A 72,089-nucleotide genomic window follows, 5' to 3' on the forward strand; every position below is an offset into this window, starting at 1 on the left:
TTTCAAGGATTCTCCAATTTATCAATTAGCTTCGCAAGCTGAAATAACTATTAAAGTATCGTGTGATTATTATTATTAAGCTGATTTCTGCCGAGGACGTACGGCCTGATCCAGAGTGTCGTGTACACTGCCGAGGAACATGCAGCACGATCCATAGATGCATTTATCATGCCGAGGCGTTCGGCCCTTTCCACAAGAAATGAAGACATTTTCTTATGTACCTCCGGAAGGAGAGTATATTTATTATAAGATAAATTCGGGAGAAGAACAATTTGTTTAATAATTAATTAATTTAAACAGAAAATCAAGCATATGAGAACAATGTTTTTAACAATTAATTAATTTAGACCTAGTCGCTGTCCATTTTACATCCCAAATCACTCCAAACGTTCCTCAAGACGTGTAATCATCCTACCACGTAACCCATGTGCTACCTTTTCACTCTCCCGCTTTGGTCAACCATCTCCTTTGAGCAACTACTCTGTTCCTGGTTTCTTACACTTGGCCTTTTTGGAACCTAACCACCACAAGGCACCTTTCACATGTCCTTCCTTATCCTTCGCTGCCCAGTTGTTGCCTTAACTTAAAATCCGTCTCTGTAGCACTTGAACCAATAGCTCGTTACCAGCTTTAACCCTTTGTGACGATCATACTTCTCAAGACATCAATACTAGAAACGCTGCTTCGATCCTGAATCACCGTACACCGCGATCTCTAACGACTGCTTCCCCTATACCAATTCCTAACGCCCCGTCGTGAAGGCGAGTTGAAGAAAACCATAACACTGGCGAACCTGAACGCATTTTTCAAGGAGACGACACCACATCAAAATTGAGAACTCTACCACACTCGAAAATATCAAGCTTCGTTACTCCATCAACCCCAAACCTGAACATTCATAGTCCGATTGACTTTTCTTTGCTGGAATTAAAATATGGAACCTCTGAATCATGTACTAAGAAAATCTTCTTTCAATTCGTTTACTGCCCTGACACATAGACATGCATTCTACCATTACATAAACACTATGCGATAACAATGCATGAATCGTCATAACAATCAATGCCAAATCTCAAAACCTTAGGTAGTATTGATACTAAACTGAAACGATAGAGCGGCTTTCCGCAAGGCGACGACAATAGCCCAATTAATTACACAGGGAGAAGTATCCCGCACTACATCTGTAGTACCATTAAAAATTTCCTCGATCCCCAATTTATAACAAGCGCTTCACGTCGCATAAGATTGAATAGGAAGGAAATGTAGGCATAAGCCTAAAAGTAATCGAATCGTACGATGTGGTATCAAAAAGGGAAGTATTCCTATCAGCCATGTAGCCTTTCGAAGATAAGCACAGACGTTTCCGTACCAATTCGCAAGACTCTACTAGACTCACTCATGACTCGTGAGACCTAAGTGAACCTAGTGCTCTGATACCATGTTGTCACGACCCCAAAATCTAAAAAGGTCGTGATGGCGCCGGACACCACTGTCAGGCAAGCCAACCATAATCAATTAACTTAATTACCCATTTTAGTATTTTCAAAATAAAAATTTCTTCAATGAAATAGTAAAGATAAAACTCATAGAGTAAATGATAAATATTTTTAGCAACAAAATTTCTAAACAATTCACAACCATTCCCAAAACCCGGTGTCACAAGTGCATGAGCATTTACTAGGGAATTAAAAATAAAATACAGCATCTGTCTAGAATACAAATTAGACAGAAAAAATATAATAACCCTGAAGGACACTCTGTTGGCTGCGGATCGTAATACAGAATGCAGCTCACATATGTCCCCACAATTATTAACCACACCTCTGCGCCCACAAGGCCACTAGACATGTATGTACCTGCACAATAAAATGTGCTGCAAGTGCAGTAAGAGTACGAAAACAACGTGTACCCAGTAAGTATCAATCCTAATCTCGAAGAGGTAGAGACGAGATGACCGACTTTGACACTCACTATGGGTCAATAATATTAAATAATCCTGAAAATAGAAAATATTTATATCAACATGATTCATAGAGTTAACAATAATTTACTTAACCAGCAGAAGTAATTAGATTCCTTCAATTCAAATAATTTCCAATTTATCAATTAATTTCATTTACAGGAATAACAATTAATTCCTTAACAAGCATGCACGATAATTCATTAAATTTCAAGGATTCTCCAACTTATCAATTAGCTTCGCAAGCTGAAATAAGCTATTAAGGTATCGTGTGATTATTATTATTAAGCACGATTTCTGCCGAGGTCGTTCAGCCCGATCCAGAGTATCGTGTACACTACCGAGGGACGTGCGGCACGATCCATAGATGCATCTATCCTGCCGAGGCGTTCGGCCCACTCCACATGAAAGGAGGACATTTTCTTGTGTACCTCCGAAAGGAGAGTATATTTATTATACGATAAATTCGGGAGGAGAATAATTTCTTTTAATAATTATTTAATTTAAATAGAAAATCAAGCATATGAGATTTCCATTCTTTAATATCTTTATTTAACAATTCACAATATATTCATATATATCAATTAATATTAATTAATCAATGAATACAATTTACACAAGTAATTCATGCTTTGAGTCGTAAACTACACGGACTTTAGCATTTATAGTAGCTACGCACGGACTCTCATCACCTCGTGCGTACGTAGCCCCCGCAATTAGCAATAATTAGTTAATTTAATCCCTATGGGGTAATTTTCCCCTCACAAGATTAGACAAGAGACTTACCTCGTCTCAAAGTCCACTTTTCGATTACCACGCCGCGTTGAATTCTTGATTCGATGCCGAAATATCCGAAACTATCCAAATATTGTACACAATAATTAATTTATGCTAAATGATTCGAAATTTATCTATTAAATAAATTACCTTATCTAAAATGGTAAAATTTCTAAAAGTCACCCCGGGCCCACGTACTCGGATTCTGAAAATATTCGGATGGAAACGTTATCATAATCTTAGGAACATAAATATATGAGTTTTACTATGTAACTCATGTTATGTAGGAATTACTTGCCTCAAAGTGCTAGGTGACAACCCTCTTCCAAAAGCTCCAAGAATCGCCCAAGAGATGAAAGAAAAGTGAGATAAATGGCCTAAGTCGCGCATTAAATGAGGTGGGCACAAGCCTCTGATGTCGCATTTGCGACACCACGTTCACAAATGCGAGGGTCGCAAATGCGAGACGACTCTCGCAAATGCGAAGCTTGGCCTTCAGCTGCTGTGGTCGCAAATGCGACCAAAGAGTCGCAAATGCGAACTCTACTAGGATCGCAAATACATCAAATGTGTCGCAAATGCGAACATTGCCTAGGTCGGGCTTCTTCGCAATTGCGAAGCCATTCTAGCAAATGCGAGGTTCGCATTTGCGAATAATTTCTAGCATTTGCGAGACCTGCAACTGCTTCCAAGAAACACCAAATATCAGCTGCCTCAACTCTTCTTCAAATTCCAAATTCGATTCGTTAACCACCCGGAATCCACCCGAGGCCCTCGGGACCTCAACCAAATATACCAACAAGTCCTACAACATCATACGAACTTATTTGAAATCTCAAATCACATAAAACGACGCTAAAACCACGAATTATGCTCCAATTCAAGCTTAATGAAACTTACAATTTCCAACTTCTACATTCGATGTCGAAACCTATCAAATCAACTCCGATTGACCTCAAATTTTGCACACAAGTCATAAATGACATAACGGAGCTATCAAAATTTTTGGAACTGTATTCCGACTCCGGTATCAAAAAGTCAACTCCCGAGTCAAACTTCCAAACTTAAATTGTTGTTTTAGCCATTTCAAGCCTACTTTCACTACGGACTTCCAAATAAAATTTCGATCACGCTCCTAAGTCCAAAATCACCATACGGAGCTGTTGAGATCATCAAAATTCTATTCCGGTGTCGTTTGCATATAATTCAACATCCGGTCACTATTTGAACTTAAATATTTTTAATTGTTTCATCAAAATTCCATATCTCGGGTTAAGGACCTCGAAATTTAATTTCGGGCATACGCCGAAGTCCCAAATCACGATACGGACCTACCGAAACTGTCAAAATACTGATCCGATTCCGTTTGCTCAAAATATTGACCAAAGTCAAACTTGGCCTTTTAAAGCCAACTTAAGGAATCAAGTGTTGCGATTTCAACCCAAACACTTCTAAATCCTGAACCAATCATCCCCACAAGTCATAAATTATTAAAGCACATACGGAAAATTTTATTTAAAAGAACGGGGTTCTAAAAGTCAAAATGACCGATTGGGTCGTTACAAAAACCCTCTTCCAAAAGCTCCAAGAATCGCCCAAGAGATGAAAGAAAAGAGAGATAAATGGCCTAAGTCGCGCATTAAATGAGCTGGGCACAGGCCTCTGATGTCGCATTTGTGACACCAGGTTCGCAAATGCGACGGGCCAAAGAGTCGCAAATGCGAACTCTGCTGGGATCGCAAATGCATCAAATATGTCGCAAATGCGAACACTGCCTAGGTTGGGCTTCTTCGAAATTGTGAAGCCCTTCTCGCAAATGCGAGGTTCGCATTTGCGAACAGTTTCTCGCATTTGCGAGACCTGCAACTGCTGCCAAGAAATACCAGAAAACTGATGTATTTTCATTCCTTCTGTACGTTCGAAACACACCCAAGCCCTCAGGGCTCCACACCAACTATCCACACAAGTATAATAACCTCATACAAACTCGCTCGAGCGATCAAAATCCAGAAATAACATCAAAAATCACGAATCGGACGCTAAAATGCATGAATTGACTTATGAATTCAAAAACTTCTAAAAAGACTTCTGCTCGTCAAATTCCTATCAAATCAACTCGGAAAGACACCAAAGTTTGCGCACAAGTCATAAATGACATAATAGAGCTATAAAAATTTTGGAAACTGGATTACGACCCCGATATCAAAGAATCAACTCTCCGGTAAAACTTCCAACCTTAAATTCTTATTTTAGCCATTTCAAGCCTAATTTAGCTACGGACTTCCAAATAAAATTTCGAATACGCTCCTAAGTCCAAAATCACCATACGGAGCTGTTGGAAATCGTAAAAATTCTATTCCGAGGTCGTTTTCTCAAAATGTTGACCGAAGTTAAACTTGCCTTTTTAAAGACATCTTAAATAACCAAATGTTTCGATTTCAACTCAAACGCTTCTAAATCCCGAACCAACTATCCCTGCAAGTCATAAATTATTAAAACCACATACGAAAAGTTTTATTTTAGGGAACGGGGTTCTAAAAGTCAAAATGACGGGTTGGATCATTACAACTATAATATATATGGTAACTACGCCTTAAAGCTAAGGGACACAGTCGCATAAAGTGAAGTGCTACTTTTTCATGTTCAAAAGTGATTTCGGATAGCCTCCTTTTATTAATATTTCTCAAATAGTTGATAGACCATATTGTAAAATCATAATATCTTTACACCTTTTTTTAGCATTCGTACACAAATAGAAAAAATAATCAACTATAAAGAAAACTTTAATTTAATACAAAACCTTCATCCATTAACACATCTAAATTCATCATAGTATAAAACGAATTTCACTTACAAATGTATGTGTACTAGGCAAGATAATATAGTAAGGGATCCATGAACTATCAAACATTCAAAGGTAGACCAAAACCAAAGGCGGCACAATGGAAGATAATATATCTTTTGCTTTAGACCCAAAAAGTTTGAGACTCCAAAAAGTTGTAATTACATAATTTTATAAATTTATTTTCACTTATATAATATTAAAGTTTGTAGGAAACAAAAATGCAAATTATTTTTAGAAACACGGCCTACTTTTAATATCTGAAATATTTTAAAATTTTAAATTAAACTACTTAACTTTTTATACTAGTAAATAAAAAATTTTGTAACACGATTCAAGGTGTATTACATAACACATGATAACATCTTATTAACTTGAATTGACTCATGCCAATATATAAAAAAATATTAATGTGTGAAGTTATGTACGAACGAAAAAGTAAGGCGACAATAATTTTTTGAATAAAGGCAACAATAAAATAAAAAAGCAAAGAGGTTTTACTCCCGTGGTAGTATTAAAATAAAGAAATAAAAAAAAGTACTTTTAAATAATAGGTAGCATAGAAAGAAGACAACAATTAATAAAAAAGCAAAGAAGCTTTACTCCAATAGTAGCATCAAAACAAAAATAAATAATAAAATTTTAGATTAATATATAGCTAGTATAGAATGAGGAAACAATTAAATCAAAGGCACACAAGTTTTACTCCATAAAATACCTAAATTAGTAAGGAGGAATGGTGTTGCAAAGAGATGAAAAATGGCGTCTGACACTTTGGAGAATACGAGATTGGATGTCAAATCAGAAATTACCTGACAGAAGTCAACCAATCCAAGACATATTCGAAACTCGGAAGAGATGATACTACAAGCACTTTATTTTTACTACTACAAGCAACTGTTATATTCTACAAAGAACTTTACTTACCACAATACGTGTAATATGCAAGATAGTAAAGCAGTGATCTATAAACTGCCAAGCACACAAAAGTAGTCAAAGCTAGTTGCCACTAATACTTTTCAAGTTCTACCACCTTCTTTGAATCAATAACCTTATTGGATCGGGTTATTACTTCAGCAACGGATAATATCTGGTCTAACTCCTCACCCATTATAACCTGTCCAAGTTGTGTTGCATCATTTCAGTCCATTTCTGACTTCAAAATTAGTCTTGCCCTTGCTGTTAATTATAGCTCTTTTCCTACTGTCCAAATCATTAATGCAGGGCTTCACTTTGTTGAGTCCAATGAGCATTACCCAAAAGGCAACACCAAATGCTAAATGAAGGAACCAATGATCATCTAGGTGAATACTTTTTGGTAAAATAGTTTGGCGCCGTTTGTGGGGATTTCGTAGTTAAGTTTTTTAGTTTTCTTTAGATCTACAGCTAACGTGAGTCACTAACTTCTCAAACCCCAGTATTATCTTCTTTCTTTGCACGAACAGAAACGTACATGGCAGGTAACCAAGGAGAGAGAACTAAAGCAACCTGTGATTTCCCTTGCAACCTTATGAATGTTATCAATGAGAACTGTGAAACAACAGGCGAGGATGTGACATCCATTGCCTCTCCTAGGAGCGAAAGTGTAACGACCCTGCCGGTCATTTTGAGAATTTAAGTCTCGTCCGGCGGCATAAGACCCTGAGCAGCTTCGTATTATGTGCCTTGACTTACGTACGTGGGTGAATTCAATTATCGGGTGATTCGAAATGATTTGGGATACTTAGTCCCTAAATAAGAGCTTAAGTCTTAGAATTTGGACCGTAATCGGAACTGTGTGAAGACGGATCCAGAATGGAATTCTGTCGACCTCGTTAGCTCCGTTGAGTGATTTTGAGCTTAGGAGCATGTTACGACCCAAATTAGCCCTCTGTAAGGTGTCGTGATGGCACCTAGTCTTTACGACTATGTAAGCCTAATATTACAAAAAATATTAAAAAAATACAGCATTTTAAAGATAAATAACATATTGTGAATAACCAAGAGTAGTACCACTCGCCATATACAAAACAAAAATTACAAGACCCAAAATGTCACTAAGTCACAAGTTGCTATAATCTATGTAGCTCTATACAAAAGTCTGAAGATAATAAAGAAAGTCTCTAGGCGAGGGAGTAGAAGGGGACTCCGAAGATCTGCGGACGCAAGCAGAAGTACCTTGAATTCTCCTAGAATCAGCAGCACATACTAAACCCAAGGCTGATAGCTCGTATCTGGATCTGCACACGAAAACATGTGCAGGAAAGGGTATGAGTACACCACAATGGTACCCAGTAAGTACCAAGCCTAACCTCGGTCGAGTAGTGACGAGGTCAGGTCAAGGCCCTACTAGAGTAAATATAATAAATTAAATAGTAAAAGGTATAAGTAAAATTTACGGTAACACAATTAAAGAAATTCTAAAAAATTTAACAGTTAAGGGAGTCCTCGACTCAGAACAAATTAAACACAGTGGGGAATCTCTCGAGATACAGTCCCGCAGTTCCAAATGAATATGCAGTACAGGGGGGATCTCCCGAAATACATCCGTAGTCCCAAAGTAAATATGCAGTACTGGGGGATCTCCAAAAATACGTCTGTAGTCCCAAAGTAAATATGCAATGCTGGGGGATCTCCCGGAATACGTCTGTAGTCCCAAAGTAAATATGCAGTGCTGGGGGATCTCCCGAAATACGTCTGTAGTCCCAAAGTAAATATGCAGTGCAGGGGGATCACCCGGAATACTTTCGTAGTCCCAATTTAAATATGCAACGCAAGATGAAATGACAGGTATGGCATCGAGTTATACAGTTTATACTGAACACATATAAGAAAAGTAGGGACTTAACTAAGCATGGCACACAGAATGTCAAATAGGCTAAAACACGTAAGCATGCTTCTCTATTCTAAGTTTAACAATTAAACGTATTGGTGCAATTTATTAAAGAAAAACAGTTTATGATTTAGAAGGGAAAACGGGATTTTTGCAATAATAGCCTGTGTACGTACTCGTCACCTCACGTACACGGCTCCCACACATCAATTAATATCAAACATCTTAAAGGAAAGTCCCCAACACAAGGTTAGGCAAGCCACTTACCTCGACCGCTCAAATCAACTTGATATCATGTTCTTGCCACGAGTATCCGACTCCAAATGGCCTGAATCTATTCAAAATAATTGCATAATGTAAATATAACTACAAGTAACTAATTTAACTAATTAATTTGAAGCTAAAGTGCCACGTCTCAGAATCGGGTAAATATTATAAATTATGAACACCCATTCACTCACGAGTTCACTCGAACAAAAATCATTTAAATCCGACGTTAAATTCCCATTCAAATCTCAGATTTTCAATTGGGGAACCTTTTCCCCCATTTCCAAACTTCTACCGTCAATTTCCTTAATTAGACGAGGAAAATAATAATAGATTAATGTATTATAATTAAAATAGAGTTAGAATTAGATACCCAATAGTTCTCCTTTAAAATCCCTCAAGAAATCGTCTCCAACCGAGCTCTAAATTGAATTGGTGAAGAATGAGGGTTGAACCCTCGAAGCTGCCTCTTCAACCCAGCGATTTCCGCACCTACACTCATGGGGCCACATCTTGTGGTCCCGCACCTACAGAAACATCATCGCAGGTGCGAAGGTCACTTATCCGGGCTGGTTCTGCACCTGCTCGCTTGAGTCCGCACCTGCGGATGCGCTTCAGTGCTCAATCGTTCGTTTCTGCAGAACCTTGGGTCCTTCTCACCTCTGCATCTGCGACTGCCCTTCCGCAGATGCGGCTCACTCATCGCATCTGCAACCACTGACTTCCCGGCCTAAAAGCACACCTGCGATCCAAGCCTCGCTTCTGCGAGGCCACACCTGCGGACTCCCCACCGCAGGTGCGAAAACAACAGAACCAGCAACTCCAAAAATTTCTCTAAGTCCAAGTTCATTCCGTTAAGCATCCGAAAGACACCCGAGGCCCCCGGGACCTCAACCAAATATACCAACCAATCCTAAAACACCATACGAAATTAGTCAAGCCTTCAAACATCGTTGAACAACACCAAAAATCATTAATTAAGCACGAATTCAAGCCTAAGAATTTAAAATTTTCCAAATTCTACAAATGACACCGAACCATATCAAATCTAGTGCGAATGACCTCAAATTTAAAGGCTGCCCATACTGGCTGACTTTCTACTCAAAGCGTCGGCCACCACATTGGCCTTCCCGGGATGATACAATATGGTGATATAATAGCCCTTCAATAGCTCCAACCACCTTCTCTGCCTCAAATTGAGTTCCTTCTGCTTGAACAAATACTGCAAGCTCCGATGATCAGTGAATACCTCACATGGCACACCGTAAAGATAGTGCCTCCAAATCTTTAGCGCGTGAACAATGGCTGCCAACTCTAGATCATGAACATGGTAATTCTTCTCGTGAACCTTCAGCTTCCGCGAAGCATACGCAATAACCTTGCCACCCTACATCAACACCACACCTAGACCAATACGAGATGTGTCACAATATACTGTATAAGATCCTGAACCAGTGGGTAACACCAATACCGGTGTCGTAGTCAAAGCAGCCTTGAACTTCTGAAAGATCGCTTCACAATCGTCTGACCACCTGAATGGGGAACCCTTTTGGGTCAATATGGTCAACGGGGCTGCTATGGATGAAAACCCCTCCATAAATCGACGGTAAAAGCCCGCCAAACCCAAGAAACTACGAATCTCTGTAGCTGATGCGGGTCTAGGCCAGTTTTGAACTGCCTCAATCTTCTTAGGATCCACCTGAATACCCCCTGCTGATACAATGTGACCCAAGAAAGCAACTGAACTCAACCAAAACTCGCATTTTGAGAACTTAGCATATAATTGGCTGTCTTTCAAAGTTTGAAGAACGATCCGAAGGTGCTGTTCATGCTCCTCTCGACTGTGGGAGTAGATCAAGATATCATCAATAAACACAACCACAAAGGAATCCAAGTAGGGTTTGAACACCCAGTTCATCAAATCCATGAATGTTGCTGGGGCATTTGTCAGCCCAAATGACATCACTAGAAATTCATAATGCCCATAACGAGTCCGAAAAACTGTCTTAGGAACATCAGATGCCCTAATCCTCAACTGATGGTAGCCAGATCTCAAATCAATCTTTGAAAACACCTTGGCACCCTGAAGCTGATCAAATAAATCATTAATCCTCGGCAATGGATACTTGTTCTTGATGGTGACTGTGTTCAACTACCGATAATATATACACATCCTCATCGATCCATCTTTCTTCTTCTTCACAAATAACACAGGTGCACCTCAGGGCGAGACACTAGGTATAATGAAGCCCTTATCAAGCAAATCTTGCAACTGCTCCTTCAATTTTTTCAACTCTGGCAGGGCCATGCGGTATAGAGGAATGGAAATGGGCTGAGTGCCCGGAGCCAAATCACTGCAGAAATCAATATCCCTGTCGGGTGGCATCCCCGGCAGGTCTGCAGGAAACACCTCTAGAAACTCACGAACAACCGGCACTGAATCCATGGAAGGAATATCCGCACTAGAATCGCGGACATAAGTCAAATAAGCTAGGCACCCCTTCTCGACCATATGCCGGGCTTTCATATAAGAGATAACCATGATGGCAGAATGGCCAAGATTCCCTCTCCACTCTGATCGAGGCAACCCCTGCAAGGCTAAGGTCACCATCTTGGCATGACAATCTAATATAGCATGATAAGGTGACAGCCAATCCATACGCAGTATGATATCAAAATAAACCATGTCGAGAAGTAGAAGATCAACACGAGTCTCAAGACACCCAATGGTGACCACACACGAACGATAAAAATGATCTACAACAATAGCATCTCCCATTGGTGTGGACACGTACACAGGAGCACTCAAAAAATCACGGGGCACAACCAAATAGGAAGAAAAATAGGATGACACATAAGAGTAAGTAGATCCCGGATCAAATAGAACTGAAGCATCTCTACTGTAAACTGAAATAGTACCTGTGATAACAACGTCAGATGACTCAGCCTCAGGCCTGGCTGGGAAAGCATAACACCAGGGATGGGCCCCACCACCCTGAACTACATCCCTGGGACGGCCTCTAACTGGCTGGTATCCACCTATAACGGCCTGACCTCCACCTCTAATAGTCTGGCATCTACCTCTGGCTGTCTGACCCCTACCTCTGGCTGGCTGAGCAGGTGGTGCAGCAACTAGTGCCGGAACCATGGCACAAGAACTCTGATGTTGTGAGATGCCCGTTACTCGAGGGCAAAATCTAGTAATGTGCCTCGGATCACCACAAGTATAACATAACCTTGGCTGTTGTGACTGCTGACCCTGAAACTGATCTTGTCGACCTGAATAACCACCCTGATAACTCTGGAGTGGAGGTGCACTAATAGGAGCTGGCGGTGCACTGTAGGCTAGCTGGTCGGAATAATGCATCTGAGGGCCATGACCACCTGAGGCACCGTGAGATGCCTAGAGCGCTGAATGAAACGGCCTGGGAGGATGGCCTCTACCAAAAGTACTCTTGCCTCTAGATGAGGCACCGCTGAACTCACCGAAATGACGAGGTCTCTTGTCAGACCTATGACCTCCCTGAGTAAGAACCATTTCGACTCGTCTGGCGACATTAGCAGCCGCCTGAAAAGAAATCTCACTCCCAGTCTCCTTAGCCATCTGCAATCTGATAGGCTGAGCAAGTCCATAAATAAACCTCTGCACCCTCTCTCTCTCGGTGGGAAGCAAAAGAATGGCATGACAAGCCAAATCCATAAAACGGGTCTCATACTGAGTAACAGTCATACTACCATGCTGGAGACACTCAAACTGACGGCGACGCTCCTCTCTCAATGTGATAGGTAGAAACTTCTCTATGAAGAGCTGAGAGAACTGGTCCCAAGTAAGAGCAGGCGACCCAGCTGGTCTGGTCAACAAGTTATCTCTCTACCATTTCTTGGCGGAACCAGTCATCTAAAATGCAGCAAAATTGACCCCATTGGTCTCCACTATACCCATCTTTCGTAGAACCTTGTAACAACTGTCAAGATACTCATGGGGATCCTCTGAAGGAGCACCACTGAAGTGAATAAGAAAGAGCTTGGTAAACCTGTCTAATCTCCATAAAGCCTCAAAAGACATAGCTGGCCCATCTCCGACCTGTGCCGCAATAACCCGCTGAACTAATCCGACTGGATGAGCTGCTAAAGCTTGATACTGGGGATCTATCTGCTCTGGAGCAAGAGTGGTGGGAGTCTGGGCTCCTCCTCTAGCTTGAAAGACTACTGGTACCATGGGAAATGCGCCAGTCTGGGCCACACTCTCCATAAGGCCCACCAAACGGACCAAAGCGTCCTGAAGTACTGGGGTAGCAATGAACCCCTCCGGAACCTGAGATGGTCCGGTAGGAACAGTCTGGGATGGAACTTCCTCGTCAAGCTCTATCTGAGGCTCCACTGTTGGGGCTGCTGCTCAGGCCTTAGGCTGAGCCTTGCCCCTGCCTCGGCCTCTGGCACGGCCTCGACCTCAACCTCTGCCCCGCGTAGGAGTTGTCACTGGAGGCTCTGGCTGCTTCTCAGCTGAGGAAGTGATACGTGTTCTCTCCATCTGCGAGAGAAAAAGAGTAGAAGAGTTCAATCAGTATTGAGAAAGCAAAATCGCACGACAGAGAAGAATAGAAGTGAAACTTGTTCCTAAACTTCATAGCCTCTGGAAGATAAGCACAGACGTCTCTGTACCGATCCTCCAGACTCTACTAAGCTTTCTCGTGAATCGTGAGGCCTAGGCAACCTGCTGCTCTGATACCAACTGTCACGACCCAAAATTTCCCACCGACGGGACCTAGATGGTGCCTAACATTTCACTTGCTAGGCAAGCCAACGTTAGAGAATCATTAAACAAATTCCTTATTCCCATTCAGTAATTAACAATAATTAACTAAGATGAAATATAATAAGTGCGGAATATCATAAAACTGTATTAATTATTGCCACTCGGATCTGGAGTCACAATTCACAAGCATTCTAGAATTTACTACAAGTAATAGTCTTAAAGAAATACAACTATCTGAATGAAAGAAAACAGTAGGGCATAAAAAATAGACGGGTACTTCAAGGTCTGTGAACGTCGACAGATCTACCTTGAGTCTCCGGACAGCAAACCAATAACAAAATCTCGATCAACCTAAGCCGGTATCAACATCTGCACAGAAAGTGCAGAGTGCAGCATCAGTACAACCGACCCCATGTACTGGTAAGTATCGAGCCTAACCTCGACGAAGTAGTGACGAGGCAAAGGCAAGGCACCTACAAATCAACCTGTATAATTTAACAGTGTATATACAAATAACAGAAATGAAGAACTAAACATGAATTGTCGGGAGGGGAACATACTGAGGGAAATACAAGATAAAGAACTACAACAGAATAATCACCGGAGCAGTCAATATACCATGAATCAACAGGAATAGTGAATATTGTAAGAAAAAATGCACGGCATCACCCTTCGTGCATTAACTCTCATATCATGGCACAATATCACCCTTCGTGTATTAACACTCACAATATGGCACAACATCACCCTTCGTGTATTAACACTCACAATATGGCACGGCATCACCCTTCGTACATTAACACTCACAATATGGAACGGCATCACCCTTCGTGCATTAACACTCACAATATGGCACGGCATCACCCTTCGTGCATTAACACTCACAATATATGTGATAACCCAAAATGTCATCTTTAAATTTAATAAGTAATTTTGTTTTCTAAGACCTCAAAAAGTACCATTTATTATTTCTCGACTTACGTGTGTAGTCCGTACATTTTTCCGGAAATATTTTATGTGAAAAATGGATTAAAATGGGAAATAGAGCTTTAAAACTCAGCTAAGTTGACTTTGGTCAATTTTTTGAGAAAACGGACCCGGATCAGTGTTTTGAAAATTTTGGTTGGTCCATATCATGATTTGGGACTTGGGCGTATGCCCGAAATCGAATTCTGAGGTCCGAAGCCCGAGTTATGGAATTTTGATAAAAAATTAAAAGCTTGAAAACTTAATGATTTCTAAGAAATTACCAATTTTTCTGGATTTTTCGCGAAGAGTAAACTGGATAGCTGGATTTTTCTTCTTCGCGATCGCGAAGGCTTGGTCGCGAACGCGAAGCAATGGGGGCATTAACCTTTGCGAACGCGACCATCTCCTCGTGAACGCGTACTCTTAGGCACACCTGGGGGAGGGTCTATCATTCCTTCAGCGCGGACGCGAGCTATGCCTCGCGAACGCGAAGGCCAGGGGGGACCTTCGCGAACGCGAAGGAGGACTCGCGAACGCGAAAGCCACGGGCTGCTACTCATCGCAAACGCGACATGCCCTTCGCGAACGCGAAGAAGGCCTGACCCCTGTGACTTAAAAGAGAACTAAAAACGGGATTTTTCCCATTTTTCACAAACCCTCAATTATAACTCGGCTTAGGGGCGATTTCAAAGGAGTTTTTCACGATTTCGGACTGGGTAACTGTTCTTTATCATATAGTGATTGTATTTCACAAATCCATGTCTATATTCATCATTTATTTCGGATTTAGATGGAAGAAATTGGATTTTTTGTAAAACTTTCCAAAAACGAAAAATTAAGATTTGATGGTCCATTTGATATCGGAATTAGACGAATTTGGTATGGTTGAACTCGTATCAGAACGGGTGTTCGGATTTCGTGAGTTTTTCTGGAATTTGAGAAGTGGGTCCCACTGCCGAATATTTTAATGAATTTCAGATTTTTATCCGGAAAATTTATAAATTCATATGGAATTAATTCCTATGATTAGTATTGAATATATTGAATTGTTTGTGAATAGATTTGAAGCTTTCGGAGGCAAATTTAAAAGAAAAAGTTGTGGTTGAATAATTGATTAGAATTTACAAAGCGAGGTAAGTGTCGGGGTTAACCTTGACTTGAGGGAATAAAATCCTTAAATTGTTTGTTATGTGAATTGCATGTAAACGACGTATAGGCGAGGTGACGAGTGTCTATACGTCGTCAAATTAATTGTTTGCCTGCTTACTCGAAAAATTATAAATTATTTTTAATCATAAATTAATTATTATAATAATTATTTCTCTCTTATTCTTTGCAAATATAAATTCTTGAATTCCTGCATTAATTGTTACATGCTATTTGAATTATGTGCTTTAATTGTTATTTGACATTTAACATAATAAATATTGAACTGCCTATTTGCTCCCTGATTTTCATAATAATATGCTATTTGTCATTGTTTGCTTCATAATTAAATCATAATTATTGTATGCTTGTTGTCTTGTAATTTTATATTAATTGTTACATTTATTAGGAAAATTTCTTTTATAAGAATTGGTAAATAAAAATATTGGAGGAGCGGGTTGCACGCCGCAACTTGATTGATTATAATGAATATATTGGAGGATCGGGTTGCACGCCGCAACAGAATTATTAAAAGTCAATATTGGAGGATCGGGTTGCACGTCACAACTGACTTATTAAAAGTCAATATTGGAGGATCGGGTTGCACGCCGCAACAGACTTGTTAAAAAGTTAATATTGGAGGATCGGGTTGCACGCCGCAACAGAACTGAATGTGGATATATTGTGAGAGCGGGTTGCAAGTTGCAACAGAAATAATGGAAATGATAATTGGTTATGACTGCTGAGTTGCCTTCAATTATTATAAATGAATTACCTGATTTATTCCTTTTATTGTTATTGTTACTAATATTGCGTACATGTTAATGTAAGTGAACCGCCTTAGTCTCGTCACTACTTCGTCAAGGTTAGGCTCAGCACTTACCAGTACATGGGGTCGGTTGTACTGATACTACACTCTGCACTTCTTGTGCAGATTTTGGAGTTGGTCCCAGCGGCGTACCATAGACTTTCTCGGATTTCAGCTATCATAGGAGACTTGAGGTATAACTGCATGACGTTCGCAGTTCTGAAGTCCCCGTCAATCGTACATTAGCTGTGTTTATTTTCAGACAGCTTTATTTTATTCAGACCTTTATTTATATTTATTTTAAAAGTTCGTGCACTTGTGACACCAATTCTGGGATGGTATTTAGACACTGTTATTATTATGGATTATTTTAAAATTGCTTCTGCAATTGCTTCCTTGTTATTAATAAATTTAAAAATTATTTTAAAAATGAATAATGTTATTCTAATGTTGGCTTGCCTAGCAAGTAAAATGTTAGGCGCCATCACGGTCCGGAGGTGGAAATTTCGGGTCGTGACAATATGGCACGGCATCACCCTTCATGCATTAATACTCTCCCCTACCATAATGCAATGCATAAATAACAACAGGGAGATAGAATAACAAGTACAAACCTTACTTCAACATTTGGTTCCATAATATCAATCTCAACTTTGAAATATAAACTCGATTATCACTAGAAAATCCGTAAACATGATAAGAACGATAAATTGAACAACACTAGTATAACACTTAGCAATTTGGCAAAGGAAAGAGACAATATAAGAAAAATAGAGAAACATGGAAAACAGGTAAATTGGCGGCGCATAAGTACTCGGCACCTCACATATACGCCGCTCACATGGATTTCACGTAGCAAGTAATCTAAGGTTCCTAATTTCCTCAAGTCAGGGTTAGACACAACACTTACCTTGCTCCAAAGGCCACTTAATTCTCAATCACATCTTTTTATTTGGAATTCACCTCCAAACCACTTGTATCTATTCAAAAATGACTCAATAATATCAAATATTGCTAAAGAAATCAATTATATTGCATAAATTAAATTTCCCAAATTTTCTTTCAAAAAGTCGAAAAATCGACTCCGGGCCCGCTTGGTCAAAACCCCGAGGTTCGGACCAAAATCCATTTAACCATTCACCCCCGAGCCCGAATATATAATTGGTTTTGGAATCCGACCTCAAATTGAGGTCTAAATTCCCAAATTTCCGAAATTTCTAGTTTCTACCCTAACCCCTAATTCTACCATTAAAACTCTAGATTTTTGGTTGATAATTCAAGAAATGTAATGGGTAATTGAAAGAAAATGGTTTAGAATCACTTACCAATAATTTGGGGAAGAAATGGCTCTTGAAATATTGCCTCTCACCGTTTGGTTTTTGAGAAAAATGAATTTCTGACTAAATCCCGTTTTGGATTCTTTTAAGTGCTGGGCGACAGTGTTCATCACGTTCGCGAGAGCACTGTCGCGTTCGCGAAGTGTACTGGCTGCCAAATCTTCGCGTTCGCGATGGTTACTCCCCTTAGCCTTCGCGTTCGCAATGGTTACTCCCCCCGGCCTTCGCGTTCGCGAGGCATTACTCGCATTCGTGATGAAGGAACGACCAATCCTCCCCCAGGTGTGCCTAACACTACGCGTTCGCGAGGAGCTAGTCGCGTACGTGAAGGGTAACGCCCCCATCGCTTCACGTTCGCGAAGAAGAAAACTTCAGCTGCCCAATTTACTCTTCGCGTTCGCGAGAGTACCTTCGCGAATGCGAAGAAGGACATGCCAGAATATGTGCTGCATCAAAATACCAGATTTTCAAAGTCCAAAACATCCCGTGGCCTATCCGAAACTCACCTGAGCCCTCGGAGCTCCAAACCAAACATGCACATAAGTCTAAAAATATCATACAAACTTGCTCACGCGATCAAATCGCCAAAATAACACTTAGAACTACGAATTTAGCACCAAATCAATTGAAATTCTCAAGAACACTTCAAAATTTCTATTTTCTCAATTGGACGTCCGAATCACGTCAAATCAACCCTGTTTCTCACCAAATTTCACAGACACATCTTAAATATCATAATGAACCTGTATCGGGCTCCAGAACCAAAATACGGACCCGATACTAACAATGCCAAATATCAATCAATTCATAAATAATTTCTAAACTTTTAATTTTCATCAAAAATTCATAACTCAAGGTAGGGACCTCCGAATTCGATTCCGGACATACGTCGAGGTTCCATAATTCGATACGGACCTAGCGGGACCGTCAAAGTACGGATTCGGACCCGTTTACCAAAAATATTGACCAAAGTCAACTAAAATTAACTTTTAAGGCAAAAATTCTTATTTTTATTAGTTTTCAACATAAAAGCTTTTCGGAAACCTGCCCGGACTGTGCACGTAAATCGAAGAGGGTAAAAAATAAGATTTTTAAGGCTTAAGAGCGCAGATTCGAGTTCTAAAATATAAGGTGACTCTTTTGGATCATCACATTTTCGTCTCTTTCAGTATCATATTTTATAGATTAGATTTTGGCTCTCTAACATAACCAAAAGAAAGCTACTGACAATTACGAAGTTGAATGTTTAATTTTGTGCATGTTGGCTGATAATTCATCTACATCTTTATGGGTTGTTAAGAAAGATTTTTGTTTGTTTGTTGGAAGGGATATTGATGTAAAGATTAAATTAAGATACACTCGGAATAGTGGGAATACGGTCTCTACATCCTATCCAAAGGAACTATATTGTAATAGGAGGACACTTAAAGAGGAAGATGAGAATATATTAATTAACAGAGAAGGTTTAATTTACGGCATCAACCGATGAGAATGGATGAGGCAGTTAGAAGGAATATTGAATGGTATGTTTTTAAACAATAAACTAATCCATTTTTATCGTACTTTAAATAATTTTGTTGTCTTAGATGAGAGTCATATAATTTAGATTTCTTCTTTACGTAAATATTCAAAGGTATGCTTAACTCCGGCCTTCAGCTACATTTCCTACACAAAAATTCAGGTAAAATAATTATACCAACAATCTACTTGATTATTCTTTTATTAAATAACTAAATATTAAAATTTTGATTTGGACAATGTCAATCAAACCATGTTTTATTGATTATTTCAGAACGTTCTCAATAGACGACAAGTACATACATACCTACAAAGAATTCACATAGTACTATGTTTGGAATCCTTAATCGATAATATGAAATAGAAAAAAGATTTGTATTCGGTCTAATTGCTACATATCACATTTTTCCTACATCGTTTGCATGAAAAATAATTCTTTCTTTTTGTAATATGTTTCAAAAATTTAATTTGGAATTCTTTCATAAATTATTGACTTAAGAATCTCGTGCAATGCACGAACGTAGAAACTAAAAGCACGAATAATTTATTTTAATATTAAGTGACTAAAATATCCCCGAAACTTTGATAGACTTTAATTCCCTTAAATATTTGTGTAATTTAAGGATCTAATTGTAAATTACCTAATTATGGAATTATTTTTCAATTTGAACTCCACATACACGACGTATAAATTCCTACTCTACCAATATTGAGAACTTCTAATTCAACTAAAAAGTGGTAAAGTTGGAAATAATTATGAATTTGAACAAGCTTCTAATACCAATCACGTTCCAACTTTTCATCTATTTACCACATGTGTTCTACTAATAATGTGAAAGTTCCGTACCAATCCGACATGGATACAAGCACTTTTTAACACTTATCGACATGGAGAAGGACACTTTGTATAATTTATATATGTCTACCTCAAACAAATTAGGTAGTATTCGTTACATAAGTTTCTCTTAAAGATTAGTTTCATGTATCTAACTCGACAAGTTTAGACATAAACGAAGCATCAAACTCGCAGAGGAAGCAAGCGCACATCTGCATGCATGTAGTAGCATTTGAGCTTTGGCAGAGTGAGTAATTTACTTCAACAACTTTGTATGTTAAATCTGGTTAAGAATTTATTTTTTTTTAATAATTTTATAACATGAGTTCTTTCTCGAGATTAAAAATAAAAAAAATTGTAAGTTGTAACGATCTCAATGGAGAATAAACTATGTCAGCTTGGCTTCTTATTCCAGTATATTATTTATCCGTCCTAATATGATGACATTCTTTAATAATGCGCTTCATCATCTGTTGTTACACCCAAAGGACATAAGTCTTTCTAGAGGTAATTTAATTTCTTAATTTCATGAATTTCTCTTAAAGATTAACTTAATATATCTAATGGAGAATTCATGAAGTATATCAACATGCAGTACATTACTATTGTTGTTCTTTCTTTAAAGATAATTTTTTTAAAAACCCGATATCTTCTTTGTTTTGGTTGAACTTACACTTCACTTTAACAGACCCAATGGGAATATCAGTATAAAATTTTAGCACAGTTCTGCAAATTGGGACTTAGGAGGGTATCAGTTATCCGGTTCTCTTTTCTGTTACAAAATTATATTATCATACATTATGTCTTTCTTAAAATATTTGTATAATAAAATCATCTAGAATTAAGGATTTCACTCTTCTCAATAATTTATTTTAAAATATAAAAGCCTAAAGCAGGTTGTCCAAAGATCTCATAAATCCTATTCTAATACATATTTATATTGTACTTGCCAATCGATACACAACTTGCATTATAAACAATATTAAATAGAGATAATTTCAGATACCTCCCTTCAGGTTTGACTTCATAATACTAACATCTCTTGTGGTTCACAATATTACGTTTACCTCCCTTCTTTCATATTTGGTGTAACAAAACTATTAATTGACTAAAAATAGACAAGTTTGTCCCTAACGAGTTAATTTTGTTTTTCTTCTATTTTGTATGACAAAGCTTCTTTTACTTTTTTTAGTAACCACTTCTACGAACAAATAATACATTCATGCTACTCAATGTTTTTAAAGGATATCCATGAATATTAAGTGATAAAACATAAGTGCATACGTATTTAGAGACCCTGCAACCGAAAAGTGAAAGATTTTAGCGATCAAACATCAACGTGACATTGCTATCGTGCAACGCACGTTCATAGAAATTAGTACTATATAAAAGTACGAAGACTTTTAGTGAAATGTCGTTCGCTTTTTTTACCTTTTAAAAAAAGAGTTCACATTGGACAAAATAGTCATTTAATTATTTTTCTCATAGTTATGACTTTAAAATCAACTAAAATTTTGGTTATTAGACCTTTCCTTATTCGAATTGTGTACCTAATAAATCCTAAAATTTAGGAATTCAAAATCAAACAATATTTTACCGTATACAAATTATTCTCTTATTACTTGAATTTGCACTATCATCTATTAACTAAGTACAATTTTCCATCTTATAGGATTCTCTTTATGTAATAATTTTACTGTGTTTTGAAACTTTATAAGAAATACTTCTCCCAATACGAAGGCACGAACGTACATATATCCAATTTAAGAATTTACTAATCCTAAGAATGAAGGGACGTATAGTATATCAATCAAAATTTTAGTGCTTGTAATTTTAACTAATGGAACTACTCTTGTAGTAGGCCAAGCTTGTGTCAATTCGGCATGTCCAAGAACTATGAACCTAGGAAGTAGTAAGCTGTAAAATTTTCTCATGCTCTGTCACTACCTTTATCTGTCAAAATAACTCCTTTTGATAAATTTTTAAAAAACAATTTTGTGTGTAATTTAGTAAAAGTAAGTTGCAATTTTTTAGGTAAGTCGTTGCTATCTTGGTTCTTTTGTCAGTCTTCTTATTCAACATCTAAGGTACTTTTTTTATTAAATTGACAATTCTTTCCATGTATTAAATAAATACATATTGAAAATACAAATGCTATATAAGTATATTCGACGTTTTAATCTAGAGGAAGAATACGTTATTCATATTCCTTGTGGGCGTTCTCTTTTTTTTTTTTTTTTTTTAAAAGTTTACTGTGGTTATTAATGGATAAGCATAAAAAATATTCTACATATTATAAATAGGGATCCCTTTTTATACTTTAAATGAGTTAGCACATCATCATCTACCAAAAAAAAGAGAGATAGTTAAGTTTGTATGGACTAGCGTCCTTAGTTCTTGCATTATTTGGTGGTAATAGCTTGTATGTGTTAAGTTTATACATAATACTTTATTTTTGTTAAAGTTTATTAAACAGTCAGACCACTCTATAAAAATATCTCTATATAACAACCATTCACTATAAAAGTTAATTTTTTTTTCGGAACTGATTTTTATGTTTTGTTATGATATATGTCATTTATGCAGCACTTCATTACAGCAGCAAAAATATATAAGAACAAATGAGGTTGTTATAAAGAAGTTTGATTGTACACGATATCCTTATGGATGTAATTATTGCTTTTACACTCTGTTTGGATCATCGTTACCCATTGTTTTATAATGTATTGTATTATACGGTATTGTGTTGTATTGTATCGTTTTGTTGATACAACGTTTGGATAGATAGTATCGGTTATTGTTGTTAAATAACATTTTTATGTTTGGTTTGACTGTATCGTCTTGTACTATAACAGATAAATTTACTAAAATATCCTCAAACGCCATAGCATAAAATTTCAACTATATTGTTTAATCAAATACATTTAAATATAGATCTTCGAACCAGGTGCAGTTGCAAACAAACATGATAAGTTTATGCTAAACTTTAAACCATGATTTTAACTTGGTAAATTACATTGTTGGAATATATAACTTAATAAGAAATAAAAATCTTCAAAACTAGACATAGTTGTAGCACAATAAAGAGAACCAAAAGAAACATGGACATGAACAAAAGAAAGTTCCTGTAGTTTCAAAATAAGGGCAGAAAACCGAGCAAATTAAGTTGTTAATCAACAAAAAATGTACAAAGAACATAGATTGAGATTTAAAAAAAATACAAAAAAGAAGAGAGAAAACGAACCAAAAAGTTGGATGAAGGAAGAAGGAAGACAAAGTATGGTAATTGGATTTTGGATGGAGTAAAATAAATAAAAAGATAAAGGATAAAATAAATTCGGAGTAATAAGTAAGGCCATAATTGGGGGGGGGGAAAAAGAAACAATCCCACCACACCAAATCGGTTGTTTCATAAATTTGGACTTTTCATTGTTCCGGAACAATAAATTTAACAATACAATATAATCAATTTTAAATAAACAATCAAAACAAATATTGTTTTGGGATAACAATACAATACGATACAATGGGTAACAACCATCCAAACAAGTTGTTAGATATAAAACTCTTACCAATTATTATAAAGACCACCGTAATAAATGAATGAATTTTTAAAGTAGAATTTCAATCACAAAAATAGTATCAAATTATTGATTGACTAACAACCCGGTCATGTTTGAGAGTGTTTTGCTTAAATTTAACTACAAAGTATAGACTATTTTGGTAAATAAGCTAATTTTCAAAATTTCTCTACCAATTTGAATTATTACTTCAAATTTATAATAAATAAGCTTTCCTTTTGATTTGATATTATGCTTATTGAATCATGACCATACTCAATCACGAAGTCCAAGTCGGGATCTAATATACGAAAACTTCAATCTCCGTAAATAAATTGATTACGGAGTCCGATTCAAGTTCTAAAACAACAATGGTATAATCTATAGCAAACACTTTTTTTTTTTTTTGGGGGGGGGGGGGTAGGTAGATCTTCTTTCCTTGATGAATACAAAAAAGAAATTAATATTTTCTCAAAAATATTGTTATTATCATTAAAATCTGAATTATTTTCTTTACGTGTATATAAGTTTTATTATTAATACGGGACACACGTGCAACACACGTACTCTAAAATTAGTTATATTAAAAGCACGAAGGCACTTAGCGAAATGTGGTTCGCCTTTTTTACCCTTTAAAAATAACTTTTACAATAGACAAAATTATAATTTAAGTTACTTTTCTAATATTTAGGACTTTGAAATCAATAAAAAATTATATATTAAATATAAGAAGTCCTAATATTTAGGAATTTAAAATCAATGAGTATTACCTTATATATCGTACTATTTGAAAATAAAACCTTTGTGCAATACGTAAAACCAATATAAAAATGAACTTATATGGTAAATTCAATTGATTTCTGTCACGATCCGAAATTTCCATCTTCGGGACCGTGATGGCGCCTAACATTTCACTTGCTAGGCAAGCCAACACTAGAATAATATAATCTATTTTAAAATAATTTTTAAATTTATTAATAACAAAAAAACAAATGAGGAAGTAAAGTCTAAAATATAGTGGATAATTCATAAAAATAACGGAGTCTAAATACCATCCCAGAATTTGGTGTCACAAGTGCACGAGCTTCTAGAATAATACAAATAAAGGTCTGAATAAAATAAAATTGTCTGAAAACAAACACACAGCTAAAGTAAAGTAGACGGGGACTGCAGAACTGCGGACGCCGTGCAGTATTACCTCAAGTCTCCTCTGGTAGTTGAAATCCGAGTAAGTCTATGGTACGCCACTGGGACCAACTCTAAAATCTGCACAAGAAGTGCAGAGTGTAGTATCAGTATAACCGACCTTATGTATTGGTAAGCGCTAAGCCTAACATCGACGAATTAGTAACGAGGCTAAGGCATGTCACTTACATTAACCTGTACGCAATATTAGTAACAACAACAACAAATAATAAAAATAAATCATGTAACTCATTTATAATAGTTGAAGCCAACTCAGCAGTCATAACCAATTATTATTTCAACCAATTTCCGTTGCAGCGTGCAAACCGCTCCCACAATATATTCATTTTCAATCCTCCAATATATTTATTTTAATCAAGTATATATATAGACTTTTAAATAAATCTGTTGCGGCGTGCAATCCGATCCCCCAATATAGACTTTTAAATAAGTTTGTTGCGGTGTGCAATCCGATCCCCCAATATAGACTTTTACTTTCATTTCCGTTGCGGTGTGCAACCCATTCCCCCAATATAACTTTTACAACTCAAAAATGTAATAAACATTACTCCAATAAATACCACGTCCAATGAGAAACTATTAAGAATCAAGGCACACAATAATTATAATTTATTTATGAACAAATAATGACAATTAGCAATTAATTATAAAAATCGTGAAGAAAATAGGCAGTTTAATATTTGGTATGCTAAATGTCAAATAACAATTAAGACACATAAATCAAATAGCATGTAAAAATTATTGCAAGAATTCAAGAATTAATATTTGGTAAAGAATAGGAGAGAAGCAATTATTATAACAATTAATTCGTGTCTTAGAACAATTTATGATTTTCAAATAATTATGCAAACAATTAATTTGACGACGTATAGACACTCGTCACCTCGCCTATACGTCGTTCACATGCATTTCACATAACAAATAATTTAAGGGTTCTATTCCCTCAAGTCAAAGTTAACCACGACACTTACCTCGCTTTGAAAATTCTAATAAATTATTCGACCATAGCTTTTCCTTTTAAATTTGTTTCCAAAAGCGTCAAATCTATTCACAAACAATTCGATATACTCAATACGAATCATAGGAATTAATTCCATATGAATTTACTAATTTTTCTGATAAAATTAGAAATTCATTTAAATATTCGACAGTGGGGCGCACATCTCAAATCCCGGAAAAACTAGCGAAATCCGAACACCCCTTCCGCTACGAGTTCAACCATACAAAAATTATCCAATTTCGGTGTCAAATGGACATTCAAATCTTAAATTTTCGTTTTTGGAAGATTTTATAAAAATCTGATTTTTCTTCCATAAATTCACGGATTCATGATGTAAATGAGTATGGAATCATGAAATATAATCAATATAGGATAAGAAACACTTACCCCAATGTTTTTCCATAAAAATCGCCCAAGAATCGCCTTACCCGAGCTCAAAAATGAAAAATGGTTGAAAATGGGACGAATCCCATTTTCCAGAACTTAAGTTCTGTTTCTTAGATTTTTACCTTATGCGATCGCGTACAATGCTTCGCGATCGCGAAGCACATTTTTGGCTGCCCAACTTTTTGCTCTACGCGAACACGTAAAACACCATGCGAATGCTTTGACTCACTGACTTACTCGATCGCGAACGACCTCACGCGATCGCGATGAGTAAAGCGCGTGGCTCAGCTTTAGCCTCTTTAACTCTACGCGAACGCGACCTTGGCCATGCGTTCGTGAAGCACAACTTCACACTCCTACGCGATCGCGTCCTCAAATTCGCGAACGCGAAGAACAACTTTGGATGGCCTCTCAGATTGCCTTACGCGATCGCGAACGACCTCACGTGATCGCGATGAGTAAAAATTCTGCAACAAAACACCAGAAATCTGGCATCTTCCTTTAGTCCAAAATGGCCCGTTGAGCATCCGAAAACTCACTCGAGCCCTCGGGGCTCCAAACCAAACATGCACTCAAGTCCTAAAATATTATACGAACTTACTCGCATGATCAAATCACCAAAATAACACCTAGAACTACGAATTGAACCCCAAATCGAATGAAATGTTTAAGAAAACTTTAAAACTTAGATTTTCACAACCGGACGTCCGAATCACGTCAAATCAACTCCGTTTCTCACCAAATTTGACAGACAAGTCATAAATATTATAGTAAACCTATACCGGGCTTCGGAACTAAAATATGGATCCGGTGTCAATAAATCCAACATTAGTAACTTCTTAAAAATTATTAAGCTTTCAAACTTTTAATTTTTCATCAAAATTCCATATCTCGGGCTAGGGACTTCGGAATTCGATTCCGGGCATATACCCAAGTCCCAAATCACGATGCGGACCTACCAAAACTGTCAAAATACTGATCCGAGTCTGTTTGCTCAAAATGTTGACCAAAGGCAACTCAGTTGAGTTTTAAAGCTCTATTTCACATTTTAATCCATTTTTCACATAAAAACTTTCCGAAAAATTTTACGGATTGCGCATGCAAGTCGAGGAATGATAAATAGTACTTTTCGAGGTCTTAAAATACAGAATTAATTATTAAATTTAAAGATGACATTTTGGGTCATCACAATTTCTAATTGCAAAATTGAAATATGGAGACATAAAGTCACATATTCCATTAAAATTATAGTACAATAATGTTTAAATTAAAATTATTTCAACGTAAACTAATTGAATTTATATTTAAAAATTCTTATATTAATCATACAAAATAATTAATCCATGTTCAATTAAGTACCCAAAATAATTATTTGATATCATATTCAATCATATTAAACCGTACAAGCCTAAATTTATATTATAAAGTACGAAACCTCTATACGAAATGTTAATTGACCTTTTATCCGTTAAAAATAAATCTTATACTGAATAAAATTTTAATAAACATATTTTACTAATATTTAAGATCTTAAAATCTATTAGAATTTTATTTATTGAATCTTTTCTTATTTGAACTATGTAGGAAGTTCAAATATTTAGGAATTAAAAATAATTTATATAAAAAAAATATCTAAATTAAGTGAATTCAATAATTTGTTAATAGTAATTTATTCTTTCTATAAAATTTTCATATTTTAACAATACTTACTTTGCCCACATATGTTTAGACAAAGTTAGGTACTCCTATTATATATTTTTTTTGTTTCAACAACTAAAACTTCACTAAATGGGTAACGTTCAAACATTTGAATGGAGATAAATTGAGAAGACGTATGATTTAATTTTTTTAATATATGTTATTTGACAAATTTTTAAAGAATCATAATAAAAGTCTATACCATGTTTGTGTCTTCTCGCATGAACTTGAGAATAGCTTTTGGAAAAAAAATCAGAATTGTTTTTTAAATCTTCAAGGGCTATTTGTTTTTACCGAAACCAAAAAAGAAAGTATGATAATTTGTGAAATTAAACATAAAATGATTGAGGACTTTCATGAACACATTTTTTTCTTTTATTGTGTTAGCTATATATGATCAATATTCAACAATTTCATAAGCTTACACTTTATTTTATCACTCAAACGCAATTTATTTTTTAAATCTGTAAGTTTCTTACAAAAAAATTACTCATTGAGATGAAAAAACATGCGCAACGCGCGTACACTAAGACTAGTTATATTAAAAGCATAAAAATCTTAACGAAATATTATTGACCAAAATTGTAATTTAATTATTTTCTTAATATATAGATCTTTGAAATCAATTAAAATTTTCTATCATTATACTTTTTTCTTATTTGAACTACGTAGAAACTCCTAATATTCAGAAATTTAAAATCAAATAAACTACAGTTATACAAACTCTTTTCTTATAATTGTGTAAAATAATATGTTACAACTTACTTCCTCCTATGGGTGCTTTGAATGAAAAGAAATATGAAGGAACCACGAATAAACATACAAATTCATTCTCTTCTTAGTTTATTTGGTAACAACACTTGCTTTTGCTTGTTCTAATTCTTGAAAGTTATTGCCATTGTGATCGAATAGTTTTATGTTTAACTGCTATTTTGTGTTAAACTATAGTTATAGAGATGGTGATGCACTCTTAATTTGAATATGAAGGCTTTGATATGTATAAACTCACTGTTGAACAAAATTCTGCTCTCTGATATGTTATCATTTTAACGAGTCAAAAGCAGTTTTGCTAAACGCACAAATGCCTTGACATTGTGATCGTTTCCCTGGGACCAAAAATGCATGGAGTATAGCACTGTACCGCGAGAGTGCTCATACTCTCACTAGCACAGGTACAAGGTAATTCTACCTACCAAGACTGATGCAGATGAGAAGAAGTCACCTAACAGACAGGAAACGGCCACTCTTGGGTGCTCATGTGATGAAGTAACCATATATAAGAGAACCAAATTCAAGTACCCAACAACGCTTTGTGGTGAAATTGCAGGCCTCTACTGAAGCAGAAATCCAGATAGTTTTTAATAACAAGAGCAAATGCAGATGGAAAAGATTCTAAACACTAAACATGAAAAGGAACTAGCTTTCAACAACGGTTATTGAACAACAGGATTTAGAATTACAAAAATTAATACAAGCAATAAGACGGGGTTTTAACCATCAAGACCTCTGTGTCTGATGATCTCGACACCTAAGTAGTCAACAGATCCTTGAACAGCCACATGCGGCTTCCCAACTTGAACACGAACAGCAGATACCTGTGGATACTTGTCGAGCGTTATAGATGCTATGAGCTCAGCCACCTTCTCTAGAAGTTTTCTAGGTGGACCCTCCACAATCTCTTTCACTATTCTGCCAATTCTCAGATGAAAATGATATCAAGGCAATATCATGCCAAAATAACCATAACGATCAACAGAGAAAATTCAGTGAGAAAATCATCTGATGTTCGATTCAGTTCTTGTGTCAGTTAAGTTTGGTGGTTATTTCTCAAGTCTACATATCTTAGTCTTAAAGCAGCCTGTCTTAGCTAAGCAAACCTAGAGTACTAGATCAAGTCAACATCATTTCCGTTAGCAGCATACATTACATAGCCAAAGGGAAGGTGGTTTTCGCCTTGGCTAACGAAGCTAGATAACTAGAGCAGGGAAATTCTTAGCATTTTGGTTCCTTCTAAATAAGTTCATTTTTTCAAATGGGGTTCCCACATATTATTTGAAGCTCGATTGCAAGTCATACACTGCAGAACGTAGAAGAGTGCCAAAAGGTCATCAAGCTTGTTAAGAAGGGTAAAGAAGTAGTGTCCAACTTCTCTCGATGCCCTGACGCTATGACAAACCATTATGAACCAACAAAAGACTACCAGATAGCTACATGTAATCATCAGTGATGTTAACCAAAGCCGACCACAGGATACTTAACCCTCTTTCCTCCTCAATCTGGACAATGCCCCTCTCAAATTACCGTCTACCAGAAGAAAGTTGCATTCTAGCAAGGTGTGAAGGAAACAAAGGGAAAATGTCACTTTCTTTTTATCTTCACCATCTTCTCCCAAGAAAATACATGACACCTCGGAAAAGTCCCAAAACCAAAAATAGTTCTACAGCTTATGCCAAGTAAGACCTGAACTTTATCAGGTTTGCATAGTATGATAGAGATTCAACCCTTTCTCCTAGCGGTCAAAAAAGTAATTAATGTTACTTGCTTCTTACATATCTATAAGGAACAAAAATGAAATAAAACACGACTACTTCATCTAAAACACTAGAGGATACGTCAAGTAGAATTCCAACAAATAGATACAGTAAATCCCCTTCTATTGGAAACAATCTCTCTATCCTCACAACTCACAAGGTAGGGGGGGTAAGGTCTGCATACACACTACCCTCCCCAGACCCCACAGTATGGGATATTACTGAGTATGTTGTTGTTGTTGTTGTTGTAGATACAGTAAATCCCCATGTCGCACTCATCATATTTCCTTCCCGGTAGTAGATCAACGTAATCCCAAACTGAAAAAGATTGCTTCAAGAAGAATTGTTTTTTTTTCTTCCTATTTTGATGAACTATTCTACACAATAATATTTCATCTAGCCTAGAAAACGAGAGCTTTGACGATAAAGAACAAATAGGGGAGAAGTCCCAGTTTGGACTAAACAAACAGGATTAGGTACGGGTTCCTGCTGTGACTTCAAAATACCAATACAAAGGTGTGGATATATCTATTGCCCGCTGACCCTTCTCCTCTCCCCTTCCCAGAGAATTTATGGGTTCTACCTTTTCTTTTCCTTTATGTTGCGGATATCCATCAAGTGACATGATTCTTTTTATAAAGCTATCAAGTGACATGATATACACTAAATGGCTCCAAAGGAAAAAACAAAAATCTTCTAGCATAATGACAAGAACAATTTCCCAAAGACAACGTATGACTGAATTTTCTACAGTTACTTAGCAACAAGGAATTGCGTCACGGCAACAACGGATGCTACTTTAAATGAAATACATTCTTACTATGAGAGTTTGTTAATGATAAAAAATTGTCAAAAATTAAATTTTCATATGTTTGTTTCTATTTGTTTAATTCAATTTACCCACAGGGAGACTGCTGAATCATCATATCTTTCTATCTATAGATAACACTTCCCATTTTAGGAACAAAACAATGAATTTTCAATCGATAAAGTGAGCGATAGAGCCTTAATTGTAAAACCCCCGGTTAGTAAAAAATGAAGCACAATTGCAATCATCACTCACTTGTATATATCTGTGTAACTTAGAGTATCTGACAAGCAGTCAGATTTACCAGCTGGCCGAAGATCCATCCAAGCATCAACATCCACCAGGAACTTCTGCCCCAGCTTCGTCTCTTCTGGCTTCACCCCATGATATCCATGGAACTTTAAACCCCTCAGGACAAGCTTGTCTCCTTTTGGTATATCCATGTGACCTGTCACTGATCCTCTTAAAAATGAAATAAAGAGCAGGCCATTTGAATCAATTATGTACATGTAATTTCGTGTGTAGCTGCCTTAAAGCAGTTCTAAAACAATTGAAATAAAGCGCCTACTCAACAGTTTGTATCCATATCTTAACTTCCTATCAATAATCATATAGGTCTGAAAAGAATTGCAGGGCACAAATAATGCAACAAAGTTTGAATTTTTGCAGTCTTGCGACTTGCAGTATTTTGAGGACTTGGGAAGTTCAAATGATCTTCAAACAACAGCTTCTGATAAATTCAATTCTTAGTTTGGCATTAAATACTCATTGGTGTATATAAGCATATCTTATCAGGCTCGACTTGTATATATAAACTAACGTATATCAGGCTCTACTTGTATATATAAACTAACGTATATCAGGCTCTACTTAGAAAATTTACTCTTAGAAACCTTGTATGTCGTGATAAATGCATAGACGATATTCACTCACAAATCTAGAGACTACTTAAAAAGTTCGTCAATTTGCAACTTTCTAATAAGGTTAACACAAAGACAACAAGCGTGATGCAGACCGGGATACTAGTCTTAATAGGAAATAAACTTTAAAAAAAATGACAAAATCAAGCATGTTTCATTAATAAGAGTGAAAAAGCTATAAGTAATAACACTGCCTTCGTCCCATAATTATGGGATCCAGAATAGAAGGGTCAAAATATATATTCTTCAGGTTGTAAACTGATTCCTTTATCTTTTCAGAAATAAAGATTACACAATAAAATAAAAATTTTGTATAACATACAGTCAAAGAGAATTTCATTCCAAATAGTAGCAAGTCATGTAAATTGGGACAAAGGAAGTAATTCCATATAGCATTTCTAACAAAGGACTCAGAATGCCTTCCATTATTATAAAAACTTTGGAACATTACCCTCAATTCTTTACATCCAGACAAGTTCTAAGCAAACAGAAACAGAAAAAAAGGGGTGGGTTAGGCGCGCGCAACAGGTTTGAATGTGCAAACAAAAGCCTCGTATTTAAGTAAAAAAAAGTAGAGGAGCGAGTCCATTGTCCATCGAGTTTCACATCGTGCGTCACTAGCCCTCGAGAATTTCTCGGTTATACAATAACAACTAAACCTTAGTCCCAAACAAGTTGGGGTCGGCTATGAATCCTCATTGACAGCTCAATGAGGGTAAATGGGAGGGACAGTTCAGCATCTAAATTTCTCAACTTTTTTTAGCCCTTTTAAATTTGGACCAAAGAAGCATTTTTTAACTAAGAGTCTGTTTGGAAAGCCCTGTGTAATTACTAGGGTAGTAATTATACAGCCTGGTAATTACATAATATTGTAATTACAATGGCCTGTTTGTTTGTCATGATGTAATTATAGTGTAATTACATGTGTCATGTTTGGTTGTACAAGTGTAATTACATAGATAAATAAATATTTTTTTAAATTAACATGTAAATAATTTCACTGTGTGATAAATATTTCTATGTATAATAGATACTCCTTCCATTTCAATTTAGATGAGGTAGTTTGACTCGGCACGGAGTTTAAGAAAAAAGAAGAGACTTTTGAAATTTGTGGTTTTAAAAGCTAAAGGGGTAAAATCTTTGTGGGGCCATGGCATTTGTTTAGTTATAAAAGTTTCTCATTAAGGGTAAAATGGGTAAAATGAAGAGTTTAAAATTGAATTATTTCTAAATTTAGAAATGTGTCATTGATTTTGGAGACTAAAAGGAAAATAGTTCATCTAATTTGAAATGGAGGGAGTATTAAATATTATATATTACTCCCTCCGGTCCACAATAAGTGATTTTTTGGCCTTTTTTTGTGGTCTAAAATAAGTTATTTTTTCAGATTTCAAGAATGAATTAATTATTTTTTCCCTACATTGCCCTTGGAGTAAATAATGTTGGAGTATGTGTTAGGGGTGTTTATGTGAAGATATAGTAAAGGTTAATATGGTCAATTTCATTGCTAATTAATGTTAAAAAGTGGATTTCTTAATCTGTGTGAAAACATACAAAAAAATCACTTATCGTGGACAAGAGGGAGTATCATATATTAAAAATGCATATTCTTTTATAAGAAAATATATTATATAATTAAAGTACTGCATAATATCATAAAAATAATTGGTATCTTCCATATAAATAATATTATAACTTAAAAGAGAGCAATATAACTTTCAATAACAAATTAAAACTCTTTACCAACTCATGTGAATGTTATCACTCTTTTTTTTTCTTTTTTTTTAAATTATTCTTCTACCCAAATTTCACCCTTCTAAAATTGAAAGGTCAAAAATTCTAGTGCACAAAATCATAGCTCAAAGCCTCAAAGCAACGTGAAGTTAAGGAAATAAAAAAGTTCAATATGGAGATATCAAGAAAATATGAAATAAAAAAGGTAAAAAAAAAGGAACTTACCTGCTGTGAAAGTGCAGAAACATCGTTGATACGAAGTGAAGTTGAAATGCTCTGCCTTTTATCTTTTTTTGTTTCCCAGATGAATAATATAAATATTGAAAGAAAAAAAGGACGCGGAAAGATTCCCTAGTAATTACATTAATTACAACTAATTCTTTAATTTGAGACTGTAATTACTCCATCCCAATTCCACCCAATACCTCACCAACCAAGTAATTATTTGGTCAAACAAATATGCTCTAAGTCTAAATTACACCTAATTTCAATCCTCATATGGCTTTCCAAACATGCTCTAAATAAACACAGATATTTCAGTGTTGAAATATCAATACAACAAATTCTAATTCAATCACAAAAGGAATAGCTTTACATGGTCATATACCAAGAATCAATTGAAACCCACTTCACTAATCTAATTTGTTTGAACATTAAAGATTTTTTAAAGACCCACAAAAATAGTTTATATGAATGAGTATCAGATTTTGCATAAAATAAGGAAGAAGTAACTGTTGAAAACGAAGAGAAGATTTCAAAGTACTTACTGGTGCTGGGTAATGCCATGTATGGTTAAGTCAGAAAAGAAGCAAGAAAATTGCCTATATAGATAAGTTCTACACGACATGTGTTAGGCGTAAATCGCAATAAATAATGCGATTTATAAATCACAATAGTAATAGAAAATACGATTTCTAAATCGCAATATGCTATTTATAAATCACAATAAATGCTTTTTGTATTGACACTTTTGCCTTTATTTGACATTTCTGGTACTCAAACAACAACAACTGCCGAGCTAAAGTTACACTAACGGAGGTTTGGGAGAATAGCATAAAAAGAATATTATTTCACTAAATTTATTTTTTGATTTTTTATTTGGTGTCCGATATCTATCTTCGGAGCTATCTATTGAAAGGAGATTTCATTTTTAGGGATTGAAATCGAAATTTTTGGCTAAGAATCAAAGAAAAATCAATTAAACAATGGGTAAATTAAATATCAAGTTAGACTATGGGTGATTTGAGAATTTGACAAGTTAAACATACGGGTAAGTTGAGAATTGTACTAATGCAAGATATTTCCTTCGTAGCATTTTATGTGACGCTTCCTCCCATTCATTTTAAATGTGGTTATAATCAAATAAATTTAATTTAAAATACGTGGTATTTTAGAAAAATCAAGATGAAAACATTAGGGTTTTTTTTCCTTCAAAGCTATAAGATTTTCCAATAAATAATCCGTACAATTTTTAAAAATAAAATATGTCTTTGTTTATTTACAAGTATCTTCTAATAATTAACAATATTTTTAATAGATATGTAAAAATCGTAATTGATGCTTATTTGAATAAGACATAGTAGTGATTAACAGGACCCCAAATAATTAAAAAAACATAAGATTTTTTTTTTGAGAAGGTAACAAGTTTTATAAATTAAGTAGAAAAACCTTTAGCATAAAGATTATGCTAAAAGTTAAAGATAGTAACAAGACCCTCGAAAAATAGCAAAAACGCAGACCCATACTTGTGGTAGTTACAAAGACCCAATCATATCCACTATAGACTCTACATCCTCTACTAGAGTTTCTTTACACCAAAAGTGAAACAAAAATATACAATTCGTCTTGATCTTCTGTTCAGTGTTAGCTCTATCTTCAAAGCACCTTGAATTTCTCTCCAACCAAATTGTCCACCAAATACACGCTGGGATCAACCTCCACCAATGCTTCTGCCTTAGTATAATACCTGGGTCATTCCAGCAAGCTAACATTTATGCAGTTGTCCTAGGTATTGCCCATTTCACACCTTTCATACTCATGAAAAGATACCACAACCTACTAGTTACTTTGCAATATAAAAAGAGGTGGTTGTTTGTTTCAATCTCTTTTCCACACAAGAAACATTTGGAACACATAAGAATTCATCTCCTCATTAAACAGTCATGAGTTAGAACAACCTCTTTGACTACAAGCCAACAAAAATAAGCCACTTGAAAAGGGATTTTCACCTTCCAGATGTGCTTCCAGTACCATGTCACATTGTTCATGTGACCAAAGCTATTCAAGATTCCATATGCTAACTTTACAGTATATACTCCTCCGTTGTTTCTTTCCCAAATAAGTCTGTCCTTTTCTTCTATGATGCCCTTAAAACCATCCAACAATTTGTAGAATTCAATCACTCTTGTAACCTCCCAGTCATTGAGGAACCTTCTGAACGTAACGTTCCACCCCTGCATACTACATACCTCAGCCACAGTAGCTTGCGGTTGCTGTACTATAGTGAACAAATCTAGAAAAAGCCTCTTTAAGAGGTCCATTACCAATTAAATCATCATTTCAGAAAGAAGTTTTATTGTCATTCCCTACTTTGATTCTAACATTGCTGATAAATCCTGGCCATAAATTTTTAATTGACTTCTATACACTTATACCATAGGGTCCAGAAGCTCATGTTGTACACCACCTTCCATCTGCCCCATATTTTTCACATATAACCTTCTTCCATAAAGTTTGATCCTCCAGAGAAAATCTCCATAGCCACTTCATATGTAAACTCTTGTTATGTTGTCTCAAATTTCAGATTCCCAAACCTCCATCCCTCTTGCTTTTAAGCAAAGTGCTCCATTTTATCAAATTGTAGGCATTCTTCTCCTTTTTTCCCTTGCCATATAAATTTCCTCCTTAAAGCATCCACTTTTTTCTCAACTTTTACAGGAATTGGGAAAAGAGACATCATGCAAGTAGGAAGAGCATCTATCATATTATTGACTAAAGTAATCTTCCCTCCCAGAGAAAGATAATTTCCTTTCCATGTAGCAAGTTCCTTTTCACACCTCTCCAGCACCTCATTCTATAATTCTTGGGATCTAATTTTTGCTCCCAAGGGCATCCAGAGATTTCTCACTTGACAGCCTAGCACCCCTGCCAATCTTTGAATGTTGGTGACCTCATTAACTGTGTACACCTGTGACTTACTCCAGTTGACATGTAACCCTGAGACAACTTCAAAGACCGATAAGATCAACCTCAGATGTCTAACTTGCTCTTCTTTAGCATCACAGAACACCAAAGAATCATCCGCATAAAGCATATGAGTAATCTCCAGATTGCTACTAACATTATTCACTGCCTTGAAATCCCTTATCCACCTCTCCCGATTTGCCTTCTTAATCATACTATTCAGACCTTCCATTACAATTATAAAAAGGAAAGGAGACAGATGGTCTCCTTGCCTTAGCCCTCTCTGTGAAGAAAAGAAACCATCTGGAGAACCATTAACTAGAATGAAAAACTTAACAGTGTTGATGCAAAAAACCTATCCATTTGATCCACTTGCTTCCAAAGCCCATATTCTTTAGAGTTTTCAGCAAATAGTTTCAGTTTATATGGTCATATGCCTTCTCAATATCCAGTTTACCAAGGATCCCATGGATCTTACTTTTAACCCTGGAATCAATACATTCGTTTGCTATTAGGGTTGCATCCATGATTTGCCTACCTTTGATAAAAGCCATTTGTTGAGTGTCAACCAGTTTGTGAATGACTGTCTTCAATCTCTCTGTCAACACATTTGAAATGATCTTATACACACTAGTTATGAGACTTATAGGTCTATATTCTTTTAGTTCCATCGCCCTGGCCTTCTTTGGAATTAATGCTACATAAGTAACATTAAAACTCTTCTCAAACAATTGATGTGAGTGGAAGTTTTGAAAAGTAGTCATCAAATCTTCTTTCACCACATCCCAGCATTGGAATTTTTAAATTTTTGGACAAATAAAGCTATATAGAGAGGTAAAGTACCAACATGGCTTCCAACTTTTAAAGTTACCTTTACATACTATTTAATTTTTGGGTATATGTAGATTATACATTAATTATATATAATTATATATTTATTTTATTTTATTTAAACATATATTATACATTCATGATCCAACCACTACTTTTAGTTAAACTATGGATGGGCGATTATTGATGTTAATTCTTCAATTTTTTTAAAAATTATAGTGAAAGACACATTTTCTTTCATATCTCTCATTTATTATTGTAGATATAGCAAACTAACGCAAATTAAATCATAACTTTGTCCACTTCTAGGATTAGGGGTGGCAAAATGGTTAAAAGAAAAAAATAGTTAGTCACCTATATTATTCACTAAAAATGGGTTGGATAATAAATTTTTTAAAAATAGGTCAAATGTGGATAAGAACCATATTATCCATTTAGAAAATGGATAACCAATGGATAACAAATGAGTTTAATTTTTACATTTATAAGACCTCAAATTGGGGGTCCTCAAGTTTGATAGACTAAAAATTCTTCCAAAAGTGTTCATATTCATGAAGCCATGGATAATAATATGGTTACACATTATCCGCCGGTTAATTCGTTTTTTATCCGTATTAAATATGAGTCGGGTCGATCGGATCAAATAATTTATTCGTTTATTTATTAATTATTTTCGATACCCGTTTTCGACCCGTCCCATCTCCAATCATACCCGCCCATTTGCCAAGTTGGCTCGACGTACTAATGTTTATTGTCAATGGAAATAGAGACAAATGTGGTATCACTATCATATCTTGCTTTAATACAATTAATTCAGACCAAAACCTGAATTTCCCACTTGGCCCAAACACACAGGTGGCTTTTGGATTCTTCCTAGCTAGTGCTCAATCAATGATGGGATATCTTTACCTAATGTAGCTTTCCCCTAAGGTGATCTTTTAGACTTTTTCAAAGAAACAATCATGTCTATAATCTTGGAAAAATATTCACACAGTAAAAATTTAACCACATTCCATATTTATAATAAAGTAAGATACATTCAAAAAAATTCTTCTCTGTTTTCGTGTTACTTTTGTGTTGTCAAACAAGAATTAAGTAATACATAGACATTAGGATAATGTGAATCAATTTGAAAAGAAAAAAAAACTTAATTTTATTTATTTGCTTTCACATATTTGGTATAGTTAGCTCAACAATCAATTAATCTGTTGACACATTGACCAAACTGACATTGACACATGGCCAAGACAGTATTGCACAAATACCAAACTTGACAGAGACCTAATATTGTTTCATGATTTGAAATCAAAACAACCTAAAATATAGATATTTTAAATTTTTTACTCTCTATGGCCAGCATTTGTATTTTCATATGTTCAGATCTCGTTGTGCCCCAAAGGCTAAAAATGAGAGGAAATGCAGAAGAAGAAGCTCTTTTTGCAATTTTGTGGATCATCACCTCAGGAAATACAACACAAAGACGCTCTTTTTGCAATTTTGTCAACTGATTTTTACATTTTTTCCCTTTTTAACAGTTTTGCTGTTTACAAGTTAAAAACTGAACAAAAGATACTAAAACTATGAACAAGGCTAGATACAAAAGGTGCCACCTACCTTGCTCTATACAAAAGGTACCAGAAACTAAAGACTTAGAGACTCTCTCAACTGCTGCTTTGCGAAGAAGACTAAAAGCTGCAAATTAAGAACTGACATGCCCAAACTACAATCCAAGAGCTTTTGCTTAAGCTAAACTAAATTTAGCGAGGCTGCTGGATGCGGCGAAGGCTGTTCTTTGGGCTAACAATCTTTGCTGGCTTCTCATAGTACTTTGGTGGCTCAATAGGAGATTTTGGCCCCTTTGGAAAGCTCAGTGTTCGTACGAGTGCCTCAGAACCCTTGGGTAAACCTGTTAAGAGGGAAAATATGATTTAGGTATCATCATACAAGAATACTAGTGAGAACCAACGATACGAGTATCATTACATGAGGGCGGAGATAGTAAGGGGGTTCAATTGAATCGCATGGAAAGATTATATCGCGCAAATAGGGGATAAATGACTTTCTGTGGTCAGATATAAATTGTTGAACATTATGGTGTAGTGATAAAGCAGGTTCAAAAATTGAATAAAGTCACAGGTTGAAGTGACATTCTATTAGTATACTTTTGAATCTCCTCATAAATTTCTGGTTCCACCACAATTAAGACATACAATATTGTAAGATAATAGAGATGTTGTATAACATAATTGAAGCATACCATTGACACCATAGAGTGATGACTTGATTCCTTGTTGTTCACTTTCAGATGATTGGAGGAATTCTTCAAACTGAGCTTCCATGTTCAAAATATCTTCATCAACATCAAGATCAATATTTTCGGGAAGCAAGTCAGCAACATCATTTCCAGTGAAACCAAAAGTTTCATCGCCATATTCCTCTTCTTGATGCTGGCTCATCCAATAGTCATGGAACCATGTCGAAGTTGTCACCAAATTCCACCATTCGGGTGAAAAGTCCTCCACTTGGCGCACATAAGATGGGACGAAGAGGGGTGCATTCGGATTCAGTGTCGACCTTCCTCCTGAAACTAATGCCATTCTCCTTTCACCAAATTGTTACCTGAAGATGTCTGAACAAAGAATAAACCCAATAAATTAGTGCATACCACCAACTATGAGCACATAATCAAGCAAGTTTCAACTCAAACATTCAATTGTACAAGGATTGCAAAGATGTGCTGCATCTGATTCAATTACCAATAACTAGAATATTGAAAACTAAGTACTTTAGCAAAACTAATTAAAGAAGCATTTCACAGAACCAGATAAATACTCGCATTCTCTATTCTTAATGACAATTATAACTTAGTTTCAAATTTGGTATCAACTGAAAACATTTTAGCCTATGTTGCTTCGGCTCTCCAAATATGTAGCCGCATCCGTGTCGAATCCTCCAGAAATGCACTACTTTGGAGGATGAGCCCGAACAACATAGTTTTAGATAAATCAACTTACAACATATTCTACAGAAACTAATTTCAAATGTAATTAAACAATATATATAGCAGCATAGATACATCAAAACACCCCAAAAAGGGAAATAAAATAAAATAAACCACAACAAATCACCAGACTTAACCACTGGCCAAGTCAAGGTCAACCAATCAATGGAGAGTAATCCGAACTACAATCTATAATCATAGTTTCCTACCTTAAAGCCTTTTTAAAAAAATAAAAGCAACATGAAGAGAAGACTCAATTCAATTTTCAGTGAGACTTCCACTTCCAAGTCAAACTTCATACTCAACATATATACTTCACGAAAAAAAATCATAAATCAACACAAACAACTCATTGCACCCAAAATTCATTCATTTTCAGCAAAAAAATACATCAAATAAATTCAAAATTCAATAAAAATCCACTAACGGCTTCCGAGTCAAACTTCAAACTCATTAATATTTAACGACAAAAATGTTCTTAAATAAACACAAACAACTCATCGCACCCGAAGTTCAACCATTTTCAGCAAAAAAATACATCAAAATAATTCCACAAAGCGCTTCCAAGTCAAACTTCAAACTCATCAAATATACTTCATGATTGCAGAAAAACACTCATCAATCTACACAAACAACTCATCGCAACCAAAACTCAATTATTTAAAAAGTTCAAATTTCAAAATAATTCTATGCATCGCTTCCAAGTCAAACTTCATACTCATCAAACATACTTCGCAATCTCTAGAAAAAATGTTCATCTATCTACACAAAACAACTCATTAAATAAAAAAATGTCCGAAATTCATCACAACCAAAAATCAATCATTTTCAGCAAAAAAAATAAAATTTAAAATAAGATCAATCATTTTTCAGTAAGAACTTCTCACATCCAAGTCGAACTTCGCGATCGCTAGAAAGAGGTTCACCAATCAACACGAAACAACTCATCGCAACGAAATCATTCATTTTCAGCAAAATATACATAAATATTTTCTTATTTCAAAATAATTTTACAGATCGCTTACTTCGCAATCGCTAGAAAAATATGTTCATCAATCATTACAAAACAACTCATCGCAACAAAACCCAATCGTTTTCAGCAAAAAGTATATCAAAAAATTCAAGTTTCAAAACAACTCCAGAACAAAGTCAAACTTCATACTCATCAAATACACTTTATGATCGCTAAAAACATGGTCGTCGCAGGCAAAGAATCAATAAGTTTAAGCAAAAAACTCTTCAAAATATCCTAACTTCAAATATTTGAAAAGATCGGAGAACTAAAGGACGAAATCTATAATAAAAATCAAAAATTTAATCAGAAGCTACAAATGGCGATGTTTACAGTACCTTCGAAGTGAGAGAAAATATCTTTCAACTACAGGAACGACCCGTACAAGTATGAAGTCTTATCTCCAATGGAAGAAGGTTCTCTTATTTATAGGCAGAAATGCCGAGCCTATAAGGTTCGGAAACGAAGCTTAGGTTCGGTGAAGACCGAGGCAACCTACTGATTGACCTCCTTCAAGAATAAATAAAATTATAAAATTATATAAACTCCTAATTAATTAACTAATTTAAAAATTCTAGCTTCTATTTATCACCAAACGGCCACCCTCCACCAACAACATTACCCAGTAAAATCACACAAGAGAGATCTGAGAAGGATAATGTATATGCAGACCTTACCCTACTCCGAAGTAATAGAGAAGTTGTTTCTGATAGACATCGATTAAAAAGATGGAAAAAACGGCCACCATCCGAGTTGCCAAAACCCAAAATAATCGGTTTCCGGCTGCGCACTAATAGTTGAGTTTAATTTGCGTTTATTTCAATTATTTCACTGAATATTTCTCGCTAGTACGTATATAGTATATTTCTGTCCATCAAAATTTGAGTAGATAAAAAGAATTTAAGTAATCTCAATTTCAAACTAAAAAAAAAAAGAATTTTAGTATTGTTATATTGAGTCGTCCATATTATCTTTATCATTTTTTTTTTTAAAAAGGTTAACTAAAAAAGCGTATCCTTCTTTCTTCTAGTAATGACAATATTACAATAACAACATTTGTTGATTGATAGTGCGTGTGTAATGGTCTTCACGTTGTTGAATGCACTCAAAGTCTTGCAATCTATTTGTCAAATATTCAATTGGGAAAAATAATTTTTTGCTATGTAAGAGGATATCAGTAAGTCAATAATTTTTTAGATGAGTGAAAAAAAATTCGAAATAGGATAGTACTGCTTGACTACTTAAACCTGTAAATATTAGGCAATTATTTTTGAGTAGACATAGAAAGAATCTAGATTTAGTTTTACATGCTTCACTATTAATTCTTTTCTTTTTACTTTAAGGAGTATTTTACTTTATTATATGTTCTTTATATAGTTTTGCTTAGATGAAATGAAAAACACAATACGTTCTAAAAAGAATGGGCATTAGGCTTCTTGTGATTTTAACATTATTAATCATACAAAAGAATTACTACAAACACAAAATTACAAAATTGGGAATCACACATCTAAACTATAGAAAGTTCCGGAGAAAAAAAAACGATAGTGTTATTTGAGTTAACTTTTTTTATTTAATATTCGATATCCGAAATTCAGTAACTCGAATAATAATATGAATTTCCGTCAAGTGACCTACTAAGGGACACTCCTTACCGAGAAATTCTTTATTTCCGTGATTAATTTAAATTCAAGACTTCTGATTAAAGATGAGTTGATCATCACACATGTGTATTCTTTTATTCAAAGCATCATTGATAGAGGATGCATCTTCATTTAATAATTACATTATTTGATATTAAGGGATGAAGACAAACAAGATAGGTAGGTGATAGTTCTTGTCTGTGAAGAAACAGTACTTCTTCCGGTCCACGATAAGTGACCAATCTATTTTTTTAGTTTGGTTCAAAATAAGTATTCATTTACATAATCAAGAAAGAATTAATTTTATTTTTACAAAATTTACCCTTATTTACATATTTCAATGTGTCAATGTAACAATTAATTAAGATTAATTTAATAAATACATATGTTTTTGTGTAGCAGTTCGTATTTACTTAATGGGTGTGCAAATATAAAATGGTCATTTATTATGGATCGGAGGGAGTAATAAATAATTAAATATACTAGGTAAGGCTTGTGTATCATATTTCAAGCCAAATGATGCTTTATTTAATTTAAAGATTATCCTTATCAGTGACTACTGATATATCATTACGCAAAATACAGTGTATAAATAATGTATTATAAGTGCAAAACAAAAAAAACTATCCTGAAAACATGACTTAAGGAAATCATAGCTAAAAAATGGACTACAAAGTCTGATTATTATAGTAAAAGATATTTAGGAAATCACAGTAAAAAATTATGTTTGGCTAGTTTCCAGGAAGAACCAAAGGAAAGTTCACTGTCCATTTCCCGAGCTATTAAAAAAATAGTACTATAAAAACCATCACTTTTTTTTTTCCTTATTCATTAATTTTTCACCAGAAGAGGTATTGTTTAGATCTCTGTCATTGATTTGGATTAGGTAGAGTATTGGCCATGCGTTTGCTTATTTAAATTTCAAGTAAAATATTGAGATATTGTTTTAATGTATATTTATTTCAAATAAAACACCGCCGTCAAGAAATATGGTAAAATGGATGGAATATTTCCGTAGTCTTAATTACAGATTTCAGATTCGAGAGTTGAAAATAAAATTAATTTTGATAAAAACTGTTTCCTCCTTAAAATGGACCCTACAAAGTGATGAATCTGGATTAATCAGATAATTAAAAATAAGATAAAATATTAATATTGTACTCGTAAAACCTTCACACTTTCACATTGTCACATAAAATTCATGTCCAAAACTTTAACTTTTGTTAATTTTTATTCACAATTTTAATTTCAAATACTTTTGTGATGTGCTCAAATATTATTCAAACAAGTATTATTAATATTGTCATAAAAACTAAACGAAATATAAAAGGAGTAAAAGCACGTTTAATCTAACTAGTCTAGCCTGAAAAGCAATAAAACAGTTAAAAAAGTTGTGATGAGGTATTAAATATTTTTTATTCTTAATCAAAAGACTTGAATTTAAATTATGGAATATTTGCAATAAAAAACGTTTTATTCATATTTTTCAGCATGAATTCGAATTAGTCTATTTTGAAAAACTAAAGAAAAATAACTTGACCCTGTTTTTAAGATATCTGGCGGTGGAGTCATAGGGGAGACAAAGTAGCCGGTAAAGTGATAAAGTCATGTACACGTGTCCATCATCAAGTAGAGAAAGAAAATCATTGGGCCCCACTACGCATGTTACGGGGGTTGTAATCGTGGGCCAGATGTAAATGATCTGACGGATTAAAAAGAAGATCGTTTCATCCTACGGTTTATAATTGTTTGAGTAGTTATGATGATGTGTTTCAAAAATAGTGCCAATGTGGGTCTCAGTTAACAACTGGATCCTTATAATTAGCATTTGATCACGTGTCGAGTTGGTGGGTAAACGGTCCAAATCCACATTTATTGATTTTTCTTTAGGCATGCAATGATTAATTAAAGATTATTATGCTACTTTCTCTAGGCATTAATTATAATACTTTATTTAAAGACCTGATAATATAAATTCTGTGCACCTTAAAGAGAAAACACAATAAATAAACTAACTTCTGTCTCAGTGGCTGTTAAAGCTAGTTTTCATTTCATCTCATTAAAATGTTTTGATTTGATTTTACTGGAGTCTTTTATGGACAAATATCACTTTATTAATTCCATGTATCCTTTTTTTTCATTATTATCTCATTCTTATAACAAGAGCCACTATCGTGTACACCTCGACTATTTACTTTGTTACGAATTTGTCTAAAAGTCATCTCGTTTGGAATATCATTAACTGATTGCTACTACTATTTTCTTTTCATCTTTCCTTGAGTCAGGGTTCTATCGTAAACAACCCCTCTATCCTCAAGGTACGGGTAAGGTTTGCGTATACACTATTCTCCCCAACCCCACTTTTGGAATCAGTCTGGGTTTATTGTCGTTGGTGCTATTGCTATTGCTTCTTTTTTATCTTTTCTTGAGCCGATGGTCTATCAAAAACAACTTATCTATCATCACAAGGTAGGAGTAAGATCTAAGTGCAATCTACCCTTCTCTAACCCCACTTGTAAATATTACACTAGGTTTGTTATTGTTTTAATACTTGATTCTAGTTTGTTCAATGACTTTTTTTCTTGTTGGAGATGGAAGAAGATAAGAAGTCAAAATTATATATGTTAACTTTTGTACTCGGAACCACGCCATCTTCTTTCATTTGGGACAAAGAGAATACTATATGGATATATCTACAACTTCAAATATAGTAAACTTCCAAAAGATTTTCCAAAGAAAAAGATAAACCTTGTGTTTTTTATATGATGTCCGCGCTTGCGCACACCTGGTAACTATGTTCACCAACGCTGAGTAGTAGCAGGTACCAGGTAACTATGTGTCTATGTCCTCCTAGTTAGCACAACCTTGTTAACACTTCCAAAAGATTCCATTGCAATACCAAATATAAGGATGAACTTGAGTAAGAAAAAAACATTACACCATTCATCAATATTCAGTCCTGTAACCAAACAAAATTGCTGCACCATGGATAATAGATGGCCAAAAATGTTTCTAACTATACACAAATAGCTTACTTTTCCACCCTACCTCTCCCGTATACAAAAATTTATGAAACAATTCCTAACACTGAGAATAATGAAAAGAATTCGCGTATGGAAATAGCAGTGTGGAAACTGCAAGCTAATGATTTTTTTCTTAGTTTTCCTTTTGTCGTCCTCTCTCTTTTGACAACTATTGGTGCAATTGGCAGTTGCAATCTTGCCTGCAAGCGAGGACTGCTTCATGGCAAAGGCGCCAGTATTCTTTGTATGGAATAGACACCCATGGCAACGTCGGGGGAAGACCAATCTTTGGAGCTGATGGAGTTCTGCAATATAATGGGAAAGTAAACTAGAGAAGTGAAAAAGCCAGCAAGAGTAAGAGCGTTTGATTGGTTGAAAAAAAAGGGCAGCCCGGTGTACAAAGCCTCTCGCATTCACACAGGGTCCTATGAAGAGCCGCACCCCAGGGTCCGGTGTTTGATTAGTGAGTGAAAAATAATTTTCTTGAAAACATATACATTAAACATTAATAATAATATTAGCAAATTAGAGTGTTTAAAGGACTGTTTTTAGAGTCATAAACAACAACATACCCAGTATAATCCCACAAGTGGGGTCTGAGGAGGGTAGTGTGTACGCAGACCTTACCCCTACCTGGCGAGGTAGAGAGGTTGTTTACGTTTTTAGAGTCATAAAGATAAATAATAATTTCTAACGGTTAGTTGGAGCATGTAATATGAAGTAAAAAATTGAGATAGTCGTAAAGCAAATGCCTTCCGCGCATAAGTGAGGAAAGTCATTTTCCCCTTTTGATGGAAAAGGTTTTCTGGTAGCTAAACACTAGAAAATGAATTCTTCGTGGAAAACATTTCTATGAAAAAACGACTTTTGCCATACCAAACACATCCTAAGAATTCCTTAAAAGGTGTAAACAAAGATCTACTAAAGGCAAGTTGAAATACCTTTTCCCGGTAAGAACTCCATAAGCTGAGAACGCAATAGAAGATCTAGATACATCTGAAAAAACATTTCGATAGTGGGGCCAAACTACTTGTCCTGTATCATGTTTTACAGAGTTAGCAAACACAATAAACGCACTTCAAAAGAACAAATAACATACAAACATGTTTTAGAACCACGAGCAAGGAAGGTAAAGCATGATATGCTGATAAAATGTTATCAAAGGCGAAAAGCGCGAAAAAGCTCTAAGGTCCACTGGGGCTTTAAGCCCAAAGCGCAAATAAAGCGTGGGCTTTAATGAAAAAAGGCGCAAGGGAGAAAAAAAATACAAATATGTATGTGTAGTCCAAGACGAATAATTATAAGCATGAATAACATGTGGAAAAGAAATTGAAAAACAATTACGATAAAGTGAAATATCAATTGTTTCATGTCGTCTCTTCAGGATTATGCTCATTGCCTAGGAAAAGTATGCCTTAAAGCCTTGATGACGACACTGAAGTGTCCGCTAAGCGAGGCAAAACGCTCAACATGTTTTGGTAAAACGACAACCATCATGTGAAAGCTTGTCAGGTATATTATTCTGTTTCATCAGTAGTGTCACTACAGTGGTAGTAGAAAGGTTTTATTATTTGGAAAGGGGAGATGCTGACACTACCAGGAGCAAGTTTTTTCTCATGTTTAGGAGGGATTACACCATAAAAATGCAGCATTGCAAAATCACCATTTAGTTTCCAACAAAAAAGATCATTTTAAGGTACTTCAGTAAAAAGGATCAATACAATAAGGATAAAAAATGATCAAGCAAATTGAGATAACAAATTACAGCACCATCAAAGCAAAAACTTCTGATTCTCCTCAGTAGATCTTAAACAGGGTTACATACAATACTACAATAGTCCATACAGTTTAGGTTATCATGAAAAGGAAGTCCATAACGAACAAGTGAAATAGATTAATTTTCAATCTTCCTAGTAGTATCCTATTATAGCTTATTGAAAAGCCATCTCTAGGATAATCTGGAAAGAGAGCGGGTAATGTGAAATTCAACTAGATCCTTTTCATATAGTAGATAAATAATGCAGTAAGTCTAGCAAGAATAAACATCCTGTCAAACTTACACTTCAAAGGATCCGCTAAAAAAGCTCCTGCTCAATCACAGATACCACTACATGAATGACATGCTACGACAAGAAGATAAGGATGTTCTGGCATTGAATTCTAGAAAGGTGAATTTGCAGTAAAAAGGACAAAATGCCATAAAGGTGAGTCCTATCCAATACAAAAAAAACTCAAGAAGCAAGAAAAATATTATCCTTCACATGCCAATATTGGCACTAATGGTACGTAAATGTAACTCGTTGTTCAAACAACTATTCAGAGTTCCTAGAGCTCCTCGTAAGGCTTGTTGGAAAACCCATTGTCGAACTTGATTAATCGCCCTTTGCTGTTCAAACTGAATCGTTTTGTTTTTGTAATTTTCTAATTGTTCCAAAGTCTTATAAGTTGAATTAATCAAATTCAATTTTTCTCATTCTATTTCGGAGTATCCATTCACTCGAAATTGGTGGAATGGGGATTGTAATTCTTTCTACTTCTCGAGGTATAATGACAGACCGAGAGTCTCGACTAGAAGGAATAGGTGGAGAGATTTTGTGTTATATCTGGTAATCCTTTTAATATCCAAATTGGATTCGAAACTTCCTATTTGTGAAAAAGAAAAAAGGGGGTTGACTAATATCTTTCTTATTAGTTGATACCTCAAGGGGACTTTAAGAACCAAAAAGGAGTCATGAAGCTTTAATTACTGAATCGCTTCCCAACGGTGCCACAAAATCTTAAGAATTAAGCAATAATGCTGGGGGACTTACTTAAGCTCAAAAAATTGCTGTGAAGAAATGAAACCAGAATTGTCGATTTAGAGCAGCTTCTGTGGCGAGAATTCTCAGATGCAGTCTTATCAGCAGATTCGACCTCTAATGAATTAGTGGCATTTCTCCGACACAAAACAATATCAAACCATAATCCACAAGGAAACCGTTTCCTCCTCATGAACCAAAAGAAAATCTTAATGTACGGTGTGGCGTGAATTATAGATATGCCAAACTGAATGGCTATGCAGACAAAGCTAATGGTTGTCTTCATAATGGTGAAGAAAATATAGAACAATGAAGTCGTCGGCAGCAGAAGTAGAAGTGGAGTAAATAGGAGAGACCCAACTACATGCTGCTCCACACTGTATGCATAGCTGTCTAGTCTCTGACGAAGAGGATTCCACTTCCTACCCCTGTAATTATAGGAGGCAAACTGTTATTGATTTTAAGCAACCACCACAACAGCAAAGCATACTGGTAACTAAACAAAGACAAAAGGGATCCATATAAAGTGTTCTTTCCTATTTCTATCTTAAAGTCAGTGAGTTTCCTAGCAACAACATGCTTTTCTTTATCAGTACTCATAGCTGTAACATGCTTGATGCTGGTCTGGTCAAATGATATAGTAGTAATTTTGTGAATATAATTCAGTCAAATCCTCTCCAGTGGAAAAAACCAGCTAAATTATGGTAGCTGTCCATGACCAATTTATTCACCTATACTTGAATCTGGCAATTTATTTGATGGAAACCTCAATATTCCTTTAAAGCAGTTGTTTCGTGAACTAGAAGTTTGGGGAAAGAAATCACGGGAAGAAATTGAACAGAAGCAACCATCACCATTTACTCTAGAAAACCATGCAATCCAGCCGAGAGGGTGACTGAATGTAGCAAAGTAGAAACAGGGAAGGAATGAAGACCAAAGTTTGTAAAGCAAAACCAAGCATAGAATAAATAGGTAGTCCAAAATGAACATTTTGGTTCACAGAAGTTAAAGAACGTTTATTAACCAGAACATAGATAGCGAGGTTAGGTTTTTTTTGTTTTGTTTAAGGATCTTTCTTTTAAGCTACTAAAAGACCCACCAGACCAAATGACTAACAAAAGAAGGGTGCGAAGCTATTACACTCCCCTTTTGACAACCACACTCCTCTTTTATGTTGATAGACAATATTAACCTTGCAAAAATTCTCTCCCATTCCTCATTCTCCTCCTCACAAAATGACCCTAATGCATAGATCAAACCTTATTTTCCCTATCCTGATCTTCCTACCCCCCCCCCCCTTTTTCCTGTTCCTTCCTTTCCTGCTTCAGCAAATGGTGGACTTATCTGATCGGTTGTCCGGCAGAAAATAGTCCTTACTCCATAGTTTAATATCCCTTACTTTTTTTCCCAGTCACTGCAATAATTGTTGAATAAAAAATTTCAGATCAAAGAAAGGACCATTGCTTCTAAGTTAAAAAGGGGCTAATTGGTTTGCCCACTTTACTTCACTAAAAAATGATGAAAGATCTTTTTAGCTTCTAGAGGTGCTTGGACTGAAAGATGATAGGGAACACTAGTGTTGAGTGGTGAAGCTTCAAACCATGCTTGCCTCCTATTTCCGATGTTATTGAGAATGAGTCAATTTCTGTTGTATGTTACAAAGAAAAGGACGAAAAGGACTAAAGAGTTTGGAGGCCTCTACAGGGTAAAATTTGATATCCCTAGATCAACTGAACAATACCAGTCCACAAGATACTTTAGAGGGCATATAGCATTATAGTGTAATATACCTGAAAAGACGCCATAAAGCATCTACAGCCTGTATTTGCCATGAATAGAGCAGTGTAAGCAACCACTGAAGAGTAGAAACATGTGTTGTTGCTAGTGAAATTGTGTCAATGATAAGAGCAGCTGCTGCAGTAAGCCCGAATAATGAACCAAATACAGCAACTACTTTTATGAGATGAATCAAGAATAAACCCAATAACCACCAAATGGTAGACCAAATTTGAATAGCAATCAGGGATATTGTCCCAAGAACTCCAGCTAGCTCAGTGTTCAGCTTGAATCCCGCTGGGTTTCCCATAAGCCACACACAACCAGTACGCAGAAGATAGTTAGTGGCATTTTCAGAAAAACTCGAAACCCATGCACAAGTTTCTCTTGCTCGACACCACAATATGATGCCAAGAAAGTTCCCCAGAAGTAGATCAACTACAAGGCTTGTCCACATGGAATGTTTGTGAAATGCTGCTTTCTCAGCATACTCCACACAAGATTGAGACCTAAAACACAAGTCAGCATAGTGAAGGAATAATATAATAAGATAGCAGATCAGGAAAACACAGAATACACATGTCTCAATAAATTGCGCCTCAATCCCAAATCACTTGGGTTCACTATATGAATCCTCCTTATCCAATTCGCACTATCCAGAAAACACAGAAGACACATGGCAGGATAAGTTCAGAGAACAAGGTTATCAGGGAAAGTTTACCTGAGACCATAATCTTTGAGAAAAACTGGCCAATACAGGAGTTGGCAGCATCGGATTTCTAGATTTTTACATGTATTGCAGAATACCTTCTCCAATGCGACGTAGATATATGATTGGGACACATGGCTCAAACAGACATGGAAAGACTGAAGGATGACGTAGAAGATAGTTGAGAATGAAGCAACCAATACAGCAAGCAGTTGCCATGTCAAAATAGAAAACCTGACAAGCCATTTGATAGCTATTAGAAATAGTGGAGAAACAAATGGAGCAGCAGAAAATAGAGGTATGTCAAAGTTTAAAAGATATTACATGCAAAAGAAATGGAAGGAAACCCTGGATCTTTTGGCAGAACAATATGCTTCGGTAAATACTTTAGCAGCATTAGCAGTGTTGATAGATAGAATTACAGCATCCTGTTTATTGGAAAATTGAAAGAAATACGGTTTAGAATCAGTTTACAGTGAAGGTAAGACTAAACTTCATAATCGATGTACCAAGTCAAGATATGGTTGCTTCCTGTTAAGATCCTTAACCCATTCAGGCTTCTTGCAATGGTTTGTCACCCCCTCAGATGAACTCTTGAAGCCCAATGAGTAATGGTGGCCACCAAAGACAGGAATTCCATAAAACACTACCTGAGTTTATTTTGAAAAAAAAAATAGAACAATAAGGAACGACCAGATAAGTCAAGGAAATCTGAGGATGTTGTATGGGTGATTATGACTTACATACGTGGACATCTAATTGGAATATGGCTTCTCCCTTCCTATGTATATGATGCACTTTTGGTATTAGCTCTACTTTTCTGCCAACAGCTTGAGAGTCATCACATACAATCTGTGCCCAAATGTTATCCTCTAAAGCTAATGCCCTACACTGCTCTAGTATCACATCCAATTTGTGACATCCACATCTCCGTCTTCCCCACTTCCCTTCAGGTGCAAGTTCGTCCACACATAAGCATGTCCTCTTGCCAGTAGAGTTGATATGCTTCTTCCCTTTGCCTCTGACCATTAGCAACTGCCCCTTGCTGTTACAATCTGCTGCATAACAACCAAGCAGAGAGAACTTGCTTTTACCTTGTAGAAGTACAGGCATCTTTCTGTTTATGCCTTGAAGAACCCTCTAACAAACGAGACAGAAATCATATAAAAAATTTAGACAAAAGCATTAGCCGATAAGTACTCACAACAAACTTGTAAAAGGAATAAAATCAACTTTCACATAATATATAGCACATGTGATGAAAAATAGAACATAGTTATCTGTACAAATGAATCAAATCTGTGCAGTAGCATGGGATAGATACACAGTATAAGTGATATCAATACAATATCCTATAATTCTAACAGAACTATAATTGACAGAGGGTTTATCTTCACCGTCAACAAAAGCCACTTAGAGTCGCACCCCACACTACAACTACCATAGATAATTCTTTTTGTACCAAGTTCTTCTCACTTCTTTTATTTGCTTACTTTAATACTCTCTCCATCCAGGGGTGAATGTAGGTTTTAATATATGAGTTTGGCAGAACCCAGTAGTTTTGGCCCAAACATGTATGTGTTAAGAGATACGCTAAATATGTACAAAAAAATAAATTCAGACCCCGTTACTAGCACTTGAGGTTATTGTCCTAAAATCCAGAACCCATAAATTTCAAATCATGGATCGGCCTCTATCTCCATCCCACTATAAATGACCTATGACCTCTTTGTTTTAGTTTGTCCGGAAATATATAATCTCCTTAGTGAAATCGGAAACTTATTTCCCATTTCAATGATTTAAAATCAAGATACAGTTTGTTGATTTATATACAAACAAGTATCAAATAATACTATGTATATCATATTATTTCAAATTTGATATGAAATTTTTTTCTAATATAGCTTTTCTACCTGTTGAATGTGTGATCATCTCATCTAAGAGTGTGTGACAATCTCATCTAAGAACTTAAGTTGTTAGAGAGGGTACACTTTTATTTACTTAATTATATCTTCAACACGCTTCCGACATGCAGACCTAATTCTTTTTCATGGCTAAGCACATAAAAGTTCCTTCGGATAATGGGTGGTGGAGAGACTTGAACTAAGGAACTCTCATGAGGTGAAGATTGTCCAAGACTATATAAGGAAACAACAGTCCATGCACTCGACCGATACGGAATCCTCTAACACCCTCCTTCCTGGACTCCTAGGGCTAGACATCTGGACCATAGATAACATAATGTAGAAACCCAACATTGTATAAACCAAGAATACAGATGAGTCAGACTCTGATACCATGTATTGAAAATTGACTTGGGCCTAATTTAACCTCAAAGGTTAGCTCATGAGGTCATAAACTCATAATGTACCAAGGCTATACGAGGAGATAGCAACAACTTGCCTCAACTTGTTGGTATCAGACTCTTGATACCATGTAAAGAAAATGGACTTGGGCCTAATTTAACCTCAAAGGTTAGCTCATGAGGTCATAAACTCATAATGGACCAAGGCTATACAAGGAGATAGCAACAAGTTGCCTCAGCCAGTGGGACACTTTTATTTTTTTGATAAGACCAATGTAGATACTTTAACAACCCGTCCCCTTCCCGGTACACCTAAGCCTGGACATCTGGAGCAGGACAACATAGCATGAGGGCTCAACATTGGATAAACCAATAATAGAGATATGAATGGAGAAGAGATTCTATTTTTTCTATTGTCACTGACAGAGCAATCCCTTTCACTTTAGCAATTGTCACAACTCATAACCATAAAAAGCAATCACAAATTACCAAGTCCATCTCCATAAAACAGTGTTAAATACTGAAAGAAGATAGTGAATGAAGCTCAAGCTTTACACACTTCACCTTTCCACATTTAAATATTAACCCAGGTCACCATGTTTCATCCTTTTCCAAATTTTGAGATTAACCCATTTCACCCTTTTCACGTTTAGACATTAACCAGTTCACCATTTTCACCTTTTCCACAACAAACCCAAAAAATACTAAGATACTTAGGGAAACCCAGATTGTAAAAATTGAATATTTAAGAAGGGTAATTTAGGGAAATTTACCTCAAGATTCGTATGTGTGGTGGTCATGGAAAGAAGGGCAGACTCATCGCAAGCAAAAGCGACAACAATGTCGAAAGAAGCTTCAGAGGAAGAGATGAACCAACCGAATAAGAAAGCATATGAATGCAAATTCAATTGATTTAAGGAAGATAGATGCGTTGGCCACCAAAGCCTGCACTTTCTATTATTACCTCTTCTCATTTTTCACCCAACTTGTTGTATATTCATTTTTCGACGTTCGAATGGTAAAATTTGACTAAATTGGTATCTTAATCTTCCATTTGTGGATCTTTTTGGGATTTTGGAGCTCAAGGAGGAGATGGCAAAGGAGTAGATCGGGAACAAAATGAGCGAAACATTGGAGAGGGGTTCACTGGGCAAGAGATTCGCTTTGGAAGTTGCGAGTAGTGGGGAACTATAGTGGAAGAATGTTTCTTTCTTCTTTATTCTTTTATTGTTTTTATTATTATTTTTTGGGTTATGGTTTGCCTTGTTAATGGGACTTTTACAGATTTGATTGGATTTTATAATATATTATATTGTATTAAAATCATATTATATTATATTATATTGATGAATATGATATTTGGATAGATTGTATTGTTTGTCGTTGTTTCATGATGTTTCGTGTCAATAATATGAAATTTGTAATATTACAAAGAAAAAATAGGAACACTGGTAAAATTATTATATAAAAAAATAGATAAAATATAAAAGATAATTATTTAATAATGAGTAATGGCAAGATGAGAGGGAAAAAAAAAAGGTAACGATCATATCAAATCGGTCGTTATATAAAGTGTTATTTTTCGTCGTTATGTACCGATGAATTTAATATAGTATACGATATAATAAAATTTAAGTAATAATACGATACAATACAATAAGTAACAAACCTCCAAACAAACTTATAATTTGGGCTCCGACCCACTCCGATAATGAGACTTTAATATGAGGATTGAGTTAGCTTGTTAGATTGAATATTCAGAGTGACGAGACCTAAAGGCATACTATTCCTGATTTGTTTTGGAATTATGAAGGTTTTCAATTTTGAATTCTTTTTACGATTATGATTTTAGTGTTAAATATCTCCTACTCTTATTTCCATATCAAAATCTAGTACTTATGGAGGCAAGTAAATTTATTCAAATGGAAATAAAAATCGTTATAAATAAACTTTGAGAGAGTAAATGCTACTAGCTTTAAATGATAGTCAAGCAATAAAAGATAAAATATAAAACAACTAATGCAAGTGTTTTGTGTTTGTAAAGGAAAGAAATGAAGTGTATATGCATACATAGTTATCCTATCCTATAAACTACATGCTCGACCTCGTAATACTTATTGAATGAAGCCGAAATTTTGCTATTTAAAAATTAGGACTATCGAATGATACGTAAACTTTAAATCTTTTACAATTTGATGTTTAAAAGAACAAAACGTAAGATAATTATGTTACACGAAAAATGTTTGACGAGTTCACATAAACTTCAAATCTTAATTTAATTATCATTGAAAGAAAGTTGGATTAATTAGTGTATTATAAGGTATATGCATTTTCTATTGATTCATGCGGATTGTCAATGATGATTTATGTAATTATCTAAAAAGACAAAAAGGAATATCTGCTACGAAAAACAAACTTGAGTTTATGAAAATAACTCATTATCACCAAAATTCATAGATGATGGTGTTGCTATACAGTGAGCTCAACAATTATTTTTTGCAAATGTTGGAAAAGTAACTAAGAGACTGCTAAAGTTCATGTAATATTAACTAATTGCTAGCTTTAAAAAAATTCAAGTAACCTACAGTTAAACAGTTTAGAAAGATCATATTTAATTAATAAAGATACCCTTTGATTAATCTCGGAACGGAAGAGTTTAAGTTCAAAGGTGTAAGCAAAATATTTATACAATTAAGTTACTTATATAAACTTTTTACAATATGTAGTATAATTAGTAATTTAAGAAAACAAGAAATTAAATTAGGTTAAATACACTGATAACTTAGAAAGAATCTTTACATGTAACCTAAATCCTTAAAACTATGACTGATTATTCTCTTTTGACTGCTTCTACATATAGCTATTGTTTGGACTTAAGTAGCCGTTTTGTTATTAGGATCAGGATTCCAATCGCTCTATAAAATTTGGTATTATTTTTATTTAGTAATTGATTATCAGGATTAGTTAATATGGGTGTAGTTTTTTTTACTAAAATCTTGATATTATTTGTCACACATGGTACATGGGATAATAATACCAGGATTAGCTATATCTGGATAACATTATCAAAATGATAATATATTTTTTTTGGTAAATACAATTTTTATTTCACCAAAGGAATTATGTACAGGTATCTAAGCAACAAAAAAGCTCTAGAGTTAGGCATGAAGCCTCAAAACTCTCAGCAACTACAGAACTTCTAAGCAGTTACAAAAATATCTGCCTATTACAATCTACTGTAACAACCTATCAGTGTAATTACGCTATGAGTAAAAGTTTGAGCTTTCAAGCCTCGTGGCCATCGTATGCTTCATGCTCCCTCTACAGAATATGTCTTGAATCACTTGTCTTGTAATCATCCCAACACTTCTTTGGTTACTCAGAAATATCCTTAGATTCCTCTCTTGCCAAATGTAGTAAACACAACTTGCAAAGGCCATTCTATAGATCTCAGCATTGACACTCTTGCCTTTCATCTTGGTAACAACCCAGTGTAGTTCTTTTTGTCATGTCATCACAGGTCTTCTTATCCCTTGCCATAGAAGCATCTTTTTCCATAATTCAGTAGAAAATTTGCACTTAAAAAGGAGACGTGTAATGGTCTCATGCAGCTCTTTACACAAGATACACTTCTGTTCAATTATAATACCCCATTTGGCCAGCTTGTCCTTTTTATTCAATCTACCCCAAGCAACCAGGTTTAGAATGAATATCCACTTTGGAGAAACATAGTTGTTACAAGTCAATTTCCTCCATGGAACCTTTACAAAGGTACCACATAGCAGCTGGTATATTTTTTTTTATAGAGAAGTTTTGCATTCGCCTCAGTTCATCAATATCAATACCAGCATCTGTGAGGTAATGTTTAGCTTTCAGTATCTTCAACAGCATCCAAGAGGCTTGTTTAGGTTCTATCTCCCAAATTTCTCTCTTCTTGGCATAATAAATGTGGACCCATTGAACCCACAACTTATCTTTTTTCCAGCATAAGTTCCACAATAACTTGCATATAACTGCTCTATTCCACATCTTAACATTTAGAATATTGTAGCCTCCTGCTGATTTTGGCAAACAAACTTTATCCCATGCTAGCAATGCTTTTTTTTATAATGCAGCACCCCCAGTCCATAAGAATGTTCTGCAAGTTGCTTTAATCATGTGAATAATTTTTTTCGGCAAAATAAAGATTTGGGACCATAAGTTTGTATGAAAAATAATACATTCTTTATTAGTTGAACTCTCCCAGCATAGGATAAGTGTCTAGCATTCCATGAGGTTATTCTACCCAACATCTTGTTAACCAAAGGGTAACATTGCATCACAGATAATCGTTTAGTGCTCAACGGGATACCAAGGTATCTAATAGGCAGCTCCTCTTTTGTAAATCCAAGAATATTTAAAATTTGCAGTTGTATATCTCTTCCAATACCCCAAAATACACTAAGCTCTTATCAAGATTTGCTCTCAGTCCTGAAGCCTCGGAGAAACAGTTGAAGCAGTTGAAAAGAAGTTGAGCTGAAATAACATCCCCTCTATAGAACCTAAGAAGGTCATCAACAAACCCAAGCTGTATAATCTGCGATTTATCACATCTGGGATGGAAATTAAAGTCTGGATTACTCCTTAATGTCTTCAGCAACCTATTGAGGTACTCCATGGCCAAGACAAACAAAAAAGGAGACAAGGGATCTCCTTGTCGTAGCCTCTTCCTAGCTGGAAATGGCACACTAGGCTTCCCATTGATTATGATAGAGTATGACACGCTGCTAAAACAAGACATTACCCATTGAACAAAAATATTAGGAAAGTTCAGGCTACAAAGAATTTGCTCCAAGAAAAGTCATTCTAGGGAATCATAAGCCTTTTGCATATCTACCTTCATCATACACCTAGGAGACACTCCTTTCCTATTGTATCCTTTTACAAGCTCATGGCTTAGAATAATATTATCTGTGATCACTCTCCCAGGTACAAATGCAGATTGACTATTATCTACCAATATATCCATTACTCTATGTAATCTTCTAGTCAGCACTTTAGAGATGATTTTATAAAGCATTGTGCAGCAAGAGATAAGCCTGAACTATTTTATTGTGAATGGATTCTTAACCTTTGGGATCAAGGTTACTGAGGTGCAGTTGATGGCCTTATACAGTTTAGTTGAATCAAAAAACTGAAGAACATCTTCTGTTACCTCACTTCTTATTATGCTCCATGATTTTTTAAAGAACAAAGCATTATAGCCATCACACCCTGGTGCCTTCTGATCGTCAATGTCTGCTAAAGCTTTCTAGATCTCCTGCCTAGTTATAGTTTCAATAAGCTGCAATTGTTTCTCCCTGTTTAAAATTTTTCCATCCTTCATCACCTCTGGATTTATAACAGGGATCCTTGTAGCATTTATCCCTAGCAGTTGCTTGTAGAAACCAAGATTTTCTTAAGTGATTGCCTTTTCATTTTGAATTAGTTGGCCATTTTCCTTTATCAAACTATTTATTCTATTCTATACTACTCTTGTCTTCATTGAAGCATAAAAGTAGGAGGTATTTGAATCCCATTGGTCTTAGCCACTGGTTTCTGGATTTCTGTTTAGCTATACCTTCTTCTATAAGCCCCCCATTGTTCCAGGTCCGGCCTAAGCTCCCTCTCCGGTTCATACAAGTCATTTGATTGCCTATGATCTCTCATTTGTTCATGTATGCTTTGCAGCTGACTCCTAATCTCTTTAACTTTGAAATCAATACCTTGGTAATGGATAGTATTCAGTTTCTTTAGCCCTTGCTTAATCACCTTCAATTTTGTCCATATGTTTTCCATGCCCATACCATTTACTTGTTTCATCCACCCATCCTTTATCACATCCAGAAAGTCTTCATGCTCGGCAATGAAGTTAAAGAACTTAAATGGCCTTTTCCTTTTTCCAGAACTATCTTGCATTTTAACACATAAAGGTGTGTGATCAGAAAAAAATAGATCCATAGTAACAACTTCCAATTGGGGATAAGAGTCCATCCATTTTGCATTTACCAAAGCTCTATCTATTCTGCTATGGACTTGGTTATTTGTCCAAGTATATTGTCCAAGCATAATATTACATCCTTGTAAGTCCCTTTTATTATCATTACTAAAATATCCAAGGTTAACAATTTATCAAGTTTTAAACCAACCACATGTTTAGATTATACACACTATATTTCATTTAATTCAATGAACCAAGTAAATCATTAGTATTAGTTTTTGTTTTCTAACAAAACACTTGCATGTGAATATTCTAAGGTATGAATAGTCATCTCATCTAAAAAGAGGACAACGTCCAAGATAACGTGTAGAGGAGATCATATATCTACAACTCCTGCTTGTCTTCTCTTTCTTCACCTTTTTTGAAATTCTAAGGTTTGAATAGTCATCTCATCGAAAGAGAGTACAACGTCCAAGATAACATGTAGAGGAGATCATATATCTATAAATCCTACTTGTCTTCTCTTTCTTCACCTTCTTTGAAAGAAGTGGATTATGGATCACTCAACTCTTCCTAAATAGGTTAATGGAAGGAAAATATCTGAAATATATTTACATGTAAAATGGTACAGTTGAATTTATACGTGATTTATAGACAAGTGAATCGATTTGATCCTAAACGATAAATAAATTAGACCAAAAAGTAAGACTTAGCATTAAAATCAAGATAAGACAATGGAGATCTTGAACCCGGGAATAGAGCTTCTGGAGACAGTAAGAACAATATAAATAAGCAAGGAAGCAGAATGTTATTGAGCTTTGAACAAAGTATAGTGTATGCTTGTCAAAAAATTCATATTCCTCTACAATGATGGTAGAGCTCACCATTTATAGCAGCACCTAGGGAACAAGGTCCTAGGATCAAGCCCCTCTTAAATGACAATTATGAGGGCCGTTGAAAAATGTGTAATGATAGACAGTGAATGCCATATTTTCTGTAACAGACCGTGCACTTAATGTTATAGAATATTCTTCATTGAATGCTACCGGGTGTCAGACATTTATTTTGCCTTTATGAATATCATTCTCTTTGATAACAAACGATATTGTTGCCTTCGATCCTGACTGTCTTATGTCTTCGGCTCCACGTGTCGCATTCTCACATGATCATTTAATATGAACATATTTTACCCTATACATATAGTCCCTCTGCTTTCTGGTGGCATAACTTTATGTCACTGGGAAGTTGGTAGAGACACCCTTTTCGACTGGAAATTCTCTGACCCCCTCTGAAAAGTTTCTGACGGTTGATTGAACGCACGTCTCTCCGTATTTAATGCCCCGAACACGCGTCATCCCATGGTTTGGAACCACTTTTATCGGTTATCGAGGTAATTATGGCCACGATTTTAGCCGCCTATTCCTTTACTTATACGCATCAAACTTCTTCATTTACACTTCATAATTTCTCAAACTTTATTTACTCAACTCGTATTTGTCTTCAACTTTCTCCAGCCTTCTTCTTCAGAGAAAACCTCTTCCTCCCTTATGATAAAAATGGCTTCTTCTTCCAAAAACCCTAGTTCCTCAAAGAACAAACGTAAAGCTGATGATTCTGCACCTCATACGGTGAGCACCTTCATTCCAAGGAGCCTTGTCACAACTAAGCACTTTGAAGAGAAGAACCCTTCCGCTAATCCCCACACGTGGGCTGTTGGCATGTATCCTTCTTCTGTACGTCCTTCCAGCATTCCTGTTGTGAAGGAAGACTGCCATTGCCATGATTTAGACATCATCGCTCCTGACCTGAGGAGCGGATAACCTTACCCAAGAAGGGTTTTACATATTTTTATACGTATCCCTTCACTTTGGGGCCATTTTCTTTGAGAGGGGAGCTTGACTCCGTTATCGTGGAGTTATGCATCTGTTACCATGTATGCTTGGCACAAGTAAGTCCTTATGTGTGGAGGACTATTACTTGTCTTCGGTGTCTATGCTAGGAGACGGGAGAGGAGCTAACCCTGGCTCGACTAATGAACCTTTATTCCCCCAAGATTTTCTGTGGGGGAATGATAAATTTTAGTAAACGTGGCCACCATGCTCTGTTAACCAACATGGATGATGACAACGACTGTGAGTGGATGGAGCGGTCTGTTGTTGTTGCCACCAGAGACATCATTCCGGTCACGGCTCCATTCTTTCTGGAATTTTGGAACCGTACTCGTAAGTTCATTGTTTGTCTCTTCTTCTAGTTAAAGATCACCCCAAGCTATTACTGATTCCTCTTCTTTCATTTATTTCAGCAACTTGGCGGACTCCATTGAGGGTTGAAGGCTTGGACCAGTGGGTCCAAAAGATTTTGGATGTCACTATGCCCGAGACCCGTACGTGGAAAGTAATAGCCCTTAAATATGGGTGGAAGGCCAAATATTATGGTAGGTTGTTGAACTCATCTTGTTTTTCCTTTCGTATAAGAAAGCTGATTAATCTTTTTCTCTTGTTGAATTCAGGTCTACCCCATGGCTCAGTTGTCGTCCCCGAGGAGGACGTTTTGGTTAATCTTGCTGATGCAGTGAGGCTGTTGCATGAGGCTTTTACCCGAACAGGTGTCTCCGGGCCTGCTTCTGGTGCAAGTGCTTCTTTTCGGAGTCCCCAACTGGAGAACAAGCAACAAAAAAGGAGGTGTTCCTCCGCGGCTGAGGGAAAAAATAAAAAGGCAAAGAGTGTCGTGCCTGAGCCATCTTCGGATGTTGTGGTGATGAGTGTCGCGCTCGAGCGGGCCATAGACATCATGGTGATTGACGATGATGGAGGAGCCCGTGATGAGGTGGCTTCTCTACATAGAAGATGACGACTTTCATCAGCTCAATATAATGCTCAATTTGTTAAGCTAGTTACATCAACCGAGGACGATGTCTCGGCACTCTCGGGTAGTATAATGTAGTGGAAGATACTAACTCCACTTTCGAGTCCCTGTCGCCATGCCCGGTATTGTGAGGCTGAGTATCGGGTCCCTTTCGTCTTCGGTTGATGAGCAACCAACAACCAGCACTACGTTCGCCGCAAACGTTTCTCAGCCTACAATGCCACCAGCTTCATCTCCTTCTTCACCAACTCTATCTTCGCCACCAGCAACTGCTACATCATCTCTACCGGCCACAGTTGCCAGAGAGGAGGATGCCCCTCTTCCCCAGTCCCCAATTCATAGGAGTTTGGGGCAAAATTATGCTCCCCCTCCGAAGATCCCCAAAGGAGGAGAAACCTCACCCTTTCAGTCTCTACCGGATGCCATATGTTATCTCGGCCGGTAGTGCTTGATAATTATCTGAAGCCTTCGGCTTCAGAAAAAGATAGGGATAAGATACAAACTCTCTCGGGAGAATGTTTACTGAACAATGCCATGCACAATGCAACGACGGTATATCCTTTGTTCCTCTATTATTTCTTCTATCTTTGTTATGGCAGGGTTTTGAGTTAGCATTTTGGTTTTGCAGGCCAACTTCATTGCTTCTGAGGACCTTCAAAGGCTGATCGTAATAAGGAGGAACTCACCTCCGAGCGAGATCAGATTGATGCTCGCATCTCAGAACTGGAAGAACGAGTTGACGAGGTCGTTGAGTTGGAGGTTCGGTTGCCACAAATCAAGCAAGAAGTAGTGACCCTTAGCCAGGAGGTTGCGTTGTTAAGGGCACAATTTGAAGAAACTATGGCCAAATAGGTTGAAGTCCATAATGTCGTTCTTGCTGCATCCGATCGCGAGGTTGCCTTCGCTGAAAGGTTGAGAAATTTGGAGGCAACCTTAAACTCTAAAATTGAAGAAGTTATTGTTGTCGAGACGAAGTATGCCCGATTGGAGGAGAAGCATAAGAGTACCATCGAGCACAATAGAGCTTTCAGCTCCAATGTCCGCGACCTTGATGTCAGCCTCCGGACCACCAGATCCGCACGAGATAACCTTTCTGCCGAGGTTGACCAACGTAAAGAAGAACTCCAGCGCCGAGCGGCTTCCCTCGTTGTCGAAAAAACATATCATATGTATAGCATAAGGATAAAAACCTTAGAAAAAGGCCAAAGGGGGTGTCATTGACTTTGATGCCGAAATCTCTAAGGCCCGTGAGGTGGAGTCAACTGCCAAAAAAGGTCTTTCGGCCCGTCCCGATCCTACCGACTCTTCTAGTTCCGATTTTGAGTTCTCGGTAATTAAAGAATAAGTGGAAGGTGATGATGTCGAATGCCAAAATGGTGAAGGCCAAGATACTAAGCCGACGGCGGATCCGCCCACTTCTCTTAGGGGCGCAAATACTTCTCTTCCTCCGGGTTCTGGAGACGCAGTAGCTTAGTTTTTTTAATTTCTTTTCTTTATCATACTTTTGTACTTGTGTTGTTTGGCATGTTCATTGTGAATAGAAGCATCTTTTCGTTCAAGTATCGTGCAAGTTTTTCTCTTTGCGTATTTTCTGTTTAAGTATTTGCACAAGTTTTACTCTTTGCGTCCTTTTCATTTAAGTATTCTTAGAAGTTTCCCGCGCCGAAATATGTGAGGCTTCGGGTGTATTTTCCCCCGGTAGTATTTGGATTCCGGTCATAGGTTCTTCAGAAATCAAACCTTTAACATGAGGGTTTCATAAGATATGGCCCTCTTATATTTACGGTGCTCTTGAAGAGGACGTATTTTGTTCATTACAACACTAATATTTGAAGTACTTGTTTAACTTTCAAATGATAAAATTAATTCATCGTTCAGACAATAAACAAGATAGAAATAAAAGGACTTTACTTTATTCCTTCCATTTTTAAAAGAACATAAGCATTCGTTGTTCTAAAAAGAAATTGTCATTTCTTGTGGTTAACTTGTACAACTTGTTTCTACAGGGCTGGCTGCACAATCCCCGGTCCCAATGGTATAACTATGTTTCTTGGTTTCATATTCCGATCGATGTGGCAGTCATTGTTGCCATATCCTCATATCATTCCCCCTAGTGTTTGAATGCGAAGAATGCGAAGAATGCGAATTTGAACACTGGAAGTTTTGCACCTTTTGAGGATTCCACTAGTGAATTGCTAGATAATCTTCAGTTTGATAGCAAACTTCACTTTCCCTTAGGAATTTATTCTATGGAGCCAAATATTATCTAACAATCCCCCAGTGGCTTGCACTTGTGAACGGTCGGGTAATCTTTATTCGATAGCAAACTTTACTTCCCGATAGGAACTTTGCTACCGAGCAAAAGACTATCTAACTGCTATGTAGTGGTTCTTTGCTTGTGTGCCTTATTATTTAAAGGTCTTATTTCTGCTGTTGAAGCTTCCTTCATAGTATGCTTTCCGTTGCTGCCTCGTTGAAACCTTGCCAGAAAAAACCAATCAGGACAAAAATCGGATGAAGGGAAAAAGGGTGTAGCACACACTTTTAGTATAGGCGAGTCTCATCAGCAATAGTATCTCTTGAGGTGTGCCACATTCCAGTTGCTTGGAATCTTTTCTCCGTCTTGATTTTGTAACTCGTATGACCCTTTCTCGGTGACAACTGAAACCCGGTAGGGGCCTTCCTATGTTGGACCTAACTTTCCCGCATTGAGCTCTCAAGTGTTCTGAGTTACTTTCCTTAAAACCAAGTCTCCTACTTTGAAATAACGGAGGTTGGATATTCAATTGTAATATCTTTCTATTATCTGTTTTATGGTTGCCATCCTTATATGCGCCAAGTCCCTATGTTCATCGAGCAGCTTCAAATTGACCAACATTGCTTCATTGTTTGTTTCTTCATTTGCTCGGAAATATCTCATGGTAGGATCAATTATTTCTATCGGGATCAGGGCTTCTGCTCCGTACACAAGAGAGAAAGGAGTCTCCTCAGTGCTCGATTTGACCGTTGTTGGGTATGACCATAGTTCTCCTGACAACTCTTTGGGACATTTACCTTTAGCTGCTTCTAATATCTTTTTGAGATTTTGTAGAATCACCTTGTTAGTTGATTCTGCTTGGCTGTTTGCGCTCGGATGATAGGGTGATGATGTGATCCTCTAGATTTTCAAGTCTTTGAGGAACTTTGTGACCTTTGCGCCTATAAACTGCAGCCCGTTGTCGCAGGCTATCTCTTTTGGTATCCCAAATCTGCAGATTATATTCTCCCACAAGAAATCTACCACTTCACATTCGTCGATCTTCTGGTAAGGACCTGCTTCAACCCACTTAAAAAATAGTTAGTTAAAATATTTTAAAAAAAAACTTACCTTACCGGGAGAAGGTGGCAGAGATCCGACGATATTCATCCCTCACTTCATGAACGGCCATGGTGACAAAACTGAGTGAAGTGGCTCTGCCGGTTGATGTACTAACGGTGCGTAGCATTGAAATTTATCACATTTTTGAACATAAGCCTTGGCGTCTTGTTCCATCCCGGGCCAGTAGTATTCTGCCCTAATTAATTTTAACACTAAGGAATCTGTGCCTGAATGATTTTTGCATATCCCTTCGTGAACTTCTCGCATAACCTAGTTAGCTTCGGAGGCTCCCAAACATTGGGCCTTGGAAAGATCTTCTATATAATTGACCTCCCTTGAAGCTGTATCGAGCTGCTTTAGTGCGCAGTGCCCGAGATGCCTTAGGAGCTTCAGGCAATTTTTCGTGCTCGAGATAGTCAATGATCTCGTTCCTCCAGTCCCAGACCAAATTAGTCGTGTTTACCTCGTAATAGCTATTCGCATCCAATACCGAATGCATAAGCTATACGATCGAACCGGAGTCTGATCCCTTTATTTCTGTGGACAATCCAAGATTGGCTATTGCATCTGCTTCCGCATTCTCTTCCCTTGGGATGTGCGTAATTGACCATTCCCGGAACCGAGTGAGCAGAGCCTGGACTTTCATTACGTATTGTTGCATGAGTTCCTCTTTGGCTTCGAAGATCCCGTAGACCTGATTCACTACTAATTAGGAGTCGCATTTGATTTCTATGACTTCAGAGTCTAGTCCCCGGGCCAATTCAAGCCCTGCAATCAAAGCTTCATACTCTGCTTCATTGTTAGTCAGAGAAACAGTTCTTATGGCATGCCTTAGGGTTTCTCCCGAGGGCGTGGTTTACACTATGCCGAGCCCGGACCCCTTCACATTGGAAGCTCCATCCGTGGACAAGGTCCAAAGTCCTGATGTCGATTCCAACAGTATTACTGCTTCTTTGGTAGCCAAAGGTAAAAGTCCTGTACTGAAATCACCCACAAAGTCGGCCAAAACTTGTGACTTAATCGATGTACTGGGTTTATATTCTATGTCAAATTCGCTCATTTCGACGGACCACCTGACCAACATACCTGAGAGTTCAGGTTTAAGAAGAATATTTCGCAAGGGGAAAGTGGTCACCATAGTTATCGGGTGACATTGGAAATAAGGCCTTAGTTTTCAAGCGGCGACTACGAGGGCTAAGGCAGATTTTTCCAGATGTAGGTAGCGAGTTTCTACTCCCGTCAAAATTTTACTTACATAATAAATAGGAGATTGCATACCTTCGTCCTCGTGGACTAAAACAATACTTACCGCTACCTCCGAGACTGCTAAGTAGATCAGTAGTTATTCGCCTTCTTCCAGTTTTTGACAGTAATGGAAGACTTGACAAATACCTTTTCAAATCATTCAAACCCTGCTGACATTCCGTGGTCCATTCAAAGTTATTCTTCTTTTTGAAGAGTGCAAAGAAATGATGGCATTTTTTCGAAGAACAGGAAATGAATCTGCTCAAAGCGGCCAATCTCCCTGTCAGCCTTTGAACCTCTTTTACGCTTGATAGCTGGTCCGAGATGTCTTTGATGGATTTAATTTTGTCAGGGTTAACCTCGATCCCTCTTTGCGACATAAGAAATCCCAGAAACATACCAGAGCTGACCCCCAATGCACACTTCTCGGGGTTAAGCTTCATGTTGTGTTTCCTTAAGATACCAAAGGTCTCTTGCAGGTGTTTTAGGTGGTCACTTGCGTTCAATGACTTAACCAACATATCATCTATGTAAACCTCCATAGTTTTCCCTATTTGTTTCTCAAACATTTTGTTTACTAGTCGTTGATAAGTGGCTCTGGCGTTCTTTAGCCTAAAATGCATCACATTATAACAATATGTGCTGAAATTTATTATGAACGAAGTTTTCTTCTGATCCTCCGGGTTCATCTTGATTTGGTTGTACCCGGAGTAAGCATCGAGGAAATTCATTAACTCGTTCCCGGCCATCGCATCAATTATTTGATCAATGTTTGGCAATGTGAATGAGTCTTTTGGACACGTCTTATTTAAGTCCTTATAGTCTACGCACATGCGAAATTTATTTTTCTTCTTTGGAACTACTACTATGTTAGCTAGCCAGTTAGGATACTTTACCTCTCGGATTGAACTGCAAGTGAGTTACCTTTTCTTTGACAAATTTGTTTCTGACCTCGCAATAGGATGCTTATTCTATCTTACCGATGGGATGTTGGGATCCAGGCTTAGTTTGTGCACGAGCACTTCTGGCGGGATACCTGTCATATCTGCATGTGACCACGCAAAACAATCGACATTAAATTTAAGAAATTCGATAAATCCAGACTTGAGCTCGAGGTGTAGTCCTGTCCCCAAGTGGAACTTTCTCCCCGAGAATGTTTCGAACAATGCGACTTGTTCAAGTTCTTCCGCTGTGGATTTTGTTATGTTCGTTTCTTCATGTACCTGAAAATATCTTGGTACCTGATAGGATTCCGATGACTCCTCCCTCTGGTTGATTTCGCTCGGCTCGGGAGCATGCGCCAACTCCTATAATTGCTATGCCGCATGCTCCTTACCTTTACTATCGGAAACTGAGATTGCATTCATCTCCCTTGTTGTTGGTTAGTCGCCTCTTATTTGTTTAATTCATTCGGGAGTTGGGAATTTCAGTAACTAATGATATGTTGATGAAACAACCTTCATCTCATGCAACCACGGTCTCCCCAGGATAATATTGTAGCCCATATCGTCGTCCACCACCTCAAAAAAGGGTTGTCTTCATGACCCTCCCGGCATTTGTGGGCAGCATGATCTCTCTTCGTATTGTCACTAGGGGTGCTTATCGGGCGGATAATTACGCTTAACGATTCAACTTATCGATTATAGGATTATAAATGTAATAATCTACTATCCAACCAATAAGACTACGGGTGGATTGGTATCAGATTAACGATTATCGGGCGGTTATTGGGCGGTTTATCGGCTAAACCAAATTGAATTTTTTTGAAGAATCATTCAATCAATACCAACCAATTTCAAATCAATACCAATTTTTTAATACCATATAAGATCTAACAATATTTTTGAATTGAAGAGTCTTCTTCCAAGTTTCAATCTAGTTCATATTCAAGACTACTCATACACGTATGAATCAATCAAACTTTCCGTAATATTTGTTCTTCACAAGAAATCCAGATTGTAAAATCAAAAATCCAGAAAATCAGACTTTAATTTGTTAGATGCATGCAAAAAAGGACATAAAACCAAACAATCCAGCTATTACGAATAAAACTAGCGGGCAATTCAACAAATTGCTTTCAATAGTACTTTATATACATATGAGTAAAAGTATAAATATAAAAATTCTTAACGGGTTAACGGTTTATCCGATAAAAAAATTGAGTAATCCGTCCCCAAACCGTTCACCATCCATTACTCCGATAATTCGATACCAATAAGCCAATAAGCCATCGGTTCGGTTAACGGTGTCGGTTCGATTTTGAACAACCCTAGTTGTCACGCTCACTATGTTGAATCCGCTGAGGAGTTTTGTGGCCGGAATGATACTTCTGGTGAGCTTGGCTTGCTCCAACACTCTTCATTAGATGATGTTGGCCGAACTTACTGAGTCCACCAGAACACGTTTAATTTTAAAATCTAAGACATTTAAAGAGATTACCAAAACATCATTGTGCGGTAGCAGCAGTCCATATGCGTCTTCCTCCGTGAAAGTAGTGTCGTCCTCGGCAAATTCCCGGAGTCTCTTGTTCACGGTCACCGACACCTTCATTCTTTTTTGTCGCAAAAAATATCACACCATTAATCTCCTTCCCCTCGAACATCATGTTGATCGTCAAGCGTGGAGGGTCTTCTCCTGCTTTTGAAGGTTCTACATTATCACGATTGCAGCCGTAGTTATGTTTAGCTCGGTCACTTGAAAATTCGCTGAGATGACCGTTTTTTGTAATGTCGCATATCCTCGCGCAGATGCCGACAATTCCCTGTCCGGTGACCGTTGGTCCCATGATATTCACACCATAGGATCCCTTTAGCTTCGGGAACTGTGCCTCTGTGATGTTCCTCATAGCCGACACCATCTCCAATATGCTGATGTTAAAGTTGTATTCGGAAATCATGGGATAGGAGGAATCTCAAGAACCCGATGTCTCCTTATCCTGCAATGACATATTATTCCGGCCGCGATCAGTTCTCCTATTGGTAGTGAATCTATCTGCCAACTGGAAACCTCTGTCGCATCCTTCATCCTGATCATAGGGCAAAAACCAACCCCTTCAAGACCATCGATATGTGTCAAAATCATCCTTCAATTTCTCATTATTCTTTTCACGGTCCCGTACTTTGGTTGACCCCGGAAAGCCGAGTTGATCATCTTTAATTCTTATATTTGACTCGTACCGATTGTGAACATCTGCCCTTCTTGTTTCCTGAAACTCGAGCAGACTTTCTTTCAATTTTTGGGAAGCATTGAAACTTCTCAAATTCAACCCTTTAGTAAATACTTCTACTGCATGTTCGTCTGGTACGGTTGGGAGCAACATCCTTTCTTTCTGGAATCGGGTCACGAACTCCTGCAACAATTCGGACCCTCCTTATGCAATCCTGAATATGTCGACCTTTTGAGCATCTACCTTTCTAGCCCCGACATGGGCCTTAATAAAAGAATCCGCGAGCATCTTGAAGGAATCTATGGAATGCTCGGGCAAGAGCGAATACCATGTTAGGCCCCCATTCGTGAGGGTCTCCCCAAATTTCTTCAACATGACCGACTCAATCTCGTACGGAGCCAAATCGTTTCCCTTCACCGTCATTGTATATGTGGTGATATGTTCCCGATAATCTGAAGTCCCATCATACTTCGGCAGGTCCAGCATTTTGAATCACTTCGGGATCAACTCTGGTACCACGCTCGGTTTGAACAATAGTTGGGTGTACTTCTTCGAGTCTAGTCCTTTCAATACTAGTTGTGCACTGGGAATTTGATCTATTCAGGTGTTTATTTTTCTCATAAACTGCATGAGTTTGGTTTTAAAGAGATCATTTTCATTATTGTTGCCGGAATCGCTATCGTTCCCCCGGCCCTCTCAAAATCTACTTTGCCTATCTGGGTGTTGTTATCGACCCTTTGCGTTGTTTGATTCACCGAAGCACCGGGAGGAACTGGACCCCTTCCAGTCACGTTGTTGGAAGCACCCGACAATGCCTGCCTTAATTCTGTCATGACCTGATCCTGACGTGTGAGATGGCCCATAATGGCCTTTTGTTATGCCCTCAGGATCCTTACTGTTTCAATGACGTGCTCATCTTCAGCATCATCAGGAGTTGCCTCTCAAACATGTCGTGGATACTGCCCACCATAAACCGGCATGGCCTCATCCCCCTCGTTGCGGGTATCGCTGATGGAATATTCGTGCTGAGGATGATTTCCTTGGGCCTCAACGTTGTGTGCGATGTTGACATCGTTATCTTCCATTTTTAATGATTTTTGCTAAGAACAAAGAATAAAAAAGTTAGTAATCGATGTAGGGATCAATTCAATTACACAACTGTCTAAGCTCCACGGTGGGCACCAAACTGTATACCCATAAAATGGTACCGTTGAATTTGTACGTAGTTTATAGACAAGTGGACCGATTTGATCCTAAAATGATAAATAAAGTAGGCAAAAAGTAAGACTTAGCGTTAAAATCGAGATAAGACAATAGAGATATTGAGCCCTGGAACAGATGATG

General features: G+C 36.5%; 3 protein-coding genes across 9 annotated transcripts; all 3 read right to left on the minus strand.

Moving 5' to 3' along the window:
• Window positions 1-29,187: 29,187 nt before the first annotated feature.
• On the minus strand, window positions 29,188-34,899 carry LOC104114319 (dihydroneopterin aldolase 1-like). 5 transcript variants are annotated; one of them, XM_009624735.4, is made up of 3 exons: window positions 34,639-34,899; window positions 31,473-31,665; window positions 29,188-29,567 (listed from the first exon to the last, which is right to left on the minus strand). In XM_009624735.4, exons 1-3 carry the CDS (start codon window positions 34,655-34,657, stop codon window positions 29,369-29,371), a joined length of 411 nt encoding a protein of 136 aa, XP_009623030.1. In that variant the 5' UTR covers window positions 34,658-34,899; the 3' UTR covers window positions 29,188-29,368. The 5 variants fall into 5 exon arrangements, with proteins under 5 accessions (XP_009623030.1, XP_009623026.1, XP_009623028.1 ...); XM_009624731.4 differs by having other exon boundaries at window positions 31,473-31,679; window positions 34,639-34,783; XM_009624733.4 differs by having other exon boundaries at window positions 31,473-31,671; window positions 34,639-34,773.
• Window positions 34,900-39,353: 4,454 nt separating this feature from the next.
• LOC104114318 (protein EARLY RESPONSIVE TO DEHYDRATION 15) lies at window positions 39,354-42,347 on the minus strand. The gene is made up of 3 exons (XM_009624730.4): window positions 42,237-42,347; window positions 40,143-40,514; window positions 39,354-39,791 (listed from the first exon to the last, which is right to left on the minus strand). The coding sequence occupies exons 2-3, from the start codon at window positions 40,480-40,482 to the stop codon at window positions 39,643-39,645; spliced, it is 489 nt and encodes a 162-aa protein (XP_009623025.1). The 5' UTR covers window positions 40,483-40,514; window positions 42,237-42,347; the 3' UTR covers window positions 39,354-39,642.
• Window positions 42,348-46,446: 4,099 nt separating this feature from the next.
• On the minus strand, window positions 46,447-55,365 carry LOC104114317 (uncharacterized). Of its 3 annotated transcripts, none has more exons than XM_009624727.4 (9): window positions 54,926-55,365; window positions 52,595-52,987; window positions 52,357-52,497; window positions 52,172-52,275; window positions 51,860-52,081; window positions 51,153-51,647; window positions 49,375-49,790; window positions 47,506-47,599; window positions 46,447-46,869 (listed from the first exon to the last, which is right to left on the minus strand). In XM_009624727.4, exons 1-9 carry the CDS (start codon window positions 55,124-55,126, stop codon window positions 46,734-46,736), a joined length of 2,202 nt encoding a protein of 733 aa, XP_009623022.1. In that variant the 5' UTR covers window positions 55,127-55,365; the 3' UTR covers window positions 46,447-46,733. The 3 variants fall into 3 exon arrangements, with proteins under 3 accessions (XP_009623022.1, XP_009623023.1, XP_009623024.1); XM_009624728.4 differs by having other exon boundaries at window positions 52,357-52,493; window positions 52,591-52,987; XM_009624729.4 differs by lacking the exon at window positions 54,926-55,365 and having other exon boundaries at window positions 52,591-52,738.
• Between the last annotated feature and the right edge of the window lie 16,724 nt (window positions 55,366-72,089).

Source organism: Nicotiana tomentosiformis, chromosome 4, assembly GCF_000390325.3.
Source record: "Nicotiana tomentosiformis chromosome 4, ASM39032v3, whole genome shotgun sequence".
In the NCBI taxonomy this organism is placed as follows: Eukaryota; Viridiplantae; Streptophyta; class Magnoliopsida; order Solanales; family Solanaceae; genus Nicotiana; species Nicotiana tomentosiformis.

What these genes read in the sequence shown, in the direction of transcription:
- LOC104114319 (XM_009624731.4), bottom strand. Translation starts at nt 34,718, where the DNA reads ATGTCGTGTAGAACTTATCTATATAGGCAATTTTCTTGCTTCTTTTCT. An exon ending in CATGGCATTACCCAGCACCA is followed by an intron (nt 31,680 to 34,638) that starts GTAAGTACTTTG and finishes TTCATTTTTAAG; the next exon opens with AGGATCAGTGACAGGTCACA. An exon ending in AGTTACACAGATATATACAA is followed by an intron (nt 29,568 to 31,472) that starts GTGAGTGATGAT and finishes GAGAATTGGCAG; the next exon opens with AATAGTGAAAGAGATTGTGG.
- LOC104114318 (XM_009624730.4), bottom strand. Translation starts at nt 40,482, where the DNA reads ATGGCATTAGTTTCAGGAGGAAGGTCGACACTGAATCCGAATGCACCC. An exon ending in ATCACTCTATGGTGTCAATG is followed by an intron (nt 39,792 to 40,142) that starts GTATGCTTCAAT and finishes CCCTCTTAACAG; the next exon opens with GTTTACCCAAGGGTTCTGAG.
- LOC104114317 (XM_009624727.4), bottom strand. Translation starts at nt 55,126, where the DNA reads ATGAGAAGAGGTAATAATAGAAAGTGCAGGCTTTGGTGGCCAACGCAT. An exon ending in CTCAAAGATTATGGTCTCAG is followed by an intron (nt 51,648 to 51,859) that starts GTAAACTTTCCC and finishes CTTGTGTTTTAG; the next exon opens with GTCTCAATCTTGTGTGGAGT. An exon ending in CAGCAATTTTTTGAGCTTAA is followed by an intron (nt 47,600 to 49,374) that starts GTAAGTCCCCCA and finishes AACATGATACAG; the next exon opens with GACAAGTAGTTTGGCCCCAC.